This window comes from Argopecten irradians, chromosome 14, assembly GCF_041381155.1.
Source record: "Argopecten irradians isolate NY chromosome 14, Ai_NY, whole genome shotgun sequence".
NCBI classification, from domain to species: Eukaryota; Metazoa; Mollusca; class Bivalvia; order Pectinida; family Pectinidae; genus Argopecten; species Argopecten irradians.
Genome location: NC_091147.1, coordinates 26,879,315 through 26,951,403, shown reverse-complemented (window position 1 = coordinate 26,951,403; position 72,089 = coordinate 26,879,315). Strand labels below are relative to the sequence as shown.

General features: G+C 33.8%; 2 protein-coding genes and 1 non-coding gene across 3 annotated transcripts; 2 read left to right on the top strand and 1 right to left on the bottom strand.

The window, feature by feature from the left end:
- The first annotated feature begins 30,167 nt into the window (after window positions 1–30,167).
- On the top strand, window positions 30,168–38,047 carry LOC138307634 (uncharacterized). Its single transcript, XM_069248441.1, has 2 exons — window positions 30,168–30,648; window positions 35,066–38,047. The coding sequence occupies exon 2, from the start codon at window positions 35,071–35,073 to the stop codon at window positions 35,653–35,655; it is 585 nt and encodes a 194-aa protein (XP_069104542.1). The 5' UTR covers window positions 30,168–30,648; window positions 35,066–35,070; the 3' UTR covers window positions 35,656–38,047.
- A 646-nt stretch (window positions 38,048–38,693) lies between these two features.
- LOC138308254 (uncharacterized) lies at window positions 38,694–41,826 on the bottom strand. Its single transcript, XM_069249245.1, has 5 exons — window positions 41,503–41,826; window positions 40,830–40,857; window positions 40,299–40,445; window positions 39,561–39,803; window positions 38,694–39,028 (listed from the first exon to the last, which is right to left on the bottom strand). Exons 1-5 carry the CDS (start codon window positions 41,707–41,709, stop codon window positions 39,003–39,005), a joined length of 651 nt encoding a protein of 216 aa, XP_069105346.1. The 5' UTR covers window positions 41,710–41,826; the 3' UTR covers window positions 38,694–39,002.
- A 29,514-nt stretch (window positions 41,827–71,340) lies between these two features.
- Window positions 71,341–71,423, top strand: Trnal-uaa (transfer RNA leucine (anticodon UAA)). The gene has a single exon. It is a non-coding gene; the product is annotated as a tRNA-Leu (tRNA).
- Window positions 71,424–72,089: the final 666 nt, after the last annotated feature.

Genomic DNA, 72,089 nt, shown 5'->3' with positions numbered 1-72,089 from the left:
ATCAATAATTGACTGGCCTGTAGTCATATGCATGGTATATTATTACGTTTGCAGCATGCTGGACTGAATTAAGGTCAACTAATTATGATCTTGATCAAATGAATAACCTTGACCTGCATTCAAAGTCACATTCACAAGGTTCAAATAGATTAAAATTGTAAAATGACTTTCAATTGTTGGATATTGTTTCTTAAGCTTATGAAACCGCTCTCTTTTAAGAGTAAAAGCAAGAGTTATATCTCGTTCGCGACAATCCTTCATACAGACAAAATAAATCAGAGATATGTAACACGATCCCTTGTGCGTTATTTTTCATTCACCGTATACATGTACATCTATATGCATAGCACATACTTTGGAGAATTATCACAAGTTATCATGGTCCTTTACGTCTCTCATTTCATCTGCAACACCCCTTAAGGTGTTGCCCCACTAGTAAGTTTATTAAAGTGTCACATATTGATCAAGATATTATACAATATATAAAATGAAATATACACAGTACAATGATCAACACCCAGCCAGTATGACAAGATTTGAAGAAAGTGCTGGCTGTTTTTTGGGTTTTTTTTTTTAATTTTCTTTTTTTTTTCTTTTTTTTTTCCTGACATACATATATACATAAATGTAATACCAGCACATGGTGAAACAAGCTTTAGGTTGTGTTTTTCTCAATTATATAAGGAAGTCAGTGGCGCAGGTAGATGAAACGTAATGGGGGCAAAGGTCCTCAATATTTTGCACCCCCCCCTCGCGCGCCCCGCACCCACAGGAGATAATTGATATACGTTTTTCATATGTTATTACATATAATCCTTGTGCACATGTATATATACAGTTGCGTCGCTAACAGGAAATTAATGAATACGCAAATTAGCGTGCGAGTTTTGGGGGTCCGGGGTATTCCCTGGATAAATATTACGATTTAGAATGACTGAGATGAGTTCTACGATGTATTTTAATGATTTTGCGAGCGCCGAATGCGCGAGATATTGGTATTGTTGTTGTTGGTCTGGGGTCTCACCCGAGAAAAAACAATCCGATTTGGAATGGCTGATATGAGTTTTACAATGTATTTTGATGATTTTAAAGCGTTCTTAACACGGTAATTTTTCGATTTAAAGTTACCTGCATTTTGAAATGATAATTATAAGTGTGGTCACACCATTATGCAACCCAGCTCGATCTGAACATGTATACCGGATTCACACCGTCGGCACATTGTTGTGCAACTTATTTATGATAATGAATTGATTGTCTTGCTAAAATAAATAAAGAAATTAATCTTTAAAGAAGCATCTTTTGAAATAGTATAATACCTTGATGGACATTTTTAGTCTAGTATAATACCTTGATGTTTTGGCCTTGAACGTTTTAGGAAACGTGCCGCGCAGCGGAAAATTTTCTAAAATGAAGTACAAATATGTGCAGAAGGACCCTTTTTCTTTCAAATGTGCATTTTTAGTACATTTCACTCGGTGAAAATGGGGGGCAAAAAGACATGTGGCCCGAAACAACGTGACGCTGCATATTTAAGTCATGCCAATGGAAAATCTACCGGAAAGAAAAAAGTACTTTGTATATATTTCACGTATACGATGGACACGTCCTCCAACTTATATTAAGCTAGTAATTAAGGACATTCGGAACCTTACTGCTTCACTACATTCATATCCTCGATTTGATCAACATACGTCACTGTGGACAACAACACTGTTTAATACAATAAATTTTTACTTTATTTTTATAAACAAAAACAAAACATAATTGAACAAAAAATAATCTATTCTCCATCTGTAGCAATCCACCGATATATACCCACATACAAACCTCATACACACCAATTATCAACAAACTGTACAGCAAAGAACAGATTTTTGTGCGATACGTCACTTCCTGTGTGACGTATCGCACAAGTTACTACTGTTTACGTTCTCCACGTGACTATTATGATTTCTTTTGAAATTCTAAAATTACATGAATACGATTCAAATGTATTTCATGACGATTGTTTATAATGTTTGTCATTTGGTACATTTTTGTATATGCACGGTACGATGTATTGACCTGTGCGCGTCGAGACTCGAAATCAGTACCCAGCAGTCGTTCGAATACCAATTGCAATCATCTAGGCTCCTGCTCACATGAGTTAGATAAGTGCCCAAAAATACGCCTATTGTTTACCACATACCTTTACCATAATTTGAAGGTTATAAAAATGATTATTTGACACAACCAACGAAATTATTACTCGTGCCGTTTCCATAACCACACTGTTATCTTCATCAGACGTAAATGACCAGTACAATATGTTTCACAAAACACAATTTGAAGGGTTTTTAAAGAAAAATTATTCAATGTAATATGATTGACATTATAAATATGCCATTGTCTCTATACCCATATTTAGATTATACAATGATATAAATAAGACCTAATTTAAAGTTTCACATTTTTGAATTTCATTTGCTCATACCATTAGTGAATTGTCTGAAAAGACATTATATTTTCTTTTTGTTTGTTCTAATTTTGTGTGTGTGTGTTTTTTGGGTTTTTTTACAGTATATCAATGCAATACCGTGTTGCCGCTTATTTACACGGACCAACATTTTCGCGATTTGATCTAAGAATGAGAAAATCACATGTTACCGGTTTGAAATTTTCGCGATAAGGATTCTAAAGGTAGATATGATTATACCATTTCTCGATTTTTCGTGGATCAAATTGTCACGATCATATAAATAGCAATGTCTCGGGCAATCGCGAAAATATCATCCCCGCGAAAATAACCGGCGATACGATACATATGAATCTGCGCATGCGTTGTCAAGAGGGCGTGTGCGATAACCAATCATAGGTGTTTTCAGGGCCCATTTTCATCAACATCCCGTACTTGTAAAGAATTAGTTAGCTTAAATCTCTAATGGTAATAATTACAAATATTAAACTTCAGATGTTTACATTACCTTCTGTAATGCTTTCCTATAGAGAAATTTATAACAGGATAAATAGCATTATAAATCATTTTCATTTTAATCCAGCCAGTCAGTTACCTGTAAGAACCACACATGGATGGCGTGTGAAGTTGTCTTTAAAATGGTACATTAAGATAACGTTTTATTTAATGTTTATATTATATAAGACATGTACATGTATATTATAAGTTTCGTTGTTGTTAGGAAGTATTGATTAATTCGATGTGTGTATTAGATGTATATCGTTTAAATAGCTATATATATATGTATATTACACGCTAATCTGATGATAATTGGATTGTGCCAACATAACGTGTTGCCGTGTCACTTTATGCCGGGTCGTGCCAACATCACTCGTCTCCACGTAACTTTACGCCGGGTCGTGCCTACATATGCATCACCATGCCACTTTACGCCGGGTCGTGCCAACATATGCGTCACCATGCCACTTTACGCCGGGATGAGAGGTTTCAGATTCCTTAAAATATATCCTTAATATTAACAGTCAATGGTAATGTGATCTAGTATAATCCCCGTTGATTTCATCCAAAGACCACTCAACTTTAGTCCTCGATAGATTGAGTACAATGTATGTCGCGCGCAATTTTGAGCCGCGTGGATAAATTTTGATGGTCCACATCAGAAACAGTTGGGTGTTTTCAGTACCGATCGAACGTTCGAGGAACATGTATAAAAATAGGTTCGAACACATATACACCCTACGTGTGTAAATACAAATGTAGAAAACTACCGTATATTTTTGAGCACTACCGTAGCTTTCGTGCAAATATAAAATGTACAATGTTGTACAATGTATAGTTTTGCACATTCCAATGACGTGTAAATTTTATGTAAACCGGCAACACGTGCTCCATTATTATTATATCCTCATAACCTCTATAAAATCAAAATATATTCCTTAAAACATGTGCATGTGCATCCTATTTGTATTTGTAAGGTATTGGTTGCATGCAAATGGAAAAGATATGTCACGACAACAACATAGTCTTTGAGTTGGATAAGTTTAACCAGAACGACATGTTACTAGTAGTATTTATTCACCTCAAGTACTGACATAGACCGATGATTCGGTCTAGGACTGGTCAACAGGTCCTGTCAATGAATCGGTGAGAGTAGGTCTTGTACACACATCGATATTTGTTTTATGGACCGTTTCGCGGCCCACTCCAAATATCTATCCCTATTCAACTTTATCATTCGACAGAACCGCAAGAATGAGACTTTCATCCTTAAATGATATCAGTCATAAACATCTCTTTAACCGTGGAAACTACATCTTTGGCGGGTGATAATTACGAAATTTCCGGTGTATCTGTTTCCTCAATTGAAAACGAAAACAGGGAACATTATTTGCTGAATTTTGAGTAATAATGGGTCAATTTTAATTCATATACACTGCAAACGATTTGTTTCCGCTAGAGATTTAATTTCACGTATAATGCAGGCGATAAATATCCGCATAAAATTAATCACATTGAAACATATTCCACTACAAGTACAATGGAGCGTTTTACTTATGAATCGCGAAATTAAACTGCAGTATGAATGTCATTTTGAATGTAAACGCAAAATTAAACCGTCTTGTCAATGTCAATGGGCATGTAAACGCAAAATTAAACCGCCATGTGAATTTCGTTGGGAATATAACTGCGAAATTAAGCAGCCGTGTGAATGTCGTTGGGCATGTAAAAGCGAAATTAAACCGCCTTGTGAATGTCGTAAGGCAGGTAAACGCAAATTTAAAACGCGTTTTGAATGTCGTTGGAAATGTAACTGCGAAATTAAACAGCCGTGTGAATGTCGTTGAGAATGTAAAAGCGAAATTAAACCGCCTTGTGAATACTGTTGGGCATGTAAACGCAAAATTAAACCGCCGTTTTAATATCGTTGGGAATGTAAACAAGACAGAAAATTGACCCTCCTGTTTAACCTCCCATAACTCACAAGGAACTCAGACTTGACTTAATTATATCGTCATATCATGATGTCTGGGTTTCGGTAAACAAAATAAAAAAAATACTTATCGGTCACGGCCACCAGCTTGCCTAAATTGACACATCTCCTTTAACAGCATATCAGTATTTTATTTTGACAAAAAAAAAAAAAATACCTATTCAATTGAGCTACTCCAAAACATTCTGATGCTAAATAATCTCGATTGTTTCATATTGTGTATGTTTTTAAAGTACTATCATTCGTGTTACATAAAAACTATAATAATTGGTCAGAAAATGAATATTAATTTTATGACGGGTTACATTTTGTAACGTTACATAGTGTCTTCATATATAACATGAATGGTTAATATATGTTATGTCAGAGCCAGGTGATATTTGATGAACGAATGATAATATGTTTGTTCTTTAATTATAATTATGTAGCGTCTGGTTGGGGAAATACAATTGTAGGCCTCTGTAGAAAAATAGAGAGCGCTCCCAACACTCATTGTACATGTGTGCATTAGATAAATTAAAAAAACTATTTTGTCATGTTTTAAACGTCTTTATTAAGTCAATCGTGACTGGACGCATTTTATAGTGATAGGTGTACAATGTATGCATTTTGGTTTTAATCGTCATATCATGCGCTCGGCACGCAAATAAAATATTTTGACTGATTGCTTGATTGATATATATAAATATATCTATTTGGTTCCTGGTATTCTAATCTATACTACCAAGACCTTGGCTTTGTGTTGGTCATATAAAATGCATGATTGAACTTATTGAAAACGTCATTTGACAAGATAATTGAATAATTTGATTTGATTGTTTAATGAGCCTTTTGAAATGCAAAATTATCTAGATAATTAATAATATACGATTTCTCTAAAGATAATTTTAACAAAAAGAATCCCACGGACTAAGTTTAGCCTTCAGATAGCCATCGTTCGATTGGGTTTAATTGATAAGGTTCATTCCAAAAATTGTACTGATTTAAGTTCTTTACTATTTTAATAAACAACAGCTTATCGGTTAGCCGGAAATGAAGCTAGGGTATAAATAACAGCTGTCATGACAAACCGATCTTATATAACACCGTGTGCACGTCGCTTTTATAGAACTGTCCACTTGAACCTGCGATAGGAACAAGTCAACAGAAAAACTGATCAGAGTAAGTTCATTTATTATTAGGATAAGGCATTTTCGTGGCTTTTATTATCTATTACTTTTAATTATTTATTTAGTTTAACTAATTAGTTTATGTATTTGAATTAATTGGTTGAAGAATTTATTTTCATTTATTTATTTATTTACTTTTGCATTATAAATACTACATTACCATTTATGCATTTCGTATAGTAATTAGGTATGCAAATATAAATTGTAGGTAAGATTTAACAGATCAAGATAATTTACATGTTACTAGTAATTCAACATATACTTATCTAATACCGTGCATAAAGCCAGTTATTCTTTCGGTTTTGATTATAGGATTCAACTACTAAGTATTTCGTGGATCAAAATTATTGCGAAGAAATCAGATATATCCGGCTACAAAACAAAATGAAAGGAATTTATCAAATTGTTGATAACTTTTATGAAGCTGGATACGTATTTTGTAAGATATATATATTAGTCTTTCATGCCTTCGGTTATAATACTGGCTGGTATCATGCAATCCAATCATTTCGTCTGAGGCTGTATCACATGGCTAACCATGCAATATACAGTAGCCAGTACTTGACGTCACGGCGTCACCAAAATTACTGTTTTCGTGGTAGATTTTTTTTTTTACTTTTTTTTCAGAAACTAGACTGGTTTTACTATAAAATATGCAAACAACGTTAAATATTCATATAATACCCATGTGTGGAGAATTGACTTGCAGTCGCGGTTTTTCATCAAATTTATTCATAAGTGGCAGGCTATTATATTTGTAAAATTACAATAACACGCCGAGATATGAAAGAAAAATACTCTTTCATATGTGGATATGAAGGATAGGGATATTCTCGAGTCTTACAACATTTTGTGACCCTCAGGTAGAATATCCCAATTCTTCTTATCCATATGCATGTATCAAAGAGTCTTATATTACAATTACTATGCAGTGATAGTGGTACTACACTAATCTAAAACTATATTGATAGCATGTCCACTCATTTTCCAATTTTATCTATTTATCTCCCAAAACGACCCTAAAAGTATAGTAAGACTTTTAGATAACGCAAATGCACTTCTACGGGTATATTATTAATGCTAAACAGATATCGAAGTTCGTGTCATCAATCCCGTCATATATTGCAAGTGGCCATGGTAGGTAAACGTTTCTAAGTACATATCAGATAACGATATTTTTAATGTGATAGTTTTGCGTATTATATCGCACCAGCACCTTTGTTTGTACATAATATTATATGTGATCAATTATTAACCTTTGAGGAGGGCCATATGGTGTCATACCACCGTGGTAGACTTAAATACTGACTGAGGGCGTAACCAGGCGTTACAATTTTAGAATCTACAACTGTACCAAGGCGGTATAATGACTTGATGTGGACCAAATCCTTAATTTTTTACTAGATGCTTAGTTCCTTGTTAGATGTTAAATACGCTAATAACAGGAAGATCGATGGCTATAGGACGTCAACCTGAAGAACTCGTCGACGTCGTTCATGTAATGATGTCAAAGAAGGCATACACCGAGTCGATATCTTATATCGTACCTCATATGACCATATGCATGTGCTAGTTAATGGGAATAGATATACATGTGTCACGAGAGTGATAGTATGTGAGTTGGTTCACGAATATATAAATATAATCCAACAGCTATAAACAGTTGAAAGTTTATTTACACAAAAACGGAGACAGATAACCCTTTTAGTACTGTGGCCGTAAAGCACACATGTACAGTCCAGTGTCTATTTCCACGTAATGTGCGGACACGCTTCCTCAAGGGTGGGCGTGCACGTGCAAGGACAGGGTCATGCAGGGTCAATGTGACACACTCAACCAATCCATTCACTCGCCTCTCATACGTCATCATAACAACTTACACACACAGATTTACATGTACAGGACATTACATGACACAGGGACATGTAAATTCAGACAGACACAGGGACATGTAAATTAAGACAATACACAGCGCATGTAGTTAAAACACCATATATAATACATATTATATATATGGTGAATTTAAACACCGCGACACATGTTTATCAAAGCATATCTAATAAAGCATTTATGGTAAAATTATGGTAAAATTATTCACATATTGAAAAGATGCACATTTTATTACGTGTACGCAAAGATATATTTGATTCCAACGCCACTTAGAGTTCCATTTTTTCAGAGTACATGGTTATTTATATTTGTTAATGAAAGATGTGTTTAAGCATCAATGCAAACGCATCTTCAAAAGAATTCTAAACATTATCTATAAGACATACACAATGTCGTTGAAAATGTAGTTTGTGATTCATGTAAAGAACAAATAAAGTTAATTAAACTAGGCCCAGCAATAATTTATACCCTTCTCAAACATTATTGCGTACCATGAACCTCGAGTGTAGAACTTGTTATCACACATGTGTGTAGCAAAGTCGTCGAGACTTAAATAAAATATAAACCGAATTGCGTAATTCTCTAACGCTGCTAATACATGAAAGTCATAATCGACAACTTAACACCTTCGTGCAAAATTGTATCAACACTCGGCTGTTGGCTTTGCCCAAAACGCTATCCGGTCATAGCATTGACATTTTGTCAAGTACCACTAAGAAAACGAGTGTTCCGTTCATTCCACGGTCAAAGGGATCGGTGTCCTTAATTACGCTTGTAAGCAAAAATATTTTATGTTCGGCTTCGCGCTAAAATTTAGCAACCATCGAGCTGTCTCGAACCCTTTTCGGTCCTAGTATTACATTCTTTTTTTATTAAATTTTGTCAAGTATCTCATAGAAAACAAGTGTTCCGTTCATTCTACTGTCAATGGGATCTGTGTCATGTTGTGACAACATATAGACATCAGCAAATGTCCATAATTGAAAAATATAAATTTGAAAAAAAAAAAAAACTGATTGGTACAAATACACCAGATAGAAAGATTGTCAATATGGTGGTGTTGGCAATCTGTTTAATATTATATTTCTGATATTTGTAAAGCGGAGAACATTTCAGTATGTTAAATGTGATTTGTTTTTCCTAATTTTGCAATTTACAAATTATTTATTTCTTTTCATAGTCTCTGGAAATAAATATTTACTTTCCTTATCGCTTTCTTTATCATGCAGGAAAACTTGTATTTTGAATAATGTGTACATTGTATGTCGAAATAAACCTTATTGAAATATATGTGTGTATCACTATTATTCATAATTATACCAAATGCTAGTCCTATCTGTATTAGGAAAATATACATACGTCTGAAGCTATTGATTGACCATTAGTGACATGGCGCTCTTAAATTACTTTGTATTCAGTAAGTGTATGATACTGTGACCAATAAATTAAAACTAAATGCGACACATCATAAATTAAAGTTTCCGTATCACGAAGTACGATACACATTTAAAGCCAGGACACGAATAAACAGGAAATTAACCAGACTGTCTCGAGTAAACGTCATTTTTTTGGCGATGTTTTTTGATGAGGTAATAACCTCGCCTTTATGATCGTACATGTAGTTGCAAAATTCTCTTTCCGCCAATTTCCTCAATATGATTGGCTAAAAACTTGCTCGCAGATACTAGCACTCCAAACGGCAGTGCATTCAACAACTTTGATTTTACGGGGAATTTTAAATCGCAAATTTTGAATTTGAAAATTACTGAAATAAGCTTATCTATAATGTTGAAATGGGAAGAGCAAGTTACTGCTTTCACATCATTATCTATATACACTATCCAAATGGTCTTAGGTTTGAAAATTTTCACTTGAATTGTTTACAATGTATCTAGACTTTTCGTCCCGAAAATGTTGTTTACAATGCATGAAGGAGTTTCGTCCCGAAAATGCTTCGCTTGGAGATTTGTTTATCACGGCTGCGTTATGCCACATGTACGTGTAAATCCACAATGGAAGAAAGACAACTCTAATAAAATTTAGGATAAACTTTGTCTACTGATCAAATAGCACGTGGCAGACGGTGAACATTTTCTAAATGTTCAAGGTGGCGTAATCTTCCAACTTACGGCAGTTAATAAGGTATGAATATTAACAATATTTACCACATCCATAATTATCGATAATTTTATAAGCACATGAATGCATGTGTACATTATCAAATGATATCTACATATTAAAACACGTTTAGAGATTGCCACTAGTTAACCATACTTTAAAAACATTTTAGCCGCTTTCATCACATGTAGGCCTACAGGAGCTTGACGTTCTGATAATATATATAGCGTATTCATTGAACTACGTAATACGAAGTAATTTGTTGTTCCGAATGACAAATATCATACATAAAATGTTCGTATGACCCGAAGTGAGATGTTTTGGACTACTTACGTATACATTTGTAGACCGATGAAAATGCCGATTTCTTTTTCATAATTTTACTGTAGAACGGCACTTAAAAAGCTGTTTCAATATATAACAAAAACTGTTAAATGTTTAGCAATTATCCTGAGTTATATTTTATCAACAATCATCAGAGATTAGCAATTAAAACTTACATAAACATATTCCCGTATATTACATAAGACAATATGACTATATTGATATATTAAATGTATGTAATATGTTTAAGATATTTTATCCAGAGCTAATTTAAATAATGTTTGGATATATCAATCAACTTGCTGTTTTACAAAAGAATAATTACAAAAACTTGTTAAAAGTAGACCAATTGACCAATTTATTCAGAAATGGTATGACTATATTGATAAGTCTTCTAGAGGACTGACATATTCTATATTTAAGACATTTTGGCATAGAAAAACATGCCTCTTTTCTGTCTCTGCTCCAAACCAATACTTGTTAACTGATACTGTGGTCCCAGGAACTTGATGAGAATAGCAATTCAGAATGGATATTTCATTGACATCAAATTAAATCATTTGAAATATTAGAATGGGCTCCTAAGAGTTTAGTATGTGTTTCTTAGTTTACACCTTGGTGTCCAAGGAATCCTCAAAAGTAAAACCTGGAAGGAACACTGGCAAAATCTATTTCTTATTGTCTAAAAATAGTGTTGACCTCAGAAATATATTCCTCCAATCATCGAGACCGAGCCATTTAGTACTTTCAGTACTTTGATTAAAACATGCAAGGGGTGTGTTAAATTATGTCCGTACCTTCATATTTTATACTGTATTTATAATAAATAATTTCCTACCATAATAAATACCATGCGCAATTTTATCTATATATTAACATATTTAGAGCGCTTTTGGTTATATAGAGTACTTACGTGTTATATAGCTGGACTATTTACATTTTATATGCATGTAGTTTTAACTTCGTTCATAGTTGAATCACATGTATGTATCTATAGCGGATATAGCTATACATATACACATTTCCATATCTAGAATTTTGTCTATTCAAATATTTCAAGATTCACTATTTGTTATTTCCACTTCTTGTACAATGTAAATAAAGGTTTGAAAACGGGTAGAATTTGATATCATGCCATTTCCATTAATCGTTCAATTACATCTTGGATTGGTTTATACTTTCCGCATCGACAGCATTATTTGACTTTTAAAATGCTAATGACGCGTTGAGAGAAGCTAAGTGTATGTTCTATTATTCAGCCTACAATTGCTTTTGCTAGCTTGTATTTGTTTCTCTTCGATTGGCGTTAAATATATTGTCACTTGTACACACAAAGGTCAGTTTCATTAAAGATTCGATATAAATGTAACTCTATAATTTCAGCATGCAATCGTCTGTATACGAGATAGGCAGAAATCGAAATTCACATTTGGAAATCGGCGCTAATAAGTCAAAATTTACAACTTTACACTTCTGCGCTAAAATGTACCAACACTACCAGGGCTTGCGTTGCCCAGAATACTTTTCGGTCCTTGCATTAACATAAAGTATACGTCTTAGAAACGAGTGTTATGTTCCTGAATTGGGCTTGTACGTTCGCGCTTAAATGTACCAACACTCGAACTTTCTCACACTTATCGGTCCTGATTACATTTTGTCAAGTACCTCTTAGAAAAAGAGCTCGAGTGTTTCGTTCATTCCGCGGCCAATTGGCCTGGGTCGGTGTCCTGAATCGCGCTTGTACTGTATGTACTGTTGTACATAGTTTGATCAATAAATTATCAATAAAGACGGCACATCATAAATTAAAGTTTCAGTCCATGACACGAATAAATCAGGAAGTTAACCAGACTGTCTAGAATTTCAATTTAGGTCATATGTCACTTTTTTTATTCTATACATACCGTGGTATCTTATATCTTATCTCATACTGTATCTATAACAAAGGAATGGTTTCTTACAATGATAAATAGCCCCATATTTATGAAATACCAGTACTTACTTTTAGATGTTTTTTTTCTTCTTTTTTTTTCTTTCTTTTTTTTGTAAAAAGTTTTCAAATTTGATCATTTGTAAATGTATATTTAAATACTTCTAAAAAATCAATGTTTCTACCTGCCGTTGCTATAAATAGACACATAAAAGGGATCCCTTCTCTTTTCCTGGGATTTTATCTCTCTGCATTTTGATGAGCAATTTACATGTACCTGTAACCAGTCCTAGAGGTCTATATTACATATAACGTTGGCCTATCTGACTTTTCACATTCTTTGTTTTTATTTCCGGTAACCTAAGGTTTGAAAAAAATAATTTGTATGTAGAATTCGATGTCGTGCAATTTCCAGAAATCGTTCAGTCGACTGGTGAATTGGTTTATACTTTCCTTATCGACAACATGTTTTAGCAAAATGTTCAACATGTAAATAATGCGTTGAGAGAAGCTATGTGTTCTAATATTCAGTCGCTTTTCGAATGATTAAATAGCATGTTATTATCTCAATGATCAATTTCATGAATGATTCCTTATACATGTACAATGTACCTTGGTCATCTACGAGTGTCATCTTTATACAGGTAGGGAATACTAAGACTTGTGTGGAAATGTTTGGTGTCGCATCGTTGGACTATTTTTAAATATCATATTGTACATTGGTTATAACAACCCTTGCTGACGAAGCGTTATATGTACCGATGTAGTAGAGTTGCACAAATATATTCATATACATTGTACTTAGATAACTTCCTGATGATCCCTATGATCGCTGATCAATTTTTTTTAAAGATCATTATTCTCACTAATAGTGTCAGTCTCGCAGTTGACCATTGTGAATATTAGAGTATTGTTTGTTCTTAAATTGAAGGGTTTGAATTCTCCAGTATTTCTTTTTGATTGCTCTCGAATTGAGGAGTTTGAATTCCCCAGTATATTCTTTTGATTGTTCTCAAATTGAAGAGTTTGATTGTTCTCAAATTGAGGAGTTTGAATTCTCAGTATATCTCCCTCCAGTATATTCTTTTGATTGTTCTCAAATTGAGGAGTTGAATCAGTTCTCAATTGATTGTTCTCAAATTAGGAGTTTGAATTCTCCAGTATATTCTTTTGATTGTTCTCAAATTGAGGAGTTTGAATTCTCCAGTATATTCTTTTGATTGTTCTCAAATTGAGGAGTTTGAATTCTCCAGTATATTCTTTTGATGTTCTCAAATTGAGGAGTTTTGAATTCTCCAGTATATTCTTTTGATTGTTCTCAAATTTAGATTTTGAATTGTCCCGTATATTTTTTTGATTGTTCCTAATTGAGGAGTTTGAAATCTCCAGTATATTCTTTTGATTGTTCTCAATTGAGGAGTTCGAATTCTCCAGTATATACTTTTGATTGTTCAAATTGAGGAGTTTGACTTCCCCAATATATCCTTATGATTGTTCTTAAATTGAGGATTGAATTCTCCAGTATATCCTTTTGATTGTTCTCAAATTGAGGAGTTCGAATTCTCCAGTATATTCTTTGATTGTTCTCAATTGAGGAGTTTGACTTCCCAATATATCCTTATGATTGTTCTTAAATTGAGAGATTTCTCCAGTATATCCTTTTGATTGTTCTCAAATTGAGGAGTTCGAATTCTCCAGTATATTCTTTTGATTGTTCTCAAATTGAGGAGTTTGAATTCTCCAGTATATTCTTTTGATTGTTCTCAAATTGAGGAGTTTGAAATCTCCAGTATATTCTTTTGATTGTTCTCAAATTGAGGAGTTGAATTCTCCAGTATATTCTTTTGATTGTTCTCAATTGAGGAGTTTTCCCAGTAATCTTTGATTGTTCTCAAATTGAGGAGTTTTAATTCTCCAGTATATCCTTTTGATTGTTCTCAATTGAGGAGTTGAATTTCAGTATTTTTTGATTGTTCTCAAATTGAGGAGTTTGAATTCTCCAGTATATTCTTTTGATTGTTCTCAAATTGAGGAGTTTGAATTCTCCAGTATATTCTTTTGATTGTTCTCAAATTGAGGAGTTTGAATTGTCCAGTATATTCTTTTGATTGTTCTCAAATTGAGGAGTTTGAATTCTCCAGTATATTCTTTTGATTGTTCTCACATTGAGGAGTTTGAATTCTCCAGTATATCCTTTTGATTGTTCTTAAATGGAAGGAGTTTGAAATCTCCAGTATATTCTTTTGATTGTTCTCAATTTAAGGAGTTTGAATTCTCCAGTTTATCCTTTTAATTATCATATTTATGACCACACATCTTGTACAACACGTATCACTCATAACTATCAAACAAAATTGGTGTCGTCTGCAGACAACTTCACTGTGTTAAATAAAACTGTATTTGGTTTATCATTGATACATGTAACAACTGTTGGACCCAATACGATGCCGCAAGGAAGTTAATACAACCAGACAAAACGTCACCCGTTGTTTCTTTTAGTTTTTGTAGTATATTAAGCTTAGCTAAAAGCAGAAAAACGGATCAATATGCTTGATCAACTAGATGTGCCCTAGACATGAACTTTGAGTGCATAACCTATTTGTTATCACCCTGGAACGAATGTGAATACCCTATCTCCACTCCGTTTTGCCGACCTGGCCGTCCGTCGTTCACAATTTACTTGTGTAGCAAGGTCATCGAGACTTTCCACTTTTATATATACAGGCGCTTATCAATAATAAGTCACAATTCACAATTTTACTCCCTCGTGCGAAAATGTACTAAAACTCTTAACTGGCTATACACTGAACAGATTTCGGTCCTGGCATTACATTTTATATAAGTATATATATATACCTCTTAGAAAACGAGTATTCCAATCATTCCACGGTCAATGAGATCGGTTTCCTAAATCGCACTTGTACATGCATAGGTATTTAGCACGCTGATAAGTCAAAGACCCACTATAGACTGATATATAGAGAAAGGTAAGGAACTCCTCCGTGATGCAAAATTGGGTAATTTAGTTCAAAGTGTTGAATTTAGTTCAAAGTGTTGTAACAAAATATCCAGACCAGATATCTCAACAACTTCGGTCTTAATTGAAAGTTAATTAAGATGTTAAACTTCAAGGTGATAACAAGAGGTCTTACTGAAGTAGTCTACTTTTTTCACAAACAACCTCGAAACTTGAAAAAAATGACGAATTTCCCTTAGTAGGACACGATCGAGAACATTTTTGAAAACGAAAATGTCTATTCACTACACTGAAAACACGGCAACCTATAATAACAGGCTTTGACATAAACATTTACTTGTTTTACGCTTTGTTCAAATCCCCCTCTCGTGGCCGGTCCTTATGTCGTTTTTCATTGCCGATACCAAACGGTGTCGGCGAGTTCCAGCTATTGATATAGCACTGAACTAGTACTCTGGCCCTACATACACCAGACATCTATCTGTCATAATGTCTAAGTCTGGTGTCAGGGCTAGAGCATCTCGGGCTAACAAGCGCCACATACAGGTCAGATTTAAGACAATGTAAATGTGCACTTTACCTAAAAACTAAAATATGCTAATAATATGCTTTTAAGATTTTGGCGAAAATAGAGAAGACTGGATCTTAACGCATATTAAATCTTTAGTACATGTACATGTACTGCAGGCTAATTAATTAATGTTACTGGAGGTAAAAGGCACTAAAAAATACCTGTTTCAGAAACTATAAAACACTTTTATTTTGGCTTACAAATTTTTAATATATAAGTACCGAAACGACTTTTGTAAGTATCGCAACGACTTTTGCAAGTACTGTACGTCATGATACCGAAATACTTTGAAGTACCGAAACAACGTAACGTTATAAATGTACTTTTAAAGGCCCCTACCCTTCCGGAGCAAAATTTAAAGGTTTCTAAAAATCATAAATAACACAAGAAAATATATACCGATGGCCTAAGATGAGGTTACAACGCCAAACGTATGCAATTTATCCTGCGTAATATATGATAACAGATGGGTTTCATCCCGCTATTTTGTTTTCTGCTGCAGTGATAATCAACTACCGCGCGGTATTTAGCACGACGGCGGGAAAACATAAGACGACCCGTGCTATGAAAATTAACATTTTTATTTATCTAAATTAAATTGTTCAGAAGATGATGATAAGTGTAGCATTACCGGTAAGTTGATAACTTATGCGACTCTATAAAATAATCTATCTCGTTTTACATTTCCATTTTAAAAATTAAAAGCTGTTTCGGAAAGGTAGTGGGCCTTTAAGATTAGATCTAACGTTAGTACTGAAACTACTCAGTACTGAAACGCCCTGAATTCCATACATGTACATATGTATGTATAATACAAAATGAATATTTCCAAATCTGTTATAATTACCAACACCTATATAGCGTAGACCAGATCTAATTTAGGCCTACAATGTACCTAAAGATATATATCCGGATATCTAGTTTTGCGGCGATTCTTAAATTAGTGTCAATGCCTGTACTTCCGTTGAAAGTCGCTCGTAAACAACAGCGAGACTCGCCAGATTTACATGTATATTCAGCTGACCAGTTCGCTGCGTCCAGTTCGTTCAGAAGATGCTTTTGTGACGCCTTCGTACATTCCATTGAAGTTGAAAGCGTATGTGATTCTGTAGAATAATTGACATGTGTTTAATGTACTTAAATAAATTAAATAATAGACGTGACATATCTCGAAATATATATATCTCCTCAGTGCCTCAGGCTACGACCTAACAATAAAGGTGGTCATTAGGCCTATACATATGTAGTTCCTACTGTGGTGCCCCTACTGTACATGACGCTGGCCATAGGTGTAGATTTATATTTTATGGTCGGCTGGTTGCCCAATTATAGCTCGAAAAGCCTAGGTAGGGTGTCCGGCAGGTGTTTGACGGTTCCAGCTTTAAATCAGTCTAGCAAAAGGAGCGGGTAGATGTGGTTTGTATTAGTTAGAATGGGTGACCATATTTTATCGTTTTATACTTGTTTTTCCCATTGTAGAAAAAACTAGATGTTTATTGTTTGTACAAGCGATACAATTAAGAGTCTAAATGAAAGGTTATCATATTCTTTCAAAATTTAATTACAAAAGTATGAATACTATATATAGCTATATTTTTTTGTTTGAATATATGGTTACAATACCTCCCGATTTCAGGAACCATTTTACCCTAGCATGTCCATATTTCGCGATTTCCATTCGGAAAATAAAGATGATTTAAATGTAGATATAAAAATTACATTAAGTTGATTTATGCCATGCACATGCACTAGTACTGTCATTTGAATATTAAAGATGCTCCACTGCCGACAGAGCATAATTATTAAAGATGCTCCACTGCCGACAGAGCATAATTGGTATATTCATCATTTGAACAATAATTGGTGTTTAATCGTGTACATATGTCTAACTAACACAAAAAAAAGTATAAAATAATATCTTTTGCCTTTGGTGCATGCACAATCAGTACTTCCATATTAGTGCCATGGATTTTTTTCAGGATGCAATTAATTATTTTTCATATTTTTAACTTGAAGTAAAATTAGAAGCACAAACTTTTCAATGGTGGTAATAGTGTAAAGTAAGTTGTTTTTGTAACTGAAGGAAAACACTTAATTGTCTGCTCCTGTTTTTGATAGTAAAAAAAATACCATTTGTCAGCGATGGAGCATCTTTAAATAAGCCACTCATTCAGCATTCATTGCGTGGAATCAGACACAATAAACAACATTTTGTATCAAGTCAATCTCATTGATACGTACCCCCCACAGGAAGTTAACGTGTCGCTCTTTCTATGAACTGTACTGGAAAGAGGACTGGACTACCAATATGGAATGAAATTTTATTGTTTGAAAATTTTTATGAAGATTATCTCCATTTCCTACTAATACTTTGCTGTTAATCTTATGTCATGATTATGAAATTATCACTTTTTATAATAGAAAATGACGAAATTTGTACACCCACTCTATATATATTCAGTTAGGAAAATCGCAAAAAACACAGGAGCAGTTGTGCATGTACTAGTATTAAGTAAAAGGGTTGATGTGACTTGTACAATTTAAGCTTAAGTGCATGTTAAATAATACGGTCTCTGAAGGCACTCAGCTGAGGGTGCATGATTATTTGTATCAATTGAGAAAGCCATATATAAATACACTAGGTTTTCATATCAGAGCCCTGTATTTGATTCATGGTCAGGGCACTTGACAGGAATCATATATGTATCAATTTCAGTGTAACTATATGTTTTGTACACATTATTTGTTTTATATTCTAATTTGGTTTGGCCCCTCTGGCATTTTAACAATTTTCTCACAGCTGCATTTGTAGCTTATATAGATTTTTGCATGTTCACATCTGCAGACAGACAAGAACTCTAGATCTTCTAATTCAAAGTCAGGAAGAGTGCATTATGGAATTTCAGGGCGAGTAATGAGTTTTAATTTGAATGTACATCTTTAATTAGTTCAATATGATGTAGATGAACAGGTAAAATATACATGATACCCATCACACCGCCCTGCTCCTTTTACACTACTCTTCATTTTTCTTCAGATTTCCTAAATCTCAACCGGAGACTCTTTAACCGCCTTCCATGGGTTATTTAGTTACAGACCAAAGTTGTAGAACAGGGAAAATATACATATGATTCTTGTCAAGTGCCCTGACCAGGAATCAAACCCAAATATCTAGTGCGAAAAACTACTGCTCTACTGACCGAGCCTTATGAGCATGATCGGTCAGCAGAGTGACAGAGAACGTATTTAACACTATGTACAAACCACACTGACCTACTCCGTCAGCTGAGTGACAGAGAACATATTTAGCACTATGTACAAACCACACTGACCTACTCTGTCAGCTGAGTGACAGAGAACATATTTAGCACTATGTACAAACCACACTGACCTACTCCGTCAGCTGAGTGACAGAGAACATATTTAGCACTATGTACAAACCACACTGACCTACTCCGTCAGCTGAGTGACAGAGAACGTATTTAACACTATGTACAAACCACACTGACCTACTCCGTCAGCTGAGTGACAGAGAACATATTTAGCACTATGTACAAACTACACTGACCTACTCCGTCAGCTGAGTGACAGAGAACGTATTTAGCACTAGAGAACATATTTAGCACTATGTACAAACCACACTGACCTACTCCGTCAGCTGAGTGACAGAGAACGTATTTAGCACTATGTACAAACCACACTGACCTACTCCGTCAGCTGAGTGACAGAGAACATATTTAGCACTATGTACAAACCACACTGACCTACTCCGTCAGCTGAGTGACAGAGAACATATTTAACAGCTGAGTGACAGAGAACGTATTTAACACTATGTACAAACCACACTGACCTACTCCGTCAGCTGAGTGACAGAGAACATATTTAGCACTATGTACAAACCACACTGACCTGCTCCTGTTACAATGAATTGTACAACATAGTACAAGTATTCATTTATATTTCAGGTAACCTATTTCAATAGACAACTACTCATAACACAACATGCCTGTGTCTTGGGACGATGATTTCAATGGACTGCAGTGTAAGTTTTTTTATTTTGAAACCAAGTTTATCTTGTTCTAAATATATTAAGAAACATATATAATACAGTCTATATACAAATGTTACTGTAAGGTACTACCGATTTATGCAGGGATAATATTTTCATAATTTTGTGCGACATTAACCATGTTTATAAAGATTTAAATAATCTTGAAATAATAAATTAGTGACCTAGGAAAATGATTATCTGCCAGTGATTCAGTTTCAATGGACAAAACATTGTGATATATATTTTTTTTTATTGACAGATGCAAAGGTGAAAGACAAAGCAGATCATATGGAGTTTAAGATGGATCACCCTAGCATAAAAAAATTCACAGAGATGGAATTCCGTATCACTTTCGATGGTTCACAAAAGTAAGTTGGATCATATTTAAGCTTGACATGACAGAGAAATCCATGAATCAATATACATGCTGATGGCAAAAAAAAACTCACTCTCCCTCCTTTTCCTACTGAAGAATATATGTATCCATCCGCACGGCTCCAAATTGCAGGTGACATACTAAATCTATTGAGAAATAATGTTGTGTAGCCTTTGGTTGAAATCAACGGAGTTTATACAATTAATTCATCACTGACTGTAAATATTCAAGTATTATATAACTTATAAGAGTCACTTTTGATGGGTTGGATGAAAGCGTGCGAGGGGTCTTATAGTGTTGTATATATACTCAGCAGTGATGAAATCAACATTCAACAATCAACAAACTTTGACTTTCACTTCTTAAAAAACACTTGCACTGTTCACACCTTTGTTTACTTATGCTGTCTGGTCATTTGATGAAAGTAACAGGGTACATATGCGTTGCACTGATCATTGAAATGCCATGCATACAATTTGATTGTGTAATAAATTTCAATTTCAATTTCAATTTCCAAATATTTTATTGACAAAAAGATGTTAATGTCCATTGGATTAGACATAGCCTATCTTAGTCATCTCCTGATATTGGTGGTACAAATAAACAATTATATAAAACATATATACATGTATACATGGTGAGGTTTATAAAAATAAGGGGAGGTAACTCCTAGATGAGGAACGACATAATTTTTAATCATATTTATTGTAACTCTATAAATTAACAGTTATATAATAACCAAAATATTATCACATGATTCTAACTATACTTGATATTTTGTGATATTGGTCCTATATTCACCACAACAGATACAGGCTATAAAGTGTAATATTGTGTAATAAAACCATTATGTAACATCATTTCTTATATATTTAAGTGTACTGCATGTCCGAGCAAGGAAAGGAGAGGACCTGTATGGATTTGATTGCGAGATAAAAGATGCAATTGACACATCAAATTTGTCTGGTGGACTCAAGGTTAGAAACAAAATCCTTTTCATCATTTTATTGTGTTCATCAAATTTATTCAGTGGAGTTAATCCCAGCTTTTTTTATAATTATCTAATAATATATTAATATATTTTTGTTCTGTAAATCAATTAATTAATAACACATTTAATTTATTTTTGTTCTTTATTAGAAAAATTCCTTGATTCTTAGCTGTTTTGATTTGTTAATAGGATTGCCAAATTTTCAGGTTGATAATGATATGGATGAAGATATACATGTACACACTTAAATCATCCAATGTGCCCCAGTTATGTCCCCTTATTTGATTTGAAGACAATCTGAACAACTTCTTGACACAAGAATTATGATAACAATTTAAACTTAATATAAAGCAGTGCATATCAGTATTTTGATAAAATATTTTGGGAACATACACATACATGTGTAAATGTATACAAATTTAATGAAAGTATATTTTCACTAAATAGCATTTCAGTTTAAAATTCATTTTTGTAGTCATATCATTTATTCTCATGCTATTTGTGTCCAAATTTGTATTCAAACAAATACATATCTCTATCATAGTTTTGATATGTCCAGTACTGTTGTACTGTAGAAATGGGATTATATTCGTGTTGTGAAATTGTTTGCTTTTTGTTTTTAAATTAATTTATCTCCATGAATATACATCCACAAGCGGATATATCATTTACAGTATACCCATGCTGTGTAATTTTGTGAAGTACCTGGTATTTTTGTCACACAGGCCTGTATACCTTTCTATTTCAAACAATTGTATGGAGGAATTAGGCAGCAGGCATTGTCTATATATACGTAGGCTTTCTCCCTACAAAAATGTAGTGGTAAAATTAAAGTTACAAACATTCATGAACAGTAATACACCAAACCACAGGGACCTGGCATGAATTTCTAACCAACAATGTATGGATATATATATATATATTTATATATTAGTATCACTATACATTTACATGCAAAATGTATATATATATGTACTGTTGGTTATATATTTGTGCCTGGTCCCTGTGCACAAAAATACTCATCACATTTCAAACTAAGGGAGATAAATCCAATTTGACTATCAATTTGATAAAGAATTATAAAAAGAGAAGCAGGCAAGAAAGATATAAATAGATTTATATTCTTCTAATATATTAGATTTGTCAAGTATGAATATTCTTTAAATTTTCTCTTAAAAGCACAACTATAAAAATCCTTTAGGATTTGTGATGATTTTATCAAGTTAGCTATTCTGACAAATGTTAAAACTCTCCAAACATTTGATCTTCTATATGATTTCCTCCTTTACAGAAAGATGGAAAGTCAGCCACTCTCAGAGTCAATAAGACGTAAGCATTTGAGAATGGAAAATCCATTTTGGGGATAATCAGCATTTCTCTATGAACCGATTGCAAGAAATTCCTGAAGAGGAGTCCTTACATGTTTCATGGATCATCAGAATAATTTTATCTAATAATTCAACATGAGATTTTTTTTTATAAAACTTTACATAAAATCATTTGTATGTTAGACATATAATCTCATATCATTTATTTTCTGTTCTCTCTATATATATATCTAATGATCTTACCTTTAGATGTATTTACATGTTTACATATAAAATCACAGGTTGAGAATTCGAAATGGACAAATTCATTTGAATACATGCAAAACGCTTACAATATAATTTTTAAATCAAAACTATTTGAGCAATTATTTGATATTTACATGGAAAATGATGAATGATGGATTCTTACATATTTGCACTCATTTTTTCTTTATTCTCCTTTGGTAAACAGTAGAAGTTAAATGGTTTTATTTATTACAAGAAAACAAAACCTTATTTTAAAAGAATTTATATAAATTTAGCCGCAATTATTTCATTTTTTTTTTTACAAATTTTTTATTTTATATTTGCATCGTGTAGAGTTATCTGCCCTTGCATGTACATGTAGGTAAAATATGTAATATGAAGAAACAGAATTAACCCAAAACTGATAAGCAATACATGTACAACTAGAGAAATTCAAATATACAAAGAAAATCATTTAAAAAACATAACCCTGGTGTGATGGGGAGAATGGAAATTGAGTGCAATTATTTAGAAACCAATCTTTAGAGATGCTCCACCGCCAACAGAGCATAAACAATATTTTTCAGTTGGACAATATACTGTACTATATTTGATCATGGATATATATGTCTAATTGTCACAAAAAACATATAAAATGATATCTGCTGCTTTTGTTGTCAGCACAATCAATACCTCATTTGATATATCAAATGATTTTTGGGAACCAATTATTATTTTAAATACATTTTATTCTGAAGCTAAAACGTTTTAATATGGCAACAGAAGATTTTTTTTTTGTAATCTCAAAATAATTAATGTAGTCTGCTCCTGTTTTTACTGCTAGTAGTACAAACATTATAACAATTACCATTTGTTGGCGGTGAAGCTAGTCATAATGGAAAATGATGAAACATCTTATTTCATTTATTAAAATGAAATGTTAGCAGTATATCTAGCTCTTCCGCTTTTTCTGTAGAATAAAATTTAGAATTAATTAATGATATGTATATGAATGGAAGAAAGTATGACAAGATGTTATCAAAACCATCACATATAGTATACTATTGACATTTTTTCCCCTTTTTTTCGTTGTTTGATATAGGGTAACACATTTATTTTTAGAATTTTTAAAGTGAATAGTCGGGCAAAGAAAACCAGTCTAAATGCGGTCATTGGCCTTCCAAAAGTTCTCACATATTAATACGACGGTCAAGTTCTGCTTAGTTTCCCAGTTCTGACCATTAAAGTAAAGAAAAGTTGAAAGCATTGAAAGCGAGGCTGCGTGGAAATGTAACCACGGACATAATGAGCCGGGAGGACGTTTTAGAATTCACAAACTTTAAATCAATTTCTTCGTACGCAGACAGATTTTGACAAGAGATTTTATTTTTCCATTTCATAAGAAATTATACTGGATACATTCACACCATTTTTACCGACTTTAGCCATCCTTGCCCGACTGTTCACTTTAAACAGTTTTTTACAAGCTGCACAAACACCTTTGTGCAACACCAAGCAGATGGATTTATTGTAAAGTGCTATTTAGTTTTTTTAACGATTTTAAGTAATTGTATCAGAGGTTATTAAAATGTGTTTTCCTTTCGGAAATTTGAATTGAGAGTATAGGCCTAGTCATTAAAATTGATTCTGGTAATCAAAATGCATGTTGTTTCTCCTTTTCTATAAGAAATGTTTATTTTCTTTTCTTTAAGAAATGTTTTTTTTTTCTATAAGAAATAGTGTTATGAAATAATTACTACATATACATGTATACTGTAACCAATAATAACACTCATCCATGTACCACATGATACCCAATAACTTTTGTGCAGGACTAGTATTTCCAGTGGTGATTGAATGTAATTCTTTGCAGTGTTCCCACTGATATTACGTTAGTGTGGGATAATAATAGTCCCGCACTAACGTTATTAGGTATCGAATATTACTTTAATTAGTGCCATTGTGGTTTCAGCATTAAAATATCCAAGCCAAATAGTCATGCTCTGTGTGTTGGCCACATCAAAATGCTACACTATCAATGGTACATTTACAATATGCAATTTTATACGATACCCATGATAAATCTAATCTCTAGTACTTGCACTATAGATTTGACGCCATTTTTCTTGGTTTGAATATTTAGCTCATCTGCTTTTTGATGTTCACTGATATTTTGTTTGAAATAAGAATGATCTTATTGCAAACGACCCAGCATTGCTACACATAAGCCAACACAATCAGGTTCAAAATATTAATTAGTTTATGATTTTGTTGTAACACTCATGGTTGGATTTTTTTTCTGGATAATGTTTTGATATACATTGTACACAATTTTTTTATAGACGTTTCAGGAGATAGATGAAGGCGTTGTTCCTTTATATACAGCTACATATTTAATAAAACATCTTTAGAATATGTTCTTTTATTTTGTGTTGTCTATTAATTATAATCTGGCCCCATTCTGAAACATGTATATCAGTTGAATTTTACTTCCATTCCCAATGAGTGAAACCAAGGAAAGTAGCTTTGATAATCAGAATGAAATGGCCCAAACATACACACATATATATACATGTACTGGCAACAGCATTCAACAATCAATTTGTGTTTTTTAGCCCACCATCTGATTCAAATCGCTTTTTGTCCGTCGTCCGTTGTTCCGTCTGGCCTTCTATCCGGTAACATTCCTTGTTACCTCAATATCTCGGTATGTAGTAAAAGTTTGAAAAGCAGAGAAAAGATCCCTCTTTCCATTTTCAGACGTAGACCATTCTTTTGTGGGTGCCAAGATCCTTCTGGGATCTATTGTGATGGTTTTAAGTTTAAAAGCAGACAAAAGAAAATTTGAATTTGAAAAGCAGAGAAAAGATCCCTCTTTCTATTTTCAGACGTAGACCATTCTTTTGTGGGTGCCAAGATCCGAAATCCAAGATGGCCGCCGCAGCCGCCATATTGAAAACACATTTTGAACTTCTTCTCAAGTTCTACCGGTGCGATTTGGCTGAAACTTGCATGAAATGATCCTGACATGGTCCCGACAAAGTGTTGTTATTTTTCGGGTCGATCCGAAATCCAAGATGGCCGCCACAGCCGCCATCTTGAAAACACATTTTGAACTTCTCAAGTTCTACCGGTGCGATTTGGCTGAAACTTGCATGAAATGATCCTGACATGGTCCCGACAAAGTGTTGTTATTTTTCGGGTCGATCCGAAATCCAAGATGGCCGCCACAGCCGCCATCTTGAAAACACATTTTGAACTTCTTCTCAAGTTCTACCGGTGCGATTTGGCTGAAACTTGCATGAAATGATCCTGACATGGTCCCGACAAAGTGTTGTTATTTTTCGGGTCGATCCGAAATCCAAGATGGCCGCCACAGTCGCCATCTTGAAAACACATTTTGAACTTCTTCTCAAGTTCTACCGGTGCAATTTGACTGAAACTTGCACGAAATGATCCTGACATGGTCCCGACAAAGTGTTGTTATTTTTCGGGTCGATCCGAAATCCAAGATGGCCGCCACAGCCGCCATCTTGAAAACACATTTTGAACTTCTTCTAAAGTTCTACCGGTGCGATTTGGCTGAAACTTGCATGAAATGATCCTGACATGGTCCCGACAAAGTGTTGTTATTTTTCGGGTCGATCCGAAATCCAAGATGGCCGCCACAGCCGCCATCTTGAAAACACATTTTGAACTTCTTCTCAAGTTCTACCGGTGCGATTTGGCTGAAACTTGCATGAAATGATCCTGACATGGTCCCGACAAAGTATTGTTACATCTCTAGTTGTTCCCAAATCGAAGATGACTACCATGACACTATATCTAATTAATTTCCTATATGTTAAGGCCCTTGGGCCTCTTGTTTGAAATAAAATTTGTTGAAAGAAATTGAAAATGAACCTGACAAAGTGACACCATATATAATTAATTTTACTATTATCAAGGTAGTCAGATGACCGTTAAGGCCCTTTGGGCCTCTTGTTTAAATCTAAGTGTTTCTTTCCCCATGGAGGATTCCGTGGTGGCTATTTGAACCCTTTGTTGTAGAGTTTGAAATCTTGTCTGTGTTCAATTTATACAAAACAGCTAATTAAATTCTTACTAATGAATTCAAAATACAAATGTATGATGAAAATTTAACAAAACACTTGATGAGTTATTCATGTAATTGGTGATAAAATTTGAAGTTCATCTACAATTAATTGTGTAAGATGTTTTAGAACGTCGTCATCAGATCTGCTTTTCACTAAAGGGACTGACGTTTGGCCAAACTTCGGCCCGACTGAGCGATTTAGTCTTAAATATAGTCCCTTTAATGAAACGCAGATCAGCTGCCTTACTTTTACCAACGTGTATTTTCAATATTCTCAATAAAAGTCTCCCGCTGCAAGACAGTACTCTGGCCCATATAATTCTTGGATTAGTCCAAACAAAGTATGGTCCAGTTTCTATTCCCCTTTAAAGGGATGCAAGGTCAATAACTCATTATCGGTCTTTGCTTTGATATTCAACGTAAGTATTGCTTTCTCTTTCATTCCTTGGTTGAAACTACCATAGACACAAACCCCAGACATTTTGTTACTGTTGATATGACCTCATTTGCCCTCATGATCAGAGTCCCATGGACTAGTTATTCTGGTATCGTTAAACCATCACAACAACCATTCAAAGCGTTTTGTGGAAAAGCGCGGCGGGTTCGCTTTCATTCAATTATACTACATTAGAATATAGAAAATAGAACATTTCCAGTGCAGGAACTCTATAATTCCTCTCACAGAACATATAGTTAAAATGGTAAATTAATATTTATATTATGGTAGCCTTTCAATCAAATATTATTTCCTGATTTCCAGTCTATTTTTACAGCAGTTTATGTTATGTGCTGAAACAACAAAATCATCGGGAAGATTGTTCCACAACTTTAACGTTCTTATTGTGAAATTGTTACTACAAAATAGTGTCCTTGTTGCTTTGGAAAGATCTTGTTTGTATTTCCTCAGGTACTAAGCCTACTTGCAACATATCCCCATAGTTTTAAGAAGGTACCTATCTCTGTATCATAGAGTTATTTGTTATTTTGTACAATCATATACAGAAGTGACGTCTTATTAACCACCAGCGTTATTTAACTTTAGCCTCGTATATATCTGCAATATGTTGAGGTGTGTGGGTGTCTATGGTTTAGGAGGCTTTGGTATATTCATGTTTCACTTCCAACGAATAGCAAAAAGCAGCATTTGTTTGACCTAATTTGACTTCACAAACATGCAAATCGACCTATGTGTCCTTAACATGCAAATGGCATACAAACAATCAACCAACACACCTATCGAATTTAATAATTTCAACAAACAACCTTGCTCGTTTACAACAACAACAACAAAAAATAAAATGATGTCAGTTTTAAAAATTGGAATGAAGCCGGTTACCTAGATAAAAACCACCGACCTACTCACAATTCCTAATTTGCATATTTCAAAGTTATCTGCACCTGTGCGTAGGTATTGATTGTGACGTCATGTGTTTGCGAGCGTAACGTCATACGTTTCGGAGAAAACGACGTGAATTGCGCTCACAAAATAATGACGTAACAATCGATACCTACCCGCAAGGGAGATAACTCTGTAATATGCAAAGACGGAATATATGGCAACTTCCGTAATTTGATTTAAAGTGGTTTAGGGTTAATCGTGTTATGATAGAACAATTTAACCACTCGGTCACCTTTATGTTATTGTAATGTTAAAGTTGCTACAAATGTAGTTTAAAACTTACGTATTCTATGTTTAACAAAAACGATTATATTAGTTATATTGGAATACACATCGATACTGGTTACTGATATGGAATGTGTACACAAGCTATGTTTGCATAGCTGCGCGACGACGTCGCGTGCCAGGAATTACAAAATTATTTATAACAAATTTTAAAGTTGTTGAAGCACTTGTTTAATTGTCACATGAAGTATTGATGTGTGTAAATACGCTATATATATCTAGACAAACACATAGTTATCGGGAGAAACACATTCTGTGGCCAGATTTAAACAGAATTGACTTTTAGTACCTTAAATTATCGTGTATACATACATGTACACATACATGTATATAGCGTATACGCCTATTCGATAACACGTTTTATCTCCAATGACGTCACAACTCTTATTGATGTCGCATTGCTGATTTTACAAGTCTGTCAATTACTACAGACTGTTTAGAATTGCCAATCAATGACATTTTATTGCTTTCAAAATAAATACAAAAATATAAAATTATTTCAATTGATTTATCAAAGGTTAATATTTTGTTTCGCCCAAAAACCCATCATCAATAAATAAGATGTAAACAATAGGTAAACAACAATTTCATTTTTTATGCTTCGTTTGTCAACAATGGTGAATAACAAATACAAAAAATCAAGACATGTAAAATCGATCGGACTTCATTGATCAAATACATGATGGCAAATGGCAGACAATGTATTCTTGAATTTTTAAAAATGATCAATGCACAATCTATTAAACGTAAACAAATCTAAACTTATCCATATGGAAAACTGCTTCAAGGTGTATGATAAAGCCTTAAGTAATTATACAGTATACGTAAAGTTAAACGTGTCAGAGGTCAATTATGTGGTAAATTGTACAAAATGTGATCGGTTTATCTGTCCTTTCTAGAAAGTGTCCTTTATATTAGCTATCAATCACTATATATGATACAAATGGATCATGTGAAAGCTGGTGAATATCAGGGAGTGTTTTACCAATTTAAGAGAACACTGTCGCTTATATGCCATTACAATATGATCAAAATGCAGAAAAAAATATATTCTTACTCCATTCCAAAAATATATGAACAAGTTCCATTAGCCGCCACGTTTTGGTGATCTACAAGCGCCCTTTACGTCAGTTTGAATTTATACCAAAAAATTAACATATTGTGTAGTAATGACCATATTCATGTAGTTGAGGATTTTATCGTGTAATTGTTGATTGGATAGTCTGTGAATTATGAACGGCATATTCTGAGGAACAATACTACCAAAAGCGGTTAATTATGCAATTTAAAAATACAACTACCATCTTAGCCTTCGGTACTGAAAGCTGATCGCGTAATCGTCAACAACCAAAACAGTTTAAAAATAAATTCTTTTATAAAAGTTTATGAATCAATTTCAGCGTGAAAAAAAAATAATAAAAAATATTCACTGTTAAACCTCGGCCTAGATTAATATTCACTGAAATGAATGCTAGTTGTCTATAACTGTGTGTACAATATTTACAGTAGAATTAATTACCGCTGGTAGGATTAAGTCGAGGAACTACACGGAGTATCGATTAGGTATATTCTGGCCATGGTAATGTGTTAGTTAAATATGACCTGGGTATAGCCTAATTACAGGGCTAGCCAGAATTTAAACCCCTCTATATACTCAGTCAATCTAAGTGTGGTAGATAATCTCCTTTTGGCTTTCACAGGCCTAACGGTGTTGGCACTTGCTTCTTACAGTGTGATGTATTGCAATTGACATATACTAAAGAAAAGTACCTGTACTGAGTTATAAAATCCGTCTATCGAATAACAGTTCCACATCAAACGCAATATGAGAAGGAAAGGTAGAACGATGGTGAGGACTGAATCGTGTCCATGACGACTCTGTGGAAGAAGAAAGTTGACATTTTTTGTTCGAGTTTGAGAGGTCGGCGATGCAAAAATTAGGAGCTAAACCACACTATTGAAATAACAGGTAAGAAAATATAAGAGAAACGAATGACACGAAATGTATGTTTTTTAGTTTAAACCGTGTCTTATTTCAATTTAGTATGTAAATAACAGTAGAAAGAAATGTAAGGATTCATAAAAAATCAAAATGATTATAAGAAATATGTTTTCTTGATAACAGTTTTGTTTATTCTTGTAAACTGTACAACTGTAAATCGGTGGGGTTTTTATATTATGGCAAATGGCATCTGCATCTACCTCGAACATGCTCATTTTTATTAGGTCGTTGCATCTATCAAGGCTAAAATACTACTATACCATTGGTAACTGTTTTGGAAAAAGCCACAGACAAGTGAAAAAATAAACATTAGCATAGATGTGGTGTGAATATTTACTATGTCAACTTTAAAATGAAGCAAAAGAAAAAATGATTCCGGTAAAAATTTTTTACTTAAAGACATGTTCTAGAATAAAACTTGAAAGGATTTCTTTTGCATACTTTTTTGCCTTCTTAATTCTTAGGAACATAATTGGGGTATTGATCATACATCATTATCTCAACGAACAAGCACCGAAAATTCAACACCAAGATTAGTACTGAATCTGTAGCCTAAGTGTCATAACGTAATCGTAAACATCTTTATTCTTTTATTTTTATCTTTCCATTTCGTTCTGTTGATATACAAGTAACTATATAGTGGGAATCAACATTCGGAAACCAAAGTTTACATAAATTTGTATAGGGTTAAGTCATTTTACTGCTCCTGATTTCTTTCGAAAATTCCATTCTATTATTGTACAGCAACGTCATATTTTAGTACAAGTCCACATATATATTACGTAGATGTCTTGTAAATTATGTACGTCGTCTGATCCATGCGGGGCAGCTATAGACGCATCTTCATTTGTGATTTTAATTGCACAAGTTTATTACGTTAATCAATATGGTATTGTCGGTAAATGAAAAGTTATAGCAGAAACCATCTATATTTACACATTTATTTTTTATTTTTCAACGGATCTATTTTTAACCAACTTCCTTACAAATTCATAATGTATACGCATATCAAAATCATATCGGTCTCGAAATCTACGTAATTAAGTAAAATTCTCTTTATTTAATGTTTACTTTAAGTCTACATTTGTATATTTCTCCCGAACCAATTGCAAAAGCTTTTCACTAGGTTTCAGTTTATAGTCTACTCATTTATAGACCCGCGGGACAAGTATGTTATTTAATCAATTCTATAATCTATAATATTTGTATTCTGAAGCCTATCAACACACATGGAAAATACATTAATATCAAATTTCCGATCTCCTAGTGCCGTCCTTTTAACTGTTAAATAACGAGCAGGAAGAAAGCATATGAAATAAGACACAGGGCGTACATATACGATATATTGGACACTTCAAAAACCAATAGGCGTTTTAATGATAACGGATGTATGTAAATGAAAACGTATATTGATCTATATTGAAGCCTTTGACACATGAAAAACCAACACATTCACTCTCCAAATATTTCATTTGAATAAAAAATGTCACGTCTATACAATGGTTGGGTTAGTGTTGTGTAGCTGTGTAAGAAAATAATAGTGTTTCTTTGAATTATTGATATACACATGTCAAGTGTATATTGAGAAGTCCTCCCATTTTAGTTGATATTGGACTTCATTTAGTAAACTTTGTTATCAATGGTTGTTTTGTAAAATAAATATGGCATTGCTTAAAATAAGTATATTTAAAATGCATATCAATATACTGATGTTTAATATAATTTGCTTCAGTTTATCTGCTATTCGACTTGATTCCAGACTTTCACGACTCTACACAGGCAATATCTCTTCACGTGAATTTCACTTGAATTTTTCTATCACGTGAAATTCACGTGAAGAAATATTGTCTGTGTACTTAAATATATTCGATAAAAGTGAGTTTGTTCACCTATAAATAAAGTAAAAATAGTATGTAGTGTTGTTATCTTAAATAGCAGTAAACGTTTCAAACATTACACGACTCGTAAATCCCTGCGATTCTCAGATCACAGAATTGATAAGTTGACTGGTTCATCATTAGAAATGGCACATATCTTTTAACGTAACTAACGTAATCCAAACATCAGACTTCAGACAACATGTACAAAAACAAAAAGGTATGTAATTACACAGGCCAGTGCGAGTTGTATAACTAATGTATAAATCCCAAAGTTATAAAGTACTATATTTGTGATTGACAATACTAAAAAACGTATGATAAAATATCGTTTTCAATTATATTCAGGCAGTTTTACGAATCATTAGTAAAGCAAGGAAGGTAAGATACGTGGTAATCAAAGATCGTTTAGGAAGGTCCACACACTACCTTATTGACAGATTATTTAGTGATATCACATAAGCTCCACTTGACATGCAGTTACAACTTTGATAAGTAGGATTATCGAGCAAAAATTCGATTCAATGATAATATATGCAAATATGACATAATCAATCTACGCTATGTTTACGCAATAATATCAAATAAGTCACAAAGCGTAGTTTATTGGGTTCTATTTATCCGAAAAATGTGAACTATGTTAGGGAGTCCTCGTATCTATGGTTAGGACTTAGCTGATGGCACAATCTGATTAAAATATATATCATTATCACTACGTTATCAAACGTTATGATGATAAGGACTAGTGACAAGGATGTGGCTAAATAGTTGTTTAAATTAAAGGGACAATTCAGTCTAAGAGAACATTAAAATTTGTATAAATATCGGGGAAAACCCCTATTCTAATTGAAATTAGATCAGTCGGTTTTACTGTGATATGCCAGAAAAGCCCATGGTGGGGAAATATTCAAACTCGCTCGCTATCCGCCATTACACATTGTGGTCGAACATCTTGTATGCCGAACTCTGTCCCTTGCTCGTAGAGTAGTGCAACTTTTGTCTAGAACTGCTCAAATCGCTCTGAAAGTAGTGTGTTTACCTTATTAAGTGAATTATCTTGCCTCAAAATCATTTCATCATCTCCTTAGTGGTTATGTAGTTCATTTGTTTAACTTGCGTGACTTTGGCTCGGGTATGGGTACAGCGTACATATTGTACCTGCTTAATCGTATTGATCAACGATTTGTAATTACAACGCTATCAATTAAAATACTAAACAATGACGTGGAATTTGTCAATATTTTATGTTATATGTTTCATAAGAAATGTAGAACAATACATTTATGCCATAGTTTGCTTCTTGGTTATGTAAAAGAATTAGCCTGAGTGAATTGTCTCTTTAAAATATGCAGCTGTCGATTTCTAAATATGATTTCTCATAACATCCATTATCTTTGTTATCTTATTCAAACCTTATATGTTTCATAAGAAATGTAGAACAATACATTTATGCCAAGTTTGCTTCTTGGTTATGTAAAAGAATTAACCTGAGTGAATTGTCTCTTTAAAATATGCAGCTGTCGATTTCTAAATATAATTTCCCATAACATCCATTATCTTTGTTATCTTATTCAAACCAGTAAACGAGTGACAGATTAAATGCTATTTTGTCGCTGTTAAAATAAATATGTAACAAATATTTGGCAAAATTAAAACACGATCTTATTGATCTATGTGTCGAAGCGGTATCACAATAACGTCAACATGGAGAGTTGATTTGGTTTTATCCCATATTCACTTTAAAATGTTCACATAAACAAAGTCCAATTTTATACAGAGTCGTTTATCTGTTTAAATGACAAATAATTACTGAAGAGGTATGCAAGTAAGTTAAACGATAAATATTGACGTGGATCGCCATTGTTGTCGATTTTAATTCACCGCGGGATACACATGAGCCTTTAAATGTCTATGTTAACAAAGCTAGTGGAATTTTATACTCCGGAGTGAATATTGTAAAGTATGGTTATCATACATATGTGTGCATTTTATTTTGTCATACACTTTATGACTATTTCAAATTAACTGACTTGGGAAAAGCTGAAAAGGAATTTAGATGAAGCTGTAGTTTCCCACAGATTTGTATTGTATAAGTTGTATATGGTTCACACAAATGTAGAAAATATTTCTTGCCATCGTGTTTGGCATGATGAAGCCGTGCACATTATAAAGAATTGTGAAAAAATAAATTGATTGAAATCAGACATTGGGGAGATATAGCATATAACGTTAGGATTTTGATAACATGCTCGTCATTAGCCTTTGCGAATAAAAAACAACAAACAAACAAACAACAAAAGAACAACATCAACACATCATAAAATCACTAATTAAATGTTTGCACGGAAATTTCAGCCATTTTGTCTTTTCTTAATCTTGGTAATAAGCTCTCCTCATCAATGTGCAGTCGCTTTGTCAGATCACTTCGTGACTTCATAAACGGAAACAGTCAACATTATGACAATGGCATAAATAAAACATCCTAATCTGCCTTTTTCTGATAACAGGAAACATGAGTAAGCGCATGCCCGAGTGGTTCGAGGAGTACCGGAAGGTGAGCGACAAACAGAGGAACTACCTCGACCAGATTCAGGATCTTCGAAGGACTTTTAATAGTACTGCCAAGCCTCTCATGGTGTCAATCGAGCGACAACGACACTTAAGGGGACGTAAAAAGGAACCTAAAAATCCGTCACTGAGAAAAATGGAACAAAAAGTGATTTTATTTGGACCCCAAAAATTCCCTACGAGACAAAGTGTTTTGCAAGATAAACCCAACAAATTTTACATGACTCCTACCATTATCCCGCGAACCCTGCCCCCGCTGGTGCGGGGGAAGAACGTGAATGTAGATGGAGATACCGTCCGGAAAGATTCCGATTTGGATACCATTGATGCCGTGGCGGAGACTAATAAAGGACCCGCTCGTGGCAAAATGACAGACATTCCCGACCTTAAGTGTAATTCACCCCGGAAAGTGCTCGCTATTAGTCGTGTGAACGTGAAGGAACTTATCCGTGATTCTCCTATTGAATATATTACTAACGTCAGTTCCAGAAAGGCCCTGATGTCGGGGCCTACTAAAGAAAAAGGCTGATACAAGTTGACTTTCTGTAGTTGTTGTTTTGCAACTATGAACTTTGTTGCGATAATTCCATATTTCTCAACGACATTTGTCCTGAAAGTGCTATAAACTCCAATTAAAGGCCCAATACATTTCTGAAACAACATAATAATTAAAACATTCTTAGACAAAGCTGATAATTCTTGCTTCTTTAGAAATTTTTACCTGTCGGTTTTAAAAATTAAAAGCCGTTTCGGAAAGGTTGTGGGCCTTCGAAAGTCAAGAATTAACATCACTTGATGGGGGTGTTTATATGTTATGGGTCATTCCTTTCTTATATGCTACATTATCAGATTTATAAACATACTTAACATAGGGTTACATTGTATATCCCTATTAACTAGTTCACTTAATACCTAAATTGATGCGTGCTGAGTTTGATATCGACGCGTTTCCTTTGTTGGAAACATAATGAGACAATCCTGCTAGAAATTTGCGTTGTTTCTTTCATTACGAGACAGCATGTTGAAATATACTATTTTTAACGTTTATTCTCGTTTGAAATCAAGCATGTACATATTAGATCAGATTATGTGTTAACCCAAAATATCTCGTGTGGCATGATCAGAGTTCACTAATGCGTTGTAGGACTAACAGTGCTCTGGAAAAAGCAACGTTTTAGTAATTTCAAATGATCACAAATGATTAATACATATGCGGCCATTGTAAATAACAACATCAGTGTTCTGACATTCTGTAATTAATCATATTTCATCAGCTTTATTAAGGCACGAACTTGATAACTATTTGTTTTGACGATGTGAAATCTCAATCGACACCGACATTGTAGATATGTTGTCAAAAGATGTAATTAGATAGACATCTATATAAATATATTAAATAAACGAATGACCTGCCTTGTTATTTTGTACATCACATAGAATCATTGTGTTCTGTATTATCGAAACAGACCTACGAAATAGTTTCAACTACGAATCAATACTAGCACTAGATAATGAATAAAACTGTTGTTTGGATTTGTTACAGCTGTGATTTCTACTGTTTACATATATTCATTTCTTTACATTGTTTTGTCGCTTTTCGCTTATACAGAATTAAGTTTGTGTTATATCTAACCATTTAAACAATCTTAATATGATACTAAAGGTCCATCTTAATTATAGAATATTATAGACATCCCTCAAATTGGAAATATGAATTGACTCTCGAGTCTACATTTACCACATATCTTTTATCAAGGGGGGTAACTGTTTATGTTTATCTATTTTACTCACATTGGTGACTATCCTGTTGGCACTGTGATGTCCTTAAATGACACAGTGGGTTAATAGATATAACCAAGCAACCATTGCCTTAAACCAAACACAGAAAATCATCACTTTTACTTTTAACTTCAGTGTTAAGAATGTGTGGATCTGTTCACTGCTGTAGTTACCTCCCTAACACCAATGGCTTCAGTTAGATATAAACTTTTTAATTCATATTTTGTGAGGTTGTTCAAAAATAAAAATGAATCCGAAATTCGAACAGAGAAAATGTCGACTTCACAAATGGTAAATTGAAACACTAAAAAAAGGTGTAAAAGGTATTGTGTCATCAAAATGTGTAAATCATCACGAATTAGAATAATATTTGTATGCTTAACAACTGATATCAATTACTAATAATAATTCTACCCATTACTTACCAAACGAATGTACAAACAGGTGGATCATTAGCATGTACCTGCTGTATCCATTGCTTGATCGTTATAGGCAACTAAAGGCTAGTTATTATCTTTTCTATTCGTCTTGACGAATTCGTTTCGTCAATCATCTTTTTAAAGTCACCTATGACACCGCCTCATGTTTGTTTTTTATCCTGTGATGAATTATCTAAGTTTAACTACCAGGACGATGACCATCCATAGTGTTTGGTGCTCTACCGGGTGGAATATCCAGCATGGTGTATTTGATAGATACTTCAGCGAGAGAGAACTATACAATAAACAACAGCTTCACTGTGACAAGGGGGTGAGGTACAATATGATAATACTGTAGTCTCACGAACGGTTTGGCCGGCATAGAAATGTTTGGATTATTAAAGTCTTAAGTCTGGTGAATCTTCATTCATAATAAATAGGACAAATGTTATATAATTTATTACCTGTAGTAGCTTAAATGTACTCAAGAGGTGTGGTGATATCATTTTTTGACGAATTCGTTTTATTGGATAGTAACCTCCCAAACCTGCATGTGGTGTATTCACGTGTTCATTTGATGTTACTTAATATATTTATATGATCATTTTTGAGTATGCTGTTTGCTAACGGTGAAATCGAAATCTGGGTTTTGCTACCTCCTATCTTCAAATTTTCGTATCAGCGAGGATTTACTAAAAGCAAAAAATAAAATATAGTCTTATTTCTTTTGTTTTCTTTTTATTTATCGATTTTATTTTTATGCTAGCTATACCTTGTTTGGGAAAGTAATAAAAATACCTCGCTTCTTTCTGTTCATGTATACAGCTCTGCAAACTGCGCTTAGAAATTGTAACTGCTAACCCAAATGGAAATTTAACTTGATATTGTACGAGGTATCTTTTTCTATTTTTACGAATTTTTCTCTTCAAAATATTAGCCTTTTGGTGAAAATTGTCAGGCTCTTCCTTTGATTGCCTTTAGTTCCATTGCAACAGTTTTTGTTATTAGAGAGTTCACAATGCGAACTCTTTATGTCTTCTAAATCGCACTCATTCACTTCAATCATTCACGCCGAATAGTGGATAAATACCCTTTTTAAGTGTGTGAGATGGATGGGACGTAAAATTCAGTAACTTCAAATCATTTTTTTTCAATTAACAAATAAATTTATCAACAATTATCGGCATCGGTAAAATGTTTTGAAGTGTTGTATTTATAACATTGACAAATGAGTGGTAAAAGTGTATTAAGTAAGATACATCTTTCATATCATAGCAAAATGGAGTACGATGTTATAACTTACTGTAATACACAGAAGTCATCGTGAAATTGAATATAAAGTAATAGCATATATAATAACAAAATTGGATAGAATGTATAAGTTTTATTTGATTTCGAAATTTAAATTTCAACATACTGTATAATAGACAAAGTTAACAGTGAATAAGGCATACTATGTACAGAAAACGCCCAGTCGATTAATTACATAGTAGTGACATCCGCATTCCCATCACGTGGCACTATCCCAGAGTTCCCTTCTCATATGACGTCAAACAAAATGACAAAGTGGTCTGACTATGCACGACAATAACACAACATTTATGACTGATAAGTTAGATCATAAACAACGATGCATTAAAAAGTCCACAGAAGTGTGGAATCGTCTATGACGTCACGCTTACTCAGCAAAGAGTGACGAATACTCTGGAAAATATAAAGAAGGTACATTAAAACACGTTAATAAAGAACGCGCTTACTAAAAATCATTTTTAAAAAGGTACTATGTTTTTGGCAATGGAGGTTTGTAAATCTGTTTGTAAAACAAATTATGCTTTTATCGAAGTAATATTGTTGGTCGCCGGAGGATAGCTATAACCTAAAACAGCCTCCATGTTGCTACCTCATTTCCTCTTACACTCTAAGCCTTGTCGATCACAGTTTAAAGACAAATTTCAAATGAAGTTGAAATAATTGCTGATACGGATTTTACACAATTTCAACTCCATTGCTAATTTACTCGCCGGATTTAGTGCAGATATTAAAACAAAATTCAAATGAGAACTAAAAAATTTACTAATTATATGATTAAGCTAATCATCCTTTGGACAACCGGGCCCAGGTTGTTATCCAGGGGAACAAGAACGTTTTATCACACTAAATACCTACTTAGCAGCCCTATCTTTTCATTAGCAACTCTTGTTATGAAACAATGTCGGACACATATTTTCCCTGTTACCTTTCCAATCCAGCTGTCGGTCGCCGTTGGTATCGGCTCCCATGTAGTACCCGTTAGCCGTCTCTTCTGCTTTCTCCTGACTCATACCGATATTGCGGGCGATGGCGATGAGTTCTTCCTTGGTAACGTACCCGTCCTGGTTAGCATCCTCGAGGTCAAACCATTCCCGGGCCGTCGTGGCACTGTAGTTCGGCGTCGCCATCTCGGTGAGGTAGTCGGGAATGAAGTCAACTTCGCCATCATCTATGGATAATTTTTATACGATTAGGTAGTTATTTAGAAGAAACTCACACTGCAAGCCCGCTATATAACCTTATCAAGCGCATTTGGTATTCATTAGTCTATGGATTGCCAGTTGTTTATTATGACGTTATGATACTGGTGTGCTTCATTAAATTGCCGTCGTCCAGCTGGTATTCATACTCCCATAATTACCAACTGAATGCAGTTCAGTGCTCAAATGAATGCGAATTACATTAGCTTGAGAAGCATGTGTGTCGAAAGTAAGACATTGGAGGTTTAATTTGATCTCGTTTACATGTATTAGGCTTAACAAATAAACAGTTATAGGACGCCCTCTCCCGTATGGTATGTGTTGCGTGAGTGGATATCTGAGTGTTTAGGGAGGCTGCGGTAAATTCGTGTATATCCCATTGTAATAGTTGGACTATTGATCGTTTTATAGCGATACATCACCGAAATATATCGTCAACAAATCACACACACACACATACTTACCGTTAGTGTCTCGTCTGAGGAGGAAGCTCTGGACCTGGTCGTCTGTGACTTTGTTGTTGTACTTCTGGAGGTAGTGTTTGATTTCGTCAAATGAAGCCTTGCCATCGTTGTTATGATCGATGAAAGTGGAAAATTGCTCCTTGTAGGCTGAGGGAAAGATCATTTTAAAAAAAACCACAATGAATCACAGCAAGTATGAATTACAATTATATTTTATGTAACTAGTATTGCACTTTAAGTCTTCCGTATTGATAATAGATCATTTGAAAATTAATGTATCCTCGAAAAAATAATACTATGATTCCAACAGCCCGCTAAATGCACGAACTGAAATTGTATCAAACATTAATAAGTTTATTGCATATCATCATTCTCTGTTTATACAAAGGTAATATTGGCTAATTTGTTGTCAAAATTTTAACAGATCTAGGATATATTGCATGGTAGTTGGAAAAACATTGACTTTCTGTTGGTTTTACGGTATCCATTACGCAACGGACAGGATTCAGGTCTATTTACACATGTACTAACCTTCTAGCTGGTCGAGGCCGAAGCAAATCTGAAAAAATCAAACAATCTAAATGAATGTGAATATTATAACCATCTATGTTTGTAGTTGGCAGTTATGATATTTGTATTTAAAGGTGCTCCACCGTCGACAGAGCGTAAATGGTATTCATCATTAGAACAATAATTGGTGTTTAATCATGTATATATATATATGTCTAATTAACACAAAAAATAATATAAAATCATTTATTTTGCCTTTGGTGCATGCACAATCAGTACTTCATTCCATATAGGATATAGTGCAACGGATTTTTTTCGGGATGCAATTAATTATTTTTTTATATTTTTAATTTGAAGTAAAATCAAAAGCTCAAACTTTTCAATGGTGGTAATGGTGAAAAGTAAGTAGCTTTTGTAACTGAAGAAAAATACTTAATCCTTTACCCCTGTTTTTGATAGCGAAAAATACCAATTGTCAGCGGTGGAGCATCTTTTTAAAAAGTTTATATTGATTCAAATCCATACCAAAGAAGAGACAAACAATACAAATTAATGGCTCTTAAGCCAATGAAAGTAAAAATATATCAGTTTACAGCAGAGTGCTTAACGGTTTTTTTTTTTTTAATTTGAATTTCATTTTTGCCAAATGTGAAGATGTTTTTTTCCTATCTTGAATATTGCAATATTGCAGCACCTGATTTACGGAGGGAAAGACTGATGCTGGTTCCGGAGCTTGTTGTTGACGTTTACGTAACTTTTCCAATCCTTTCAGAACACCCTGGTTGAACAGGTTGGCCAGTGTGGTAGCCATAGTCTGTTGAAGGATGGCTATTGTGAGCACAACTGTCCAATAAATCCACGTCTGCATCATTGTTCTGGGTCTGTTAAAAACGAAAAACATATTATTGAATAAGACTGTATCATGTCTTTACATTTCTTACATCGTAACTATCGACCCCGATATTGTCAGTGTTTGTAGATGTAGTTGAAATTAAGTTATAGCAAAGAATGTTTGCAATTATTTTGTAATAACTTTGGTACAACAGTTGTTGAAAGTTGACACTTGTAAACATGCCTTCATTTTTAAACTAGTCGTCATAGAAGGTACGATTATTGTTGAAGGGAAGTCGGAAAGTTCATGATCCGTTCTCGGAAGAGTTTGGAGCGACGTTACGGTAGTCACATGACGTTTTCGGCAATGACGTTACAATGTCGGCTAACTTCGGCTTGTTAACTAAATGGGACCCACCTAGCAATCTTCAATATTTATTTGATTTTGAATCATTATCGCTCATCTTCAATTCAATTTAGTCCTGTCTGTGCATGATTTACAACAGAATTTTTTTTTCAAAATTCTACTAAATCATGATCAAAATAAAACAGATACGGATATTTGGACTTTATTGCTCTGTTTTCCGTATTTGCATGTTACAGAGCTATCTGCCCTTGCGGGCATGTATTGATTATGACGTCATCTTCTTCCGATCATAACGTCATGCTTTTTACATACAAAATAATGACGTTGCAATAGATAACTATCCGCAAGGGAGGCAACTCTTTAATATGTAAGGACGGAATAAGCAGGGATGGAAAGTAAAACATTTTGTATCTCCCGGTCATACCAATCACCTGTAGCGACCAATAGTGTAAAATATTAAGGGAATCAAATACATATACCGAAGCTACATATCATATTATCTATTCCCATATTGTCTAATTTGTGACCACTTCGTCCATATCTCATACTTGTACACGTTAAATAGCCGTTTTGACTTGTATTATATAAAGCAGGTTATCAAACAAATCCCAGAAGAAAAAAATAAAAAAATAGATGATCTTAGGTATGTTTTTTCTGGTTTGTATGTGACATTGCGATGGCTGGTTTTAATGTAAATTGTGTAAAAAAGTGTGACATAATATAGGTTATGTACAACAAACTAAATTTAAAAAACATTCTCCATTATGCGTTATTCAAAACTATAACTGCCAGTAAAGTTCAGTTCAGTTGGTTGTTATTAAAAAGGGTAAATATTGGTAATGATATTTTGTACCTATATGTATTACTTTTTATCACTTCTTTGCGAGAACAGCATCCGATGTTTACTAATAACGAATCTCAACTACATCTGCATGTTAAAAATCATTAACGAACCTAGCGTGTGTACTTTTTTATCCTTTTATATTGTAAATATCTGTATAAATATAGATGAGATAATTACAATGCTACAGGAGTCTGGACTTTTTGAAGTCTACATGTAAACAGATATAAGAGATAAGTACATGTTCGAAAAGCCACGACCTTATCTTTGTAGCAATTATTTTGATATTACAGTGTTATACCAGACTGGCGGTTCATCACAACTCTTGGTGAGATTCTGTCCCCGTCGGCAGGGCTATCCGACACCTGAAAGGGTCGATCTGACCCAGGGTGACTGGAATTCATGTACAGTATACGTAAGCGATATATACTTGGTGTAAGAAACCATTTCATGGTGAGCCGAATGAAGTACTACAGGAAAAGAATCGATGTGGTTTCATGACATTGGCTATCGACATCTAACATGAGATGAATGCTTTCTTACATGTGTTATAACCTGTTGTGCGTACTCATCCATTTCCATTACATTTAGGTGTCACATCAGTCTGCACAGGTGCGAATTTTCTGTTACGTCATGGGACTATTTACGGAAACGTTTCTACCAATACAAGACTTATAGAGACGCCCCGCCACCGCTTAACTCGATAACGACCAATCGGTTTTCAAATAGAAATATACGTTTACTCCTACACTCCGACTATAGAGTGCCGATTGAATTACCACAAAAACCCATTCGTTGTCCTCTGCCTTTTTGGGCTCGAACATTAATTTTGTTTAAGACAGGAGTCCATAAGAGTTACATGGACTGTGTAATGGATATATATTGTATAGGTAAGGTCAACGACTCGACAATGTATTTTCCTTTAAAAGAAAAAAGTGCATCTGACAAAAGCGTTTACTATGAAACTACAATGTACCTTAATCTAGTACATACATAATGTAACAATCACCCAAAATGGATGACACCTAGCAAAATGTCAACGGTACTGAAATTAAAAATATCAGATAAATATCAATAAATACCAAAATCTTCTAAATTAAAATTCGAGCTGTTGATCTTTACACATGCATGTCGAAATAAGAAAAGAAATTATTCAAAAGAAAAATATTAAGAAGTAGAATAAATATGTTTTGCATCGAATCAATGAAGAAAGAGAAGAATGTTTCTAGGTCAAATAATATTAATTTAAGATATCATATCACATTCAGTAAATCGCAAGTAAAATCAATTTTGTCGAATGGAAATTAGCGAAATTAATTTATATACGATTTTGTCTTAACGTTTCATGTTTTGTATGAAATTGTGTTTTTCTGGCGCGAAATAAGATTACAGGAAGGAACGTTGTTTCCATTCCGAACACAAAACTTTAAAGTGTTGATTACAAGAGGAGATATAAATGATTTGAAAAAAAAATGAAATTATCATCATGATGATATTTGTATCTGATCAATCATATTCCTATTGGAAAATAATCAATTCTTGATTTTTAGTAAGTAATTACACCGATTTAGATATTTAAAGCCCCTAAAGTAAGGTCCCGTTGGCGTTTGTAACGTCGATTCCGATTGGTTGATTCAACGGTGTAATGATTTCACTTTAAAAAAGCCACATTGTTTCATGATATGGAGAGATAACGTACAAATGTGAGGAGCGCGTATACTCAGATGTTTGTGTTACATCTTCATAACATTGTTTGTTCGTTTGATTGATGTATTTATTAACGTCCTATTAACAGCCATGGCCATGTAAAGACGGCCTCCAATGTATGCGGTGTGTAGCATGTGTGAAGTGCGAGGTTCGTGTTTTAGGAGGCTTCGGTATGTTTGTGTTATGTCTTCTTGTATAGTGGAACAACTGCCCTTTTTATAGTGCTTTATCACTGAAGCATGCCACCGAAGGCACCAATCAATACATCCCACCTGGTCGTATTATACTGATAACAGGCGAGGCAGTCGACCCACTCCCTAAATACTTTGTGCTAAGCAGAAACAGAAACTAACACTTTAATAAACTATGGTGTGTCTTGGCCAGGGAACAGAATGAAAAAAATATTAATAAGTAATATATTGTTTAATTGATTTTTTACTGGTGTGTAAATTAGTTTAAAAGGATTAAAAGAAATGTCCATTTCAACAATAAACCTTTCAAAACTCGATGTTAAATATGGTTGCTACGAATCCACTAATATAAGAACAAAGTTTATTCCACACATCACCGTATTAATTGTAACAAAACCTAGCCATTATCATTCATCCTTCTTATAAGTAACTCGATAATTGTAAACTTTGCTTATCGGAATCAACAAGATGAGCAATACAACTGTACGGAAAGCTCTTGAACATAGCATATATAGTATGGTAAGATGTGTCTATTTCTACTGTAAATTACATGCACTCTATTTCTGCGAGATTTCGCAAGATAATTTAAACACAGATTTTGATTGTATTGTTCACATAATCTGCCTGATAGCTAATGACTTTGTAGAGGTATTTTTTTGTGCATTGGCAACTTATACAATATAATCAAGAGCAATTTCGTTTGACTATGCCGAGTAGGAAATCCATTGTGATCCCCGTGACAGAAACTAAAGTCAGGTTGTTGTTGGCGTTGAAGTTCTTTAAAACGTAGGCTGGTGTACTTATGTGTTAAAAAGTATAAAGCATAAGATTTTCTATTTCTTCATTCATTTTTATTGCCCGATAAATCTGAATTAAAAAAAAATGAACTCCTACACATAAAATACTATATGTTGTGCTACATTTACTGTTAACAAATTTCTTTTCACATACACGTTTTTGAGTAATAGAGTGTAAATAACGCGAATTCATGTTTTAGGAAATAGTTGTTTAAAATATCAAAAAATAGTTTCATTTAATATCATATGAAATAAACATTTATAGAAGATAATATATTTCTAATCATCAGATTGTGTACAAAAGTCCTTCATCGCAAATTTGATTATTTTGCATACGTTGCAACTGACGTCAAACATTTCATACACGAACATAACACAGTTTACAGCATGTGATTTCACCTGGATATGACCTAAAACTATACTGTGGCAATACTCCTGCTATCTCTGGGAGTAGACTTTTGGTCTATTTTACTAGCATTAAACTGAAATATTAGTCTGGCCATGAGACCCATATATTTTGATAAGAATTAATCCGCTGAATCCCAATACTTCTGATCACCTTCCGATACCTTCATTATTTTCCCAACCCAGCAAATAGAACAGGCCAATATTTAGAGACCGTCTTCATTCTGTGAAGTAGACTCTGGGTTCTGTCCCCTGATACTTGACAACACATAGTATATAAACTCGATAGTTTATCTCCTGCTTAGCGCTCATCACGAAAGGAGTGGGACGACTGGTTTTTTTCGTTGTCAGTATGCTGTGACCGGGTTGGATGGGTTGAATGTTGTTTTCAGCGGCATGCTTCAGTAATATAGCACTTTAAAAAGGAAAATAATTCCAACATACAATAAGACGAAACACGAATATGCCACAGTCTCCTAAAACAGGTATTTCGTATTTCAGACACGCAAAATACTACATAAATGACAGACCATTCTTAAATGACTATGATTGTTACTATGGCGTATTATAATAAATCAAACAAAACCAACGTACACAGAATCGGTCAGGAAATAGAACCCAGATCTTTCATCACAGGACAGAACGCTTAACAAGAGACGGTTGTGTCAGAGGTGACAGGCCGAATAGAAAATATAATATGTCACATTAAATTGTTTATTATGTGTACAGCAGGTAGATGCTACTGATCCACTTACACCCAAACAGATTTGAATTTTTGAGTACTTATGGCATGATCGTAAAAGACGACTAACTTTAAGCTCTAATTTTCTTTCTAACTTACTTTCTTTTTCCTAACGTCTCCCTTGATACCACATTTGGTCTTCGGTTTAACGCTCGCCAAAGTGAGGAAGGCTCCGAGTTCTGTCCGCTGACTTAAATACACCATAGTCTAGATTATCTCCTGCTTAGCACTCAGAATGAAATGAGTTGGTCGACTAGTTTACCCGTTGTCAGTATAATGTGACAGATCTGGATGAGTTGTTTTGTGTCTTCGGCGGCATGTCTCAGTGAAATAGCACTATAAGACGGGCAAGAGTTACACTATGTAAAGGAGACACAAAGCATAACGCATACTGACATCCACAAACAATGCTCTCACATGGACGACTGGACGATAAACATTAACCAACCAATCATTACGCAGTATTATGTTGATAATTCTAATATGCTTAAACAAAATTTCATCAATTGCAAAATATATAGTCTTTCTTAAAAAATCCGAATTTTAGAAATTGCAAATGAAGACAGCATATCAAATCTGTAACTCGTTACACAAAAACTATACAGTAAATAAGATGCTGATGCTGTCGTGAGTACAATGCAGCATCGTTGCATTCCATATTTTATAATATACCAACACCAAATAATGGCTGTCAAACTTGAAATCCGTAAAATTAAAAGAGAACAAGATAGTACCGCTCTCTTACCTAGCTGTAATTGCCGGATGTCACGGGACGAGTCCACTACAGCATTATATTAATGGTACAATTTGATTAGAACCACTTATTACGGATCCAATAAAGCGATCATGGAATCGTACAAGTAGATTAGGTACGATTGAGGTCAATATTGAAGCACAATCCGACAATAGTCAGACGTGGCAAAACAAATAGGTATATTAATGGAGTAAAGATTTACAGAGACAATGTCAGAAGGAACTGCAAATTACAAATAGGGTAGGATTCATACCAATCTGATTGAAATACATATCCTTATTACTAAGTTAGATAAGATGATCTGAGAAAATCCCATTAGGGGTCATGTCCAGGTGACCTATTGAAATTGCCAATCAAATTGCTGCTGGCAAAATTTTGACAGTTAATTTCAGGGGACGAAATAGTTTGAAAATCTGTCAGAATAATTTCCGTGTACATAGTCATCTCGGCCAAAGATCACAACAAAGCTAATTGTATATGTATGTTGGGGCGAAATGACATTGTCAATTGATATTGCAACGTGCAGAAAATGCATTTTATCTGAATTACACGTGGTATAAAGGTCATCTAAACATGACCCTTAATGGGATATTCTCAGATCCTCTATTGAACGGAGTGGTTATAAGGATCTGTATTTCAATCAGATTGGATTCATACATAAAATGGAAACTATAAAACCGTTAGCAGAGAAATGTTATTAGAAAGAGTTTGGAGTTACAAAGCAATGTTTAGTACACAAGGTGCATATTGACTTTAAAATAATGAAAATCAGTACATACTTGGCATTTTATCCGTCGTGAATCGTATAGCTTTTTAATGCCGTGAATAAATACATCTCCATTTTGACTTCATTCTAGAAAAAATATATCATCATAACATTTCGGACTTAGCGATAAGCGTAGATGATATTTAACTATTACAGACTTATTTTTCTCGTGGATTTAATCTTTGCAACATCATTAATATCAACCGAAATCACGATGATACTCCTACAAGTAAATGGTAATACAGTACCGTTTAATGCTTACCATCAGAATTTTTTTTTTATAAAAGATCTAATAATTTCAGTTTCAAAGTCTATTTGAAACTGTGCGCTACAAGTGTTACATTGCCGGCGAATTGAAATTTTATCAGGAACAGATTTATTAGTATTTGTCTTCAGTTACCAAAAGTTACTTCCTATACATCATAACCATCATTTGAGATATTACTTCAAACTCATAGTATCTAAAATATTTAATTGCATCTCGAAAAAAAATCGATGGCACTATTCCCTAAGTACTGATTACTGAGACAACAAATTATTGTATGTGTCTTTTTGTGTTAATTAGACATATATACACTTTTAAACAGTATTTTTGACCAAACTTATAAATATTGCTTATGCTCTGTCGGCGATGGGTTATCTTTAAAAGTATTATACAAAAAACGCTGTATATCTAGCAAAAGCAACTTAATACGAGGAGATACATTCTTCGGTTCATTTATCAAAAAAAGGTAAAATCTGATTTTTTTTTTAAATATTGAGAATAAATGTGAATAGTAAGATTGTTTCACCTTGTTTAATGCACGTTATCTTCCATGGACTTGGTTTGTATGTTAACTTTTTTCATACCACACTTAAATGTAATTTAACGCATACTCGGAAATATTATCATAAGGCTTGTTCCTTTTGATAGTTAATATGTCAGGTATATGTGTTTTCTTCATAATAATGTAATCATGCTGTTTACAGTAATTGTTAAACGTATAACTGAAAAGAACTACAACGAAACAAATTATTGTTAATTAAGACGATCAAAGAAAATAATAATTAAAATCTACATTATGTAATTAACGAAGTTTATCAGCTTAAGTGGAAAGTAACCAATCGAAACTTTGACGAATGAAAATGTTTTTCAGACTAAAACACTTTAGATTAAATGATTTAAAAAGTAACATCTCATGCTTGTTTGTGCTATGCCATTATTCTCGCCTACGAAATCATGTCAAGGTCTAATGTCTATTTTAGATAGCACTTAACAAAACTGTTTAGATTTTACGACAGTTAACTTTTTATGAGCCACGTATTTTGTAGCAATACAAAGATGTTGGATAGATAAGCATTGGCACAGAAAGGTCTCGGATAAAAATATCCTAAATAAGAGACCGTTGATTTTGCCTATTAACGTCTTTGAAAAGAAACATAATTACTCAAACATAGTATGCACTTGTTAATTAATTATTAATTAACTCACCATTTCTTTATAAGCTATAACTGTTGAACCTCAAAATATGTTTATAGAGAGGTTTACTGTTTCTGGCGTTCAATAGCTCATGTCCAATGAACGGACACAAATGTAAGTGGCGAAAATTACTATGGTCTGCTCCATATTGTTAAGTGTCTGTAGTAACATCAAACTTGACCTACATATACCGTTATAAGATCTAGATTCTCGATTAGTGAGTGAAAAATATAAAATGAAAGAAGTTGAAATATTCAGTATTCTCTTCTAATTACCAAACGTTGGTCAAACAATAAAATCTGCTAAAACGTTTTTTTCCTTAATTACTCTGTTCTTCCTAACCTTTTCTATTGTAGTGAATTTGAGAAAAGCAATGCATTTGGCCTGCGATCTTAGACTTGTTTGTTTATTTGTTTGATTAATTAACGTCCTATTAACAGCTGTGGTCATGTAAGGACGGCCTCCCATGTATGTGGTATGTTGCGTGTATGTGCGAGGTGCGTGTTTTGGGAGACTGCGGTATGTTTGTGTTGTGTCTTCTTGTATAGTGGAATTGTTGCCCTTTTTATAGTGCTATATCACTGAAGCATGCCGCCGAAGACACCAAGCAACACTACCCACCCGGTCACATTATACTGACAACGGGCAAACCAGTCGTCCCACTCCCGTTATGCTGAGCGCTAAGTAGGAGCAGAAACTCTTATTGACTCTGGTGTGTCTCGGCCAGGGGTAGAACCCAGAGCCTTCCTCACAGGGGCGACCTTATACACCTTATATTCTATAAAAATGGCGGTATGTGTTCCTGATTAACGCGTAACACTTATGGAGTGAGACGACTAATTCATCACTGTCAGTATGATATGGCCAGGTGCGATGTATATGGCAATATACGGCTATGAGGTAGCATTATAAAATTACCCACAATATTCCTTTTTACAAGGAATGACAACACGACCGTATCACAGTCTCCGAAAGCACACTAGAAAGCAACACATGCAATAATATTACGCAACAGCGGGTGTTGTCCTTAAATCACCTTAGCTGAGCCTGTTTGTGGTTGTCATACAAGCAACATAATGTTCACTGCCCCACTTTTGGTCTTACATTGAACTTGCGAACTATGGGGAATACTATGGGTTCCGGTGTTTTTCTCCTGTTTAACCTTCAGCATAAAGAGTGAGTGGGATGATACATTTAGTGTTGTCAGTATAATGTGATAGAACGGTTGCTGTTGTTCAGTTAGACTGATTATACGTACCCGAACTACTATACCTCATGGCATTTGTATCGGTCTTAAAGTCGTTTGAGCTACAATAATGCAGCTGTTGTTTAGTGTACTTCTGCTGTAAAAATAGCTCTATGAATTGGTCAAAAGTTTCCATAGTAATAGAGCACATAACACGAACATACCGCATCCTCCTGAAATGCATATGCAACTGTGATGCCACCAAGAACTTGTCATGGCCGGCATTGGACTTCAAATATAATCAACCAGCTCAAAAATTTCAATTTCAACTTGAATTAGGATAAATTATATCAAAAAGGAAAATGCAAGATATTATTCAAATATTACATGATTTGCTTAATCTGCAGACTGCAATAATGTTTTACCTGGAAAGATTGGCTGAGCCAAACAATATCATGTGACCTTGGTTTAATTTGAGTTCCAATAAACAACTGACTTTGAATCTGATAATTCTTTGTTTTTAATTGTATCCCAAAAGATTGATTGAAATACACGCTTTAAATGTTTCTTTCACATGGACAGAAACCCAATAAAAACGTCTTAGAGTTTTTCTATCATGAAATATATGTGAGTTCCTGGGGAGTATTTTATTAGGATGCTGACTTCAGAGATACGTCTGTTTTGAGCGAACAGGTTTTTTTTTTTTTACACCGGAATCAAGATTCCACTTTTAATTTACAAAGTGCTTTGACCTTAGCGACAATCTTCTAAGCAAAATTGAAACAGTCTCTGTATTCACTGTAGGTATCAAATGTTTTATATTATGCATACTCGAGTCTTTGTCTTTCGTTTTGTAGTATCAAGTCCATGCTTTACAAACACACGAAGAATGAAAGAATTGAAAGTCTACGACTGAATTTATTTTATTATAAAAATAAGTTTAAGCCATGAAATTAATGTCAGATTAGTACCTTATTGAATTATTTAAATTAAATTCTAAGCAATATTCTTAATTTTTTGTTGTTGGGTATATCAAATCATAAAATAAAAAAAAATAAAAAAAGGACGGACATTCTTTTTCATCAACGCTGTGATGTCCTATTTTAGTGGCATAATAAGTTAATAGTGTTAGTCAATGTGTTACGTGCTGAAGTTATCCCTAAATGTAAGATCATCGATTTTATAATTAAAGATAATCAATTTTACAGAAATACAAACGTAATAACGATATACCAGGTAAACTTATATCCTTAATATAAAAAAAACCAGTGAAACTTTGCTATGATTAATCCCATGTTGCCAGACGAAATAATTCGTTATCACAAAAAATCGCTATTGAGTTTCTTAAACTATAAGTTAATTAAAATCATAGGCTGATTGGACAACTCACAAATTTCAATGTAGACTAATAGAATCTTGCATGGGTTTGTCAAGTGGACAGGGATATCTCAACCCGAGTGAAAGATTTTGGCTGGTCAACCCGAGGCTTGCCGAGGATTGACGGCCGATATCTTTCACGGGGGTTGAGATATTCCTGTCCACTTGACAGACCCATGTTTGATTCTTTTCTGCCATATTTAGTAGAAAACAGACGAAATCCCTGTTGGTTTATGCAGGAACGTCGTTATGCGTCAAAACTGATGACGTCATCTACAATGCACTCCGCGGTTATGCCGCATGTATTGATGACGTCAAGTACTTGTCTAGCGCGTGTGAGCTGTCTTACACGCCTCTGTGTAAGACAGAGTTATCTTTTCTCTAGCAACCACGGGATATCCCTGTGAAGTATGGGAAAAAAATGTCTTCTTTGACAGATATTCCATTTTCGACTACACGTCACCATGAGCAAAAAGTCAAGTTAGAGAGATCGAGGCCGCGGTGACTGAGTGGTTAATATATCCCGACATATTATCTCAAAAACCTCTGTCTGGTAGCGAGTTCGAATCCCATGTGGGGCAGTTGCTGACCAGTTTCTGACCGCCGGTCGGTGGTATTTTTTCGGGTATCACGGCTTTCTCCCACCAACAAACCTAGCACGTCCTTAAATGACCCTCGCTGTTAAGAGGACGTTAAAATAATAATACCAAAGTCAAGTTAGATTCGACCCCGATATAGTAAGTATGTGGTGATGTAGTTGAAATTCAGTTTTGTCAAAGAATATCTATAGTGAATTCTTAATAACTTTGGTACAGCAGCAGTCGATAATTATAAACATGCCCTCATTTTAAACTGGTCGCCATAGAAGTTACGATTATTGCCGAAAGGAAGTCGGAAAGTTCATGACCCGTTCTCGGAAGAGTTCGGATAGACGTTACGCAGTTACGATAGTCACATGACGTTATCGGCAACGACGTTACAATGTCGGCTAACTTCGGCTTGTTTGACTAAATTGGATCCACCTAGCGATTTTCATTATTTATTTGTGGTTTATCAAAATTTTCTGAATCATTTCCGCTCACCTATACTTCGATTTAGTCCTGTCTCTGCATGATTTACAATATGAAATCATTTAAATCATGAAAGAAATATGACAGATACATATATTGGGAATTAAATTGAACACCTATTTGATCGTATCTGATTTTCTATCGATTGATTCTCTTTTTACGCCCCAAGTTTACATCAAGGCAACATCAAACATTTTCTGGTTTTTTTTTTTTTTTATTTCAATAAAATTTTCAAAATTGTATGTTCTCGGCAGTTTAATAAAAATTACGTAATTAAGTTATATATTTATAATCCAACTTTCACGTACGAAGTGCTTTCACGAATTTCGTGATCATTGCTCTCTACAAGTTTATACAAATATCGCTTTTAATAATAGATATTTCCATTTAGTTTTTAAATCCACGAAAGCTAAAATTTGCGAAAATGTTTCTAAAAAAAACCGCGAAATACAGTAACGGCGAAAGAAAGTTGGTTTATAGTATAGCTATCTTCTTTGAGTTCAGTTGAACCTACACCATCTTTCAAACAAAAATAAATATCCCAATGCATTTTTCTATAATCTACAACCTAAAATCAATTTATCTACCCATACGACTAAACTTCACTTCTCCCACAAACACGGACAATATATTAAAGAAATCAACTCGAAATAGTTACAATCAAATATAAATCACAAAATTTAATCAGCTTTGAATTCGGTAGGTGTCATAATACAGATTTAGAATCGAACTTAATTTGTGCTATGTAAAATTTTCTGTTAAACGTTCCTATATAGTAGACTTTAATTATGTCAATGTAATTATAGTATGCTTCCAACATGTCGGAATACAGAACCATGTATATCTAAAGGTCTGTTAACGTTCCGGAAAAAAAGTTTCTTTAAAACAAAAAAACTACATAAGAAAATTTATATCGACAGCCTAAGATGAAGTTACTACAAATGCAAATTTCCCTGCGTAACCTATGTATGCTAATAGTGAAGATTCATTTAGCAGTTTTGCCGTCTGACGCAGTGATAAACAACTAACGTGCCATAATAAGGACGACGACGGGAAACTTAATAAGACCCGCGTTAAAAAATAATATTCAAGTATTTTTTAATGAAAGTATTCGGAAGGTGATGGTAAGTGTAGCATTAATATTAAGTTAATAACTTTTGTGACTCTGCGAAATTATCAATCTCGATTAACAATCCCATTTTAAAAATTACAAGCCGTTTCCGAAAGGTAGTGGGCCTTTAATGTTTAGTGTATGGCAATCATATTCATTTACCATACATTTCCTTAGGAAGCGATATTAGGCTATGTATTGCCAGAGGCCTTTGATAAAACTAAGTTATTAATCAAAAGTAAGCTATATGCAATACATTAATACCATCCTAACAATCCCCATAACCATTTGTTAATTCTTGATTATGATTTAAGTTAGACAATGTACCAACATGATTCATAATTGAAATATGAAACAATTTCAGTATGATGTGATAACATGTAGTAATCAAGAAAACCAATAACTATATCATTGCGCGACAGACACTTTTCTAATCTAATAAACCTATATAATTGCTACACCAATTAATGTCACCTTTATGACACCATCAAATTTGTATTACATTTCTCCCGAAAAAAAGTAATGTGCGAGTGGAACCGATTCTCAATGAAAAATAAAGATATCGTTAACGCACTGCAAAAATACATTTTCGCGTAACAAATGTACACTTAGTTTGATTGTCATTCTTTTTCTAGCAAAAAATAAATAAATAAAAGTAACCAATATCATTGCGAATCTAGTTAAATAAAATGCATTAAGTTAATTAAAATCAATGATTAGTGTTAGGAGCCAGACCTACCTTTCGCTGTCCGGTGGTACTATCCTTGCGTTCTGTGGGAGACTGACTGGCCGATTGCCTGATATCTCTCAGTAGTCCCTTTACTTGCGCCTAGCTACTGTCCAACGTCTCCCGAGCTCTTTGTGTTCAGCTGTTAGTATTCACAGCTCGCTTTCATCTCTCTGTGGATATTGGCAGCACATTCTCCTATCGGCTAGAACTTATTGTTCCGCCAACTCCTCGTGCCCACCACTTTCAATACATCACGTGACCTTTTGGGTAAGAATTCTATTAAATTTATTATAATTTCTTACGGCAAAAACTATTCGTCATCGCTGTAAGTCAAGCTGTTCTCTATATAAAAGAACAAATGACGTAACAAAGTGTGTTTTTCTTTATTTTATTTATTACAATTCTTCTTGTTTTTCAAAATGAATTACGACAGACAATCTATATATTACAAATAAATTACATTAAGATCCTATATAAAATGTTATAGGATATATGTTTTACTATGTTATCTACCCATATATGGCATACACCGCAATTCCAATTCTATAAAAGTGTTATATATATCACCTTACCTACATTTTCCACATCTATCTTTATTCAACAACATCCTTTGATAATGACTCTCCTCTATATTTCTAAATGCATCGGATCTTTTCTAGATTACGATGATTATGATGGTCAATCATTCCTAGGTTATTGTGATTTTGCAATTTTCACATAGTACATTAGTAATAATATCCTTATACTTTTTTTTCTTTGGCTTTCGTCTTTATTAGTACTCTGCAGTATATATCGACTGCTTGTCTGGAGGAATAGTCAACTCTAGTAAGAGTCATACTATTTACGGCATTTTACCCTTCTAAACCATCTAAAATGATAAGTGGAAATACAATATGTGATAAAGCTACTGTTGAAAAGTTTGAAAGACCAATGTATGTTACATGTACATGATACACATATTATCAGAAACGTTACGAAACGGCAAAACTTGCAGACCCAGTACATTCCTTTATCGAATAATTTATTAAATCATATGTACAATTTGCTCTAAGGTTGTTAACATTAAACGTGACTGAACGACTTTGTGATAATCGTTTGACAATAATGGATGGTTATTCAACGTTAACTATAGAAATTTCACATAAATCATTTGATTTACCAGTTCCTTAATTCTTCAAACTGTTACAAAACTCTGATAAAAATACCAAAGTGACATGAATTTGTACAAGTAGACTTTTTATACGAGATCTTAATTAAAAAAATCGCAAAGAATTATATTATATAGAGTATGCATTGCGTGTGATTAGAGTATGAAAACATATTAATTTAATGTTGAAATTATCTTTTTCACAAATATCACCTAAACCATACCCTTTAGAGAGTGATTCGTGGTTAAGGTAAAAGTTAATATTAAACACAGGTGAATTGTGACTTTCATCGTTGAATTTATCAGTGTCATGTCTACATGATAAACATACCATATTTTGTAAAAGCTTAGGAAAAAAGATTTGGTATTAATAGACGCTTCCCAAACAAGTGAACTGTGTTTATCATGCTATTATAACCAAAGGTATTTAACTTTCAAATTTTTAAAGACACGAGCTTTACCAAGTATATTTTCTTTTTTAATTACATTGTAATTTACGATAGTTTGTGTATACTTTTATATAAGATAGCAGTCATTCATTGAAGGTTCTGTTTATCCTATAAAACCGTGGTGATCAGTTGTTGTGGGAATCTGATTAAATACTGCATCTTTCAAATCTTTTACCGAAATAGAGATGCAATTATTTGCTTGTTTTAACTTTGAATAAAAAACTACCCTTTATAAAAGCTAAATAAAAATTGCGTTATGAAAACTAGTCGAAAGATATATGCATCATATCAGACGAAAGACTTTATTGATGACCATAAGAGTTGCTGTAGGTGTGTACGATGTCATCATAAACGATAAGCAACTGCTGTAAAGTTTATCAGGTAAAATTTCCATTGTAATTTTTTTTTTTTGGATAAAATAATTTACGGTTGTTTCATTGACACAAAAGTGTATATTTTATATCATCTGAACCAAAGACGTGAACATGTGTATTTACAGTGACAACGTAAGTAACTGGTATGCAATAAAGTCGTGTGTAATCATGGTTGTGGTTTTTGTGGTCGTTTTCCTGAAAATTGGCGTCCAGATTATCATAACCGCTACAATTTGTATTAGATATCATGGAATTTTAATGCATTCCATGATAACTCGATTATTAAGATAATTCTGTGAACTGTTACCTAAATTAGAAGAAGTGCACATTCTGCTAGGCAAATTGACCCCCCTCAAGGAAAAAGCTGTTTTCTATTGATCAGGCTTAATATCAGATCAATCCTGATGTGATCAGCCTAGAACACAACTGATCCTCCTTGAGTAGTTCTTAGGTGTACTTATCCATACTGACGCTGAGTCGGAATGTCCATCGTTCACTGCCTGTTTATTTACGTAATGTAAGTTATCGATCGTTGTTGAATGATCAATATCCCATGGTATTGTAATGATATTATGATAGATATGGGAAGGAATAATGTCGATTATATCGGGCAAAACGAGTGTACATGTACATATTGGTACGAGATTGATTAATTGATTATGATTTTTTATTAAATGTTATTTAATGATTCTATGTACCCAAGTTTACCATTGCATCTAAACGATATTTTGAAGCAAAAGTGATATTTTGTGTTCAGAATCGATTCTGATCTCGATCGATCTCATAAAATGTTTTAAATAGGTTATTTTAATTGTTTACTAACATGTGCAATCGGTTGATCATCGTTTGATAAAACGTCTTCAATTGCAATCTTATATATATCAAGCATGTATGTACTTGAAATGTAGCACAAGAAGGCGACAGGAATCGAACCCGAATCTCCAGCATGGTAAACCAATGCCTATCATGATAAGGCCAAAGTTGTCAGCTAAGTAAGAAAAGTTTTTTAAACTATTTTTTCAAGTCGCATCATTCACCTGGTCAATTTCGTGAAATACACGAAGTTAAAGGCTCCAAACGGATCAACGATGTTTATGACATTTGAGGTCGGTACACCGAGCTTCGTTGACAGAAGTCCAATACACACAACGTGTCGGTGACCGATTGGACACGTGTTCTCGTCAGCATATGTCATTAAAGAATATTAGAATGTTTATTTCCGGAACGAAAACAGACATTATTCAGTAGCTCATGTTTGCGTTTTGTTTACGTTCTTTGATTTCATATACCTCAACATTCCTGTTAGTTAATACTTTTTTTAAACCTAATAGCTTTAATTCTTTAAAGACAATTTTACCTTGATCGAGACAACATTACAGAATGAATAGGCTCTTTAAAGTTATATTTCTTGTAATTTTCACTGAAACGATATGTCGTTTTAACATTTGATATTTAAACATGGTCATGTATCTTGATGATTTAGCTCCCCAAAACCATATGTATGACTATAAGAAATCTAGGGATCATATATTCCCGGTTTTGAATAAAAAGCCTTCAATCACCGCCATGTCCAGTACCTTGGGTTTTGTCGGAATTTTGAATCGTACCACGTGACTGACGTCCACACGTCCTGCACGTGATGATCCAGGTAACTAAGCGCACATGTGTTTGTTTACGTTTTCCTTCTGAGCAAATCGTGCTGGTATATGTTCACAGAGCGAGTATTTGAAACATCTAATTCACACATTGCCGTTATTCAAAAATGTGTGTATCAAATATTGTAATGTGCGAGCATTAATTTCTCTGTAGATCCAGTCTGCTGAGGTCGACCACATGTTTTGTTTACAACCCTCGTGTCACTTTGAGATTGTCGCGACGATGTTCGGAAGAGTTCGGAATAATTCGGCATCTTTCGAGCCTATTTTCATGTGTACACGTTAACAAGATTTTTTGCTTTTAGAATAAAAAATACTTCCAGTGCTGCAACTTTATAAAAAGTGGTGAAATTAGAAAGTTTAAACCTCGGACAGACGGAGAAAAATGTGTATAGCACCTATACAGTTTTTACTATGACAAAAAGAGCGTAAGTGATAGACCATACAACTTTAATGTAATGGACATCTGTCATTTGACTGTTGTTGATTGACCCCAGTATGTGAATACAAGGCATAGTGAAACTGGTATGTTGTCTAACGGAGCTAAATTGGCAAAGAGTAGAAGTATACTTTAGAAGTACACACACGCTAGATTAACCTATGCACCAAGTTTGTAAATTGGCAGCCACTAGTTCGTCTTTGGTCCTATTTGTAGGTCGCACAGTCGCTTATTCAAACTCGGAAGACATAGACCACGACTGCTGCGGTTTTTCTTATGAATATTCATAAGTTCATCATTTTTGAATTCAATGTTTCTATTTACCTAAGTTGACCATTGCATCAAAGATACTTTGAAGCAAAAGTGATATTTTACGCCCAGCATTGGTTTTCTTTTATGAATATTCATAATTTCGTACGTCATTAATTAAATTAAAGATTTTGTGAACTTAAGTTTACCATTGCATCGAAAACACTTTGAAGCAAAGTGATATTTTACGTTTAGCATTGGTTTCTCTTAGAAATATTCATAACTTCAAAAGTTCTGCGGTTTCTCTTATGAAAACTCATTACTTCATAAGTGCTTTACTCGTGAAAATGATTGATGTTTCCGCCTGACTCGTTGAAATATAACTGGTATTCATCAAGAAACAAGGAATATCCTTTATATCAGAATAGAACTTACTATTTGTATTTGTAGTAGGGTTTAAAGAACCCTATGAACCGTCTAATAAAACTATTCCGAATACAACTTCAGATAGAACGTCATATTACCCCTGCGAGACGTTGATGAATAATACATGAATATTCATGAATAATTCATGCATAAAATTCATGAATATTATTCAATAATTCACGAATCATGAATCCTTTTATTCGTGAATTCATGAACATTCATGAATCCCTTATTAATTAAATTATGAACTTCAATGAACAACTATATCATGAAAATTAATAAAACTCATGAATTACAACTCACAGCAGTATGCACAAACAATTCATGAATATTCATGAAACTTCATGAACTGGAACAATTCAAAAGAGTGAAATCACCAACAGTTTACTCTGTTCATTATACTTTCATACTGCCACAGGCAAGTACTAACAAAATGTTTTCAGAAATCAATTTCATAATACATTCCAAGTTGATTAGTAATTGTCCAAAATAAACCTATAGTTGTAAAGCATGATAGTTTATATGGGCAATTTCATTCAATAACATTTGACAAAATTTCACAAACCAATATCTATGCTTAATCACTGTAGCAATATCAGTGTGCAACAATTTCATGTTGGAAAAGAACTGCAGATAAATCAAAACTTACTGAAAGTGTTCATCTGTGCTTAGAGAAATCCAGGAATGGAATAATACGTTCAGTCATGTGCCAAAACTTCCATTTTAAAATGCATAATGTTTCCCCTTCCACACGCCAGCAGATTCAGCAGCCATTTTGGTTGGTGACTGTTTTGGCGGGAAATATATATAGAAGTCACGTGACTGATATGGTCATGTGACAAGTCATGTGACTTCAGTGGATATTCATTAAAATTCATTTAAATGAATGAAATAGTATGTCAACAATCATTCATGAAGTTTTATGCATATCTGATATTCATTAAGATTCTTTGAATGAAACAATTTCGTTCATTTTGAAGAATTGTAATGAATATCAGTCGTGCATAAAAATTCTTGACATATTGATCATGAACAATCATGAATGCTTCATGGATTCATAAAACGTCATGAAGAGTTCATGAGAGTCATTTGATGAATATTCATGAATTTTTTTCATGGACCACAATCTGCTTATATTATTGAAGTTCATGAATCATTCATGAATATTCATGATGTCATGAATACCATCTCGAAGAGATATGGTAACAAATAATTAATGATGAATATGTAAAAATGATCCTAGGTCCATATATCTGTCGTCGTATTGGTAAAACGTCACTACAGACGTCCACAAGGAGTATGCATGTGTTTCAATCTAACTTCGATTGGTCAAGATTTCCGCCTCAAACTATGGCGCAACTAATCAAATTAGGACGATCTGATTGTAAACAAATATTCGTAATAACGCATCAATGGCCTATTTTCCCAGGGATAGGTTAAGTAACAGAGCGACTTAACCCTGGAATTGAGGATGTCATAACTCAAGAGCTTAAGAATTAACGAATTTCCTGAATTTTAATGAATTACGTAAAATTGACCTGAAATTGTAAAGAATATGACCTGAACTCACATGGATATTTATTTCATGTCAATTTCAGATCAAGATATATTGCCAGTGTCATACGTGATGTTGTTTCAATGTGTATTTTGAAATGGGTCAATTAATGCATTAGGCATTATGACGTTTTTAATGAATACCACTTAGTCTAGTGATTTATCTTCATTAAAATCTCTGATTTAATCATCCAATCACTGACACCATTTAAACAATATCGATTGTTAAAAAATTGCTTTGATCTTTAAGTTGTCTACAACAGGTTACAGCAAAATCCACGTGGGAGCTAATCATGTTAAATATCCGTTTTAAGACAACCACTTTTTCATTCTTTCAAATGGTTTGCAGATGACCACTGTATATGCATATCGGTCATTATTTTCATGGACTATGCAACTAAATTACAAATAAATAAAAATATAATCAAATGAGTGAAAAGAAAGTAAAAAAGTAATACAACTGACCGCCAAATTTTAGAAGAAAAATGTGGTCGTTATACAGGTTCCGGGGTCATCTTCAACCATATGATATATTGTTGTATGTCAACACAATAGATATCACTACCATTGTCAGCTTTATGATAGAAATGTATTTGGTAAGGGTCAATACTGCAAAGAAGAATATTTGTACGTGAATGTTTAATTATGATTATCAGATTAATTTTTAACATTAATCAATTTTTGTAATATATGCACCGCATTTTGGTTTTTAGATATATCATGATTTTTTTTCTAATAACTATAGTACGTATTGCAAACCACATTGTTTCTCAAATACTATATTTCGCATCCTCGTTAATTTCAACATCTTCAATACATTAATTAGCGATCATGCGCTGTGATTTAAGTATATTTACATTTAAGAATAAATCAAATGTTATAAAGAAAAATTCCGCGAAAAAAATGGAATGTGCGTTGAGCTCTCTCATGAAAAGAAATAATCTAAAAACACATAGTGATTAACAGTAATCCCATACAATGTACGTACATTGAAATTTTGTATAAAGAATAGCTGCTGAGTCTCTAGATGTTTTATTGGTCTAATGAGTTTATATTTTCCTTCTAGTTAATCGTTTCATCTTGAATGGTAGCTTTCTTTAATCGCCATATCTTATATTTCAGTTTTATTTTATCGGCAAATCTTGAAATACTATTTTCATTTAATTGTCAAAATTTGAATTATTTATCTATAGTTTTATTTTATCGTCAAATATTTAAATACGTGTTAATTTAATCGTCATATTTTAAATTTTATCTTTAATTTTATTATTAATCTCTCAGTTATAGTTTTATTTTACATCAAATCTTGAATTTTTTAATTATAGATTTTTTGTCTCACGTGATCTTGAATGATAGTTTTTGCTATCGCCTGACTTGAAATATTGCTTATTAGAATGGAAATTTTGAAGTATTGTTTTGTGCCATTAACTCATCATAAAGCATCTTGAAGTATAATCACTTGATTTTGAAGAACTTTTGTATACTGTTGTCTAGCCTTCATAAATAGTGTTTTTATTGTTTGCGAAGCTTTCTGAAAAATTGCTTTTAACTATACTCTCTAGCCGATCATAGTCAAATGACCGCTTCTATACAATGCGTTATGTACACTGGAAACAAAGCTTAAAGCTTACATCTGTTCATCACACTTTAATGGTAAAACAAAACACCATTTGTGATGATGTTCTAAAACTAACGAAAGACAATCTCGTTGCCAAATCCTCTAATACAAGTCTAATATAAACTTCAATTAACATCTAACCTCTCCATTGTACCCCGATTTTGTTTATGAGACATTTTAAGGGGAATTAAGCGATCCCTGTAAATCAGACAGCATTGTTTTTGTCTGTATTACCCTACGACCACTATAGATTGGACACTTTTGTTTTTGTATCTAGATTCCCATGTGTTGACATTACATAAACCTGCTGGTGATCGAGCGACTGCATGCGGAACTCATTGGGCGTTATAAATCAATAGCAATTACAGTTGAACCGGCAAAGGAATGGGAATGAAGGCAAAACAAATGATTCCAAATGAGGAATTTACACAACACCAATGTCTACTGATGTAGAAGTCTGCAATAAAGTAGCTCACTTTACGGGATCTCCTTGACTTTATTATGTAGATAGGTGTGAGGGAACTGATCCTCCCGCCAGCTGACATCATTCAACTCTCTCCGATGACGTGGGTGGTACTCACTGTCGCACTACCGATGACGGGGGCGGACATGTGTTTTACGTAGGAGGTCGTCAATCAGTTCGTTAGCCGTTTGTATTGTCGGGAATTTAAAAGATATTTAGGGTTGATTCCAGACGTATTGCATTGATGTATTATGTGACAATACTTTCCAAATGTCTTTTAATTAACGTAGTATTATACAGACATACAGTTTGTGTTCATTTCATGTTAGGAAATTGTAGTTTACTCAGTGTCATGGGTGTTCTACTTTAAAAAAGGAACCCGAGTCCCGCATATATACATTTCCTTATCTTAAAATTTGTTTCCATTAAACTTTCAAAATCAACGTTAGCAATACGCGAAATTATGTTTGTAATCCAAATAAAATGGTTTGATCAAACGTTTAACTGCCTTTAAAAGTACTAATATACCAAATGGTGATACAGACTTGCCCGCGGAACAATTGATATTAAAACAATTTTGTGAAATCTTAGTCATTGCACTGTAGACCTGGGGTTTTCGTGGGTCATTTTTGCTGTTTTGATTTAAACGAAATAGAAAATTATAGCGGTATGAAATTTCCCAATTTGTCTCTCAGATATAATTCACATATTTCTCAATTTATCGCAGAACAAAATTTCGCGATCATATATCAAAATTTCATGAAACCACGAAAAATAATATCAACATGAACCCGATCTACGGTATTTAAAGTTTAAACACATATAACCAGTAGTATCCACTCATTGATAGCGATTGATTAATAAAGCTTCGCAAGTTTAATGACATCGCTAATGATACAGGAGATCCAGAGGGATCTTGGCGCATACCAAAGAACGATCCATGTCTGACAATGGAAAGATTGATCTTTTTTCTGCTTTTCAAACTTTTTCAAACATACTACATATAAAATTTGAGACAGATCGCTTCAGTGCTTTCTGAAAATAGCGATAACAAACTTTTAACTATAAAATCCAAGAGTGCTGCCTGGCAGCCATCTTGTTTAACGATCTATCCCAGAATGCAATATGCACGACTAGGGCCCTAGGGAAACCCACATATGAAATTCGAGAATTATCCCTTCAGTACTTTCTGAGAAATAGCGATAACAACAATTGTTAACGGACGGACGGACAGACGAACTACGTACAACGGACGAAAAGAAATTTGAATAGCCCACCATCAGATGATGTAGGGCTAATAAAACATTAAATAATTCATTGTTGACCTACGTGATTATATTCCGTATCAACATATATTGCAACAGAAACAAACCTTTATACGTAATGACCTTGTTACACAACCAGTGCCAAATTGTGATGTGGTGATGGCTAATATAATGTGTCCACCGTCACCTTTATCAGAACAATGGAAACGAACCTATTCGGAGATTCCTCTTATCAGTTGGATGAGATACTTACCTGCCCGGGGGTAGAGCGATATGTACCTTTGGATATCGTGCAGACACATATCAACCTTAATGATATTGGTTATTCATGTCTGTAGACATAATTATCAGCAAGTATAATCTTGAGTCTATAAAAACTGACATATACTTCCAATTGCTCTGTTGATAAATACGTGTAGGTGTTACGCACCGGTGTTACTCGCTAAGTATTATATATCGCGCGATGATTACATAGAGGGTACAAACAAGTGGCTGTTGGATATGGAAATTATTTCACAAGAACTACATTTGGACATGTGTTGCGGCAAAGTGAAAAATAATAATCAAACCATTGCAAGCAAGTGAGAGTCCGGCCAAGGTGGTTCAATTCTACCGAAATCACCCCAGCATTCTCTTATTGCAACCACTAAATGTTTTTTTTTTTTTTTTTTTTTTTTTTTTTTAATTTTGCTTTGATAGTTTATTCTACGAATGGGAGAACTGGAAAGATTGCGACGCCCCCACACATTCGGTTTCGCATGCGGTTTGTTCTGCAAGCAGCGATCGGAGTATAGCATAGCAACATGACGTCATTCAACAATCTGTGACGTAAAAATGAGAAAAATGTAGTTTGGGTCAAAATATCGACTAATCAAAAGACCGGAAGGTGTTATTCAACAAGTGGAATATATTTATCTAATATTAAATTTCGCCAGTCTACCCTCCCCTCTTTTCCCCCTTCTTACTATCTATATTTTTTCTTCTTATCTTTCTTTATCCTTCTATGCTTAATTTTCTTTCCTATTAATAGTGCAATACACATGTATTTATTTATCTAAATCTTTCAACTTTTAAACCAAGCTAGAACCTCATGTTAATATAACTCATATTTTCATTTAATCTTTACATTGAAAAAAAATTGTCGAATGAAAGATCGAATAAAGCAGATGAAAATGATGATAGAAAGTGAAGATTATAATAATATTAGTACTGAGTTATCAATGTATGAAGATAGAAGGTAAGTGCTGAGTGAATTAATTCAAATGATGAATGTGGTTTGGAATTGTGATAATTATTTACTCTCTAGGCACACTCTCTATAATTAATGATTATGCAGATATCTTGCAATTAACTAATCACCTAATTCATCTCGCACACATGTACATGTAAATGAAGTGAGTGCAAATATCACTGTCCGTTCTACTTTTCCTAAAGCCTGACTAGAAACACTGTTTCCAAGAGTTGATATTTTTCGCAATGGAAATTTGCACGCAAAACTGTATATAAACATGAAACATAATTGTGAATGAATACTTAACCAAGAAAACTGAAATCTATTTCTATGACAAAGATGATTTTCATGAAGAGGCAACAACGCACTGGTCAAAACCGTTGGAAATACAGGATGCAATTTTTCAGCGTAAATATTTTCTCAAAGCCGCTATCTGTTGACACTAATGATCGGGATAAATGCCCAAACTAAGTCCTAGGAGAAGAGAAATACTTTACAAAAAGAGATGTTAAGCTTTGCCGACGCAAGCAGGTCACAACACTACCACAGCCAAATCAATCATTTGGTTCCTCACGACATATGAAGTCTAGCACCGTAGAGTAAGACAATGCATTTGTCAGAAGAGTCAGCATTTGCAAATGCATACTGTGTTTGAGTTTTATCAAGTCACTGCAATTTGTCACAGCGTTGACGAGTGATCGACTTTGGTGAATATTTAAACCAATTGAATTGATCAAAGTGACATTGTAAGTGTATGAAGAATAAGGTGCTACTGGATGTCTTTTGTATGGCGCTGCACAATAATTAGTTCCCGTGATTAATTGAAAACGTGTAATTAACTAATGTAGTTTGGCAATGAATCAATCTCTATATAAAAACAAAAAACGTTAGGAAGACAATTCAATATAGTAAAACAATGATATTATTCGAAAAAAAATAAACCAAATTTTGCATATTGGAGTTTGAGGCACATAAGTATGCAAAAGGCTATGTTATTACGGAAATATTACCATACTCTAAATATAAATTTCTTTTTTGTGCGATTTACTTTCCCGAAGTCCGCAATCAGAATAAAAGAGAGGTATCGCTTTGGACCGTTTTACGGCCACTCAGTGATAAGCAAAATATTTTGCATGAAGATACATTAGGATCAGCTGCATATTGCATGATATTCAGAATATCCGATTTTATCTGCGCTCATGGTAATTTAACAGGTCAAAGGTCATAGGGTGAAAATTCACATTTTTCTTGTTTAAGTCATAATTTATTAATTATTAGAATAGTCATAACATTTTTTTGCAGATTTTGCCTATAAATATTGGGTTTTTGATGTTCAGTTCAGAAAAATGATGAAGAATTCAAAAGGTGGGTCACAGTGACCTAGTTAAACATTTATTCTATTTTGGCAAAAAAACTTTCATATTTTTTGCTGAAAACTAGGATTTTTCAAAAAGAATTTTTTCAAAACTAGGATTTTTCAAAGATTTGATGTCTTGAAATTGATGTTTGGTACTGCATAAGGATCTTATCCTAGGGTCACATTGGCTAGGTCACGTACATAAATTAGGTCATATCAAATGAATGGTATCATCTGTCCACTAAGAATATGCTGCTTTCCCATGTTTTAAGCATGATTTTAAATTATTTAGACTTGTTTTATGAGCTTAATTTCAAGCAATGCCTTCACTGAGGTAGGATGTTAGAATTATGCCTGCTGCCCCACTGCATGATTGTGAATGGCGACTAAATTTGGAATCTTAATTTCAAGGTTACCTAGATGAATAGTTTACATTTTCAATCATTCCATAGCTTCAGAGTGACGTTTAGTGCTTTATTTATGTTCTGTATTGATCTGGTTAAGATGATGACAGATGATAATTATATGAGCTGGGTGACGGGGATTATTTAGGTCATATTCAATAAAAGGTACATTCTGTCAATTATATATCTTCTGGATTTTCTATATATAAAGCAAGAGTTTAAGCTATTTAAGTTTGTTTTATGAGATAATCTCAAGCAACACCTGCATTTCAAACATTTTCTTAGAATTGTGCCTGCTGCTCCATTGCATGATTGTAAAATGCTACTAAATATGGAACCTTCATCTCGTGGCTTTAGTTAACAATATCATGTATTTAACATCAAGTGTTCACCATATGAGAATATTATCTTATTACTATTAACTGTTTTGTATTGACAGGAAAATTTTCCTGAGAAACAAACGTTCTCTATGATATTTGAGACATTAACCTAATTTTGATCTAGGAAGCCACTAGAATTGAGATCCCAGATTTAGTCGCCTTTCCGATCATGCAATGAGGCAGCAGCCACAATTCTAGCATCATACATGCGATGTAGATGTTACTTAATATTTTCTCTTACAACAAATTTAAATAGCGTAAACACTTGCTTAAAACATGGAAAATCCAGAAGATACTTAGTTGACAGACAATAACAATTATTGAATGTGACCTAATTTATACACGTGACCCAGCAAATATGCCCCTAGGATGTAACAATCTAAAGCAGATCGTGTCAAAATACAAATCAAGTGTTAAACATTACTCTAAAGCTTTGAAATGGTTGAACAATTCAAACATTTTCATCTCAATTACCGCAAAATTAAGATTCCAAATTTAGTCGCCTTTCGTAATCATGCAGTGAGGCAGCAGGCATAATTCTTACATCCTACCTCAATGAAGGCGTTGCTAGAAATTAAGTCTGTAAAACAAGTCTAAATAATTTAAAATCGTGCTTAAAACATGTGAAAACAGCATATGCAGCATATTATGCTTAGTGGACAGATGATACCATTAATTATATATGACCTAATTTATGCTCGTGATCTAGTCAATATGACCCTAGGATGTAATCATCGTAAGCAGGTCATGTAAAGATCCATATGCAGTACTAAACATCAATTTCAAGACATCAAATCTTTGAAAAACCTAGTTTTTAGCAAACATATCAAATTTTTAATGCCAAAATAGAATAAATGCTTAACAAGGTTACTGTGACCTACTTTTTGAATTCATCATCATTTCTCTGAACTGAACTTCACAAATCCATTATTTACAGGCAAAACCTGCAAAAATGTTATGTCTATTCTAACATTTAATTAATTAGGACTTAAACAAGGGAAATGTGAATTTTCATCATTTGACCTCTGAAATTACCAGACGCAGAAAAAATAGGATATTCTGAATATCATACAATATGCAGCTGACCCTAATGTATCTTCATACAAAATATTTTATCTTATCACTGAGCGGCCGTAAAACGGCCCAAAGTGATATCCCTCCTTTGCGAATGTTTATCACCGCAAACGCATTGATATATATATCTGCATTAATTTATTAACTGACTATTAAAAAAAGATAATCTAACCGAATTCAGTTTCAAATAGATATTGCAAAATCTTGTAGCGCAAAAGAAAGGTGGTTTATAGTATTCAGTTACTCGTCCTAAAGGGTGAATTTGTTGTCGGCACCAGCAGAACATATCAATGTCCAGCTAAAAATTGATCCAAACCTGCTTATATTTTGCCATTGGAAACAACTGGAGTTCTCAAAAAAGAGAAAAAAAAAAAAAAAAAAAAAAAAAAGAAGAAGGAGAGAGAAAAATAAAAAAAAAACAAAAAACAACTGACAACCAACAGGGAAGTGATTATTGTCGTAAAACATGACTTATGTTCTTCATCGTACCGCATTCGTCATCATACGATAACTACTTCGCAGGCCGACGCTCAACTCAAGCTCGAGCTCGTTATTTTAAGAACGCGATAACGTAGAAGAGGTCTGTGTATCGGGCTGTAATCCTTGTATGGCCTTACGGTAATTACCGCTTGGGTAAATCCTTTCTTTTTACTAAATCAAACGATCTTTATAAAAAAGCCGTTCACTATAAAAACTATTGTTTTAATAGTAACTCTGAGAAGATATTTTTAAAATTCAAAAGTTGTTCCCAATTTTCTCTCAGGTTTGGCGATATGGAGAGGAATATGTTGACAACAGTTGACGGATGCACACCATGTTTGGGACAAGAACACTGTATGTAGCTATAGGTAATTGCCAATTTACAAAGCGTAATGTAAGATGTTGGGTATGTTTGATGGTCTATCGAGGAAATTGGGTCTGATTCAACGGCGACCGCTGCACCAAAAACAAGGTCACTCGTATGACTCTCACATCGGCAACACAAGTAAACATTGACGAAAACCGTGTAACTCGTTATAAACACTCCGATTAACAATTCTAGGTAATATAGACGGATGAACCATATCTGTGACACGCTCAAAATAAGGCAATATCCTTCACGCAACTCAGCCTGTCACAGAGGTATTATTTGATTGTGTCAAGGAGTAAGAACATGATGTATTATAGAGCTTGTGTGGAATTACCTGCGTCAATAAACATGTTACGACAGTGTGTGGCATGCAAACTGTGCACAAACTGATTACTATCAACATGCTTATTTTAGTGGTAGTTTAATTTTAGCGGTTTTCGTGCTCCCTTTTAAGCGTCAATTCATGTACATGTACAGTGCTAAAATTGTACTGTGCCGAAATCAGTACATTTACTATACGTGTTTAATTTATTGTCGATGAATTTTTGAAACATCAATAGAAAATTACGTTTATCAATGATAAAGTTGACGTAATAAAATGAAATGTGTCATATTTGAGTGAAAAATAAATTTCTCTTGGTGTTTCAGTGGACCATAATCATTATCATTACATTAGTATCCACAGACAAAGAACACATGCATTTGAGTTATTGAAACATTTATAAATATCGACAAAAATATGTTTACACTCAATTGCGATATATTATTCACATTATCAATTCCAGAAATGGGAATTAATGTACTACCGATTCAACATTATATGTCATGGAGTATTATTAAAACAAAATTAATTATAAACGTAACTTTCAATTGATATTTCAAAATATCTCAGTGGCACCACAGATCATTACACTTACGTCTGTTCTGCTCCTGATTATTTGTCAGTATAAAGGAAGTGGGACGACAGGTTCACCTACAAGCTGTTACGATACGACGGACGAGGTCTGGTGTCTCTGGCGATTTGCTTCAGTGTGATGACAAGAGATTCCAATATTGTAAAGAGACACAAAACGAATACAACACAGCCTCCCAATACATTAACTACTTACACACATCACATACAGGAAGCCATTCTTTAATTTAAACATACGCCATCAGAGCAATATACTTATTTGGTAGTTTTTGCAGTATAAAATGATTACCCATACTTTTCCATGTGTCGATCCTCGATCTAAAAATCAATATTTATATTGATGCATAACAAGTACGGTGGCCGAGTGGTTAAGGCGTTGGACTTAAGTTCCAATGGAGGTATCTCCGCGTGGGTTCGAACCCCACCCGTACTACTTTGTTTTTTTAATGCCAAATTATTTTGCATCTAACAACGAAATTTCTTGAAATTGTCATACAAATATATGTCATATCCATAAAATGTGCAATGTTAAAGAGTGTTTAAGCAATTGACCATCGATTATGTGATCCTGCTACGCCGTAAAAATTAACAGACTATTTTTTCCTAGAACCAACTAAGGCAACGTTATTTCATCTGAAGGAGTGTCATACATAAGACAATATTTCTTACAGATCAGAATGTATTTAATGTAATAAAGTAACCATCACAAAACATTACGCATACTTATTTGTCTTGCCTATCCCACTTTATAATAATGGTTGCTAGTCTGTTTAAAATACGTACAGGACACAGTCTACTTCATTAGATCTTATGGGTGACGAAATTATTCTAGTTAGTTTGGAGTGAATGATTTTTTTTTCATGAAGTATGAATTTTACGGAAATTCTCAAAATCCGAAATAATTTAGCGTTTGTAACCCACAATACGTTAAACAAATGAAGTATGGGAAAATATACACCATACACTATATACCGACTGATGCAAAGAATATCTAGACCAAGTGTACTGAACTCGAAAACAAACAAAAACCCTCAAAAAATAATTTTGTATGTATTGTGACAAAAAGCAACCTGACCAGGTTTCGATTCACGTGAAAGTG

Bases quoted from the DNA above. Each gene is read 5' to 3' on its own strand.
- LOC138308254 (XM_069249245.1), bottom strand. From the start codon at position 41,709: ATGTTTTTCGTTTTTAACAGACCCAGAACAATGATGCAGACGTGGATT. The intron at 40,446-40,829 runs GTTAGTACATGT...TCTTTCCCTCAG, and splicing joins CGGCCTCGACCAGCTAGAAG to CCTACAAGGAGCAATTTTCC. The intron at 39,029-39,560 runs GTAACAGGGAAA...TATATTTTCCAG, and splicing joins CCGACAGCTGGATTGGAAAG to AGTATTCGTCACTCTTTGCT.
- LOC138307634 (XM_069248441.1), top strand. From the start codon at position 35,071: ATGAGTAAGCGCATGCCCGAGTGGTTCGAGGAGTACCGGAAGGTGAGC.